A 68,036-nucleotide genomic window follows, 5' to 3' on the forward strand; every position below is an offset into this window, starting at 1 on the left:
GGGAGACGAAGGGAGACGAAGGAAGACGTAGGAAGACGTAGAGAGATGCAGGGAGACGAAGGGAGACGAAGGAAGACGTAGGAAGACGTAGAGAGATGTAGGAAGATGCAGGGAGACGAAGGGAGACGAAGGAAGACGTAGGAAGATGTAGGAAGACGTAGAGAGACGTAGAGAGATGTAGAGAGATGAAGGGAGACGAAGGGAGACGAAGGAAGACGGAGAGAGATGAAGGGAGACGAAGGAAGACGTAGGAAAACGTAGAGAGACGAAGGAAGATGCACGGAGACGAAGGGAGACGAAGGAAGACGTAGGAAGACGTAGAGAGATGTAGGAAGATGCAGGGAGACGAAGGGAGACGAAGGAAGACGTAGGAAGACGTAGAGAGATGTAGGAAGATGCAGGGAGACGAAGGGAGACGAAGGAAGACGTAGGAAGACGTAGGAAGACGTAGAGAGACGAAGGAAGATGCAGGGAGACGAAGGAAGACGTAGGAAGACGTAGAGAGATGTAGAGAGATGAAGGGAAACGCAGGGAGACGCAGGGACGCTTACCCAGCGTCCGCCTCACTGTTTCCTAAGGGCAGCAGGCGAAACCAGCCGTCCAGCAGAGCCGCCTTAAGAAGACAGGTGGACGGGATCTGCACCTGTGGGGACAGGAGGACAACAAGACAAGACAACAACACATCAGACAGGAGGATCACTGGGAAGCATTCTAACAAAGAATCCTCACCTTGCCCAGGAAGTCGTTCTTTCCCACCATGTCCCAGTCCCACACCTCCACCGTCACCAGTCCGTCCCCTCCCAGCTCCTCTGGGTCCAGTTCCAGCTCCAGGGTCTCCCCCCAGTGGGGGAAACGGGTCTTCTTGATAATCTAGAAGCAACAGCTGTAATTAAACCGAGACGCAGACAGAGACACACACAGACACAGAGACACACACAGAGACACAGAGACGCAGACAGAGACACACAGACACACACAGACACACACAGAGACACACAGAGACAGAGACACAGACAGAGACACAGAGACGCAGACAGAGACACAGACACACACACAGAGACAGAGACACACAGACACACACAGAGACACACAGAGAGACACACACAGAGACAGAGACACACAGACACACACAGAGACACACAGAGACAGAGACACAGACAGAGACACACACAGAGACACACAGAGACACAGAGACGCAGACAGAGACACACAGACACACACAGAGACACACAGAGACAGAGACACAGACAGAGACACACACAGAGACACAGACAGAGACACAGACAGAGACACAGAGACACACACAGAGACACACACAGAGACACACAGAGACACAGAGACGCAGACAGAGACACAGAGACACACACAGAGACACACAGACACAGAGACGCAGACAGAGACACACAGACACACACAGAGACACACACAGAGACACACACAGAGACACAGAGACACACAGACACACACACAGAGAGACACACACAGAGACAGAGACACAGAGACACACAGAGAGACACACACAGAGACAGAGACACACATACAGACACACACACTCGGAGCTCACCGAGGTCTCTGCGCTCTGGTTCTTGAACAGAACTCGTGCGAACGGGTCGGAGGTTCCGGAGGCGTCTCTTGGAGCCAGGTCTCTGCAGGACAAGTCAGGACCAGCTTCAGGCCAAGCCCCTCCTTGACTCTGGGCCAGGCTGGCTGCTCATTGGTTCCGGGCCAGACAGTGGTCTGGATCGGGTCCTGGTACCGTCGCGCTTTACCTGGCTTCGATCACCTGGCACCGCAGGCGGGGCGTCTCCGCGTCCTTCAGGAGCTGCAGGCTCAGACGGATCTCCCCCTGGACCTCCTGGTCAGGGTCCACTGGGGTCAGGTCCAGCCAGCCGTCGAGTCCTGAAGACACAGAGCAGCACTGAGGGACATTTTGATGACATCACGGGGTCATGTGACTGGTGTTTGGGAGGTGGCGCTTCCAGGCCTTCCCCAGGAGTGCAGGGATCGTGTGACAGACTCCAGGAGACATTCCCAGACTCTCGGACGGCGTGTCCCCCCAGACACCTGGACCTTTGACCCGCTCAGGGTCATCAAGTCGTACCTTTGGCGTGGGAGCCGATGGCGTCTTTACTCAGGCTGACCTTTCCGATGACGTCATCGTGGCTGCAGGGAGAAGACAGAGACCGTCAGGGCCGATTGATCCGGATGAAGAACTGGAGATCGGGCCCAGGACCCGACAGGACTTTGTGGTCCTACCCGATTGTGTCCTCGTCCATCACCTGAAAGGACAGCGAATGGAAGCCCATCGGCAGGTGCAGCGTGTACTCCTCCCCCCAGAACGGGTTGAGGTTCTTCCACACGGTGGCCGTCCTGGACACAAAGCAGAGCGTTACGCAGAACCCGTCCCAGAACCGAAGAGACCGTAGCTGATGAGTTCTGTTCCGATCACTGGACACAGGAATGCATCTGCTGCACAAGCGGACCTGTATTTGGACACTTCCTGTTTGGACACCAACGCAGCGCAGCAGAACTCGTTCAGAACCACATTTAAAACCCGCTGCAGCACCAGGAGGTTCCTGGACAGAACGTGGATCCGTCATTTAACAGGATCCAGTTCAAGAGTCTCTGTCAGACCGAGGGGGAACTGCCGCCGGTGCCGCTGAACCCGAACGCTCAGAAGCGATGTCCCACCAACCTGGGTCAACAACCCAGAACTGGGTGGTGTCGCCGTCGTCCTGATGGGCGTCGCCTCGCGTTTTCAATTCAATTCAAATTCACTGAACCCTGGTCTGGTACCGGTACTGGTACCTGGTCCAATAGAGACACTGAGCCCTGGTCTGGTACCGGTACTGGTACCTGGTCCAATAGAGACCCTGAGCCCTGGTCTGGTACCGGTACTGGTACCCGGTCCAATAGAGACACTGAGCCCTGGTCTGGTACCGGTACTGGTACCTGGTCCAATAGAGACACTGAGCCCTGGTCTGGTACCGGTACTGGTACCTGGTCCAATGCTTTGTTTCTCTAGCTGGACTGAAACTTTTATTTTCCACCAGCATCATTAATGAACATCACAAAGCAGAACCAGATAATCCGATCCAGTCCTTGGTGGAGAACCGGGCCGCTGTCCCTCAGGCAGACGGAACATCGGGCTGGACTCCGTCCTTGGTGGAGAACCGGGCCGCTGTTTGAAACGTCATTTAAAGAACCCGTCGTCTTCTGCCGATGCACCGTCTCCATGGTTACCTGCGGGGGTATTAAAGGGCCGACGGGTGTCAGGTTCTCTGTGCTGGAGGGCCACGCCCACCACACGCCCTCCACCTGGCGACCCGTGCCGAGAAGCTTCACCTGAAACCAGAGCTTCATCTTTTGTCTCATCACCTTCACGCTCAGACGGAACTCACCTGGCCACGACTTCAGAGTCCACCTTTACAATGCAGTACGGATCACTGGTACCGGTGCTGGAGAGGAGGACAGACAGGCAGGCAGACAGGCAGAGAGACAGAGAGACAGGCAGAAAGACAGGCAGGCAGACAGACAGAGAGACAGGCAGAAAGACAGGCAGACAGACAGGCAGAGAGACAGAGAGACAGGCAGAAAGACAGGCAGACAGAGACAGAGAGACAGACAGACAGACAGGCAGGCAGGCAGGCAGACAGAGAGACAGAGAGACAGGCAGAAAGACAGGCAGACAGACAGGCAGACAGACAGACAGACAGGCAGGCAGGCAGGCAGGCAGGCAGGCAGACAGACAGACAGGCAGGCAGGCAGGCAGACAGAGAGACAGAGAGACAGGCAGAAAGACAGGCAGACAGAGAGACAGAGAGACAGGCAGAAAGACAGGCAGACAGACAGGCAGGCAGACAGACAGACAGGCAGGCAGGCAGGCAGGCAGGCAGGCAGACAGACAGACAGGCAGGCAGGCAGGCAGACAGAGAGACAGAGAGACAGGCAGAAAGACAGGCAGACAGACAGGCAGGCAGACAGACAGACAGACAGGCAGGCAGGCAGGCAGGCAGGCAGACAGACAGACAGGCAGGCAGGCAGGCAGGCAGAGAGACAGAGAGACAGGCAGAAAGACAGGCAGGCAGACAGGCAGAAAGACAGGCAGACAGACAGGCAGGCAGGCAGACAGGCAGAAAGACAGGCAGGCAGAAAGACAGACAGACAGGCAGGCAGGCAGGCAGAAAGACAGACAGACAGGCAGACAGGCAGAAAGACAGGCAGGCAGAAAGACAGACAGGCAGGCAGGCAGGCAGGCAGAGAGACAGGCAGAAAGACAGGCAGGCAGGCAGAAAGACAGACAGACAGGCAGACAGACAGGCAGCGTTGTGAGTCTGACAGCACGTATCTTCACGCCACTGAGCTTTACCTGATCAGCTGCATTCTTTCCCTTCCTGCCCTGATAGTCATGTGATCAATGAGACTGATCAATGAGACTGATCACTGATCACTGATCATTGATCACTGATCACTGATCAGCACTCTGAAGCTACTCACACGTCCTTGGCGGGGAGGTTCCTGCCCTGATAGTCATGTGATCAATGAGACTGATCATTGATCACTGATCACTGATCACTGATACTCACACGTCCTTGGCGGGGAGGTTCCTGCCCTCGGCGACCCTGAAATGGAGGGCTGTGTTTCTGGCCATGCTCCTTCCTCGCTTCAAACAACGCTTCATCTCACGGAACCTTCACGCGCGACGGCGCGCAGCCCCCATGAGCGCGCGACACAGGCGCGCATCCAGTCAGGAGGGGGCTTCTGCGCGGATCAATCAGTGGCGGGAGGAACGCGCTGTTTCCGTGTGTGACGTCATACCTTATGTTTACATTTGCCGTTTAAACTGGATTAATTTGTGACCCTCGTCGGTCCGAACTGGAACCCGTCCCAGGAGCATCTCTGGGTTGACACAACGCGCCACCTGGTGGACAGACGGAGCTACTGCAGGAGCGACCTGCAGCGATCCTCAAACTAAATCAGCTCTTCATCATCAGCTCCTCATCGTCAGCTCCTCATCGTCAGCTCTTCATCATCAGCTCCTCATCGTCAGCTCTTCATCATCAGCTCCTCATCGTCAGCTCCTCATCGTCAGCTCCTCATCATCAGCTCCTCATCGTCAGCTCCTCATCGTCAGCTCCTCATCGTCAGCTCTTCATCATCAGCTCCTCATCGTCAGCTCTTCATCATCAGCTCCTCATCGTCAGCTCTTCATCATCAGCTCTTCATCATCAGCTCCTCATCGTCAGCTCTTCATCATCAGCTCCTCATCGTCAGCTCCTCATCATCAGCTCCTCATCGTCAGCTCTTCATCATCAGCTCCTCATCGTCAGCTCCTCATCATCAGCTCCTCATCGTCAGCTCTTCATCATCAGCTCCTCATCGTCAGCTCCTCATCGTCAGCTCCTCATCGTCAGCTCCTCATCATCAGCTCCTCATCGTCAGCTCCTCATCGTCAGCTCCTCATCGTCAGCTCTTCATCATCAGCTCCTCATCGTCAGCTCTTCATCATCAGCTCCTCATCGTCAGCTCTTCATCATCAGCTCTTCATCATCAGCTCCTCATCGTCAGCTCTTCATCATCAGCTCCTCATCGTCAGCTCCTCATCATCAGCTCCTCATCGTCAGCTCCTCATCGTCAGCTCCTCATCGTCAGCTCCTCATCGTCAGCTCTTCATCATCAGCTCCTCATCGTCAGCTCTTCATCATCAGCTCCTCATCGTCAGCTCTTCATCATCAGCTCCTCATCGTCAGCTCCTCATCGTCAGCTCTTCATCATCAGCTCCTCATCGTCAGCTCCTCATCATCAGCTCCTCATCGTCAGCCTGCAGGGAACAGAGTCTCTTTGTTTGATCTCGGGATTGTTTCAGTTCCACGTTGTGACGCGAGATCCAGAACCAGAACCAGAACCTGGAGCGGCTCTCTCCGTCTGCCTGGGTGGGGCTCCGCGGGGGGCTCCGCGGGGGGCTCCGCGGGGGGGCTCCGCGGGAAACCCATCATGCCTGTGCCTTTAAGAAGCAGCCCAGGCAGGGTGCGTTGGTTTTCCCCGCCTTCAGCTCCATCAACGGACGACACGGCGGCGTCTGGAGCACCGGAGCCGCAGCGCGCATGACGGAGCGTGAACACGCACGGTAAGTAACGGCTGTTATGATCACTGCTTCGGGGATGACGAAGAGAACCTCTCCTGGATCTCGAGCTGCGTTTCGTCTCCGAGCATCCGGTCTGCGCTCCATTTTATTCTCAATTATTAATTTGTCATTAAATGATCCAGCTGATCGCCTATTTCCTGTATAACTTCATGTTTGAATGTTCAGGGACAGAACACGGTGTGTGTCGAGTAATCGAACCGAGTTCGGTGAGCTGACGTCAGTGGTTTTATTTCTAAAGGGGAATAAAGAGTTACGTAATTATAACGGAGGCGTCGCCAGATGCCTTCCGAGGGCAGCAGCTTGACGTTACCGGATGCCCCTCACCGACAAACACGACGTGGTCGGTAAGAGATCACAAATATGTTCGAACAAGGCCGCACACATTTAATATTTAATTTTACGCATCACTCTTTAAGATGACGTGGGCGGGGTGATGAGCGAGTGACGTCACCATCCACGTAAAGTGCTGGAGTAAAAAAAAAAGTATTTTAAAATCCTAAATGTTTGAAATACAATGTAAATTCACACATTTGCTCATGATGACGAATCGTGTGCGTTTCAATAAGACTGAGGTCGACGGACAAGCGGCAGCGAGGAGTCGGGAGTCGGGAGTCGGGAGTCGGGATGTGACAAAAAGCAAAATGACTGAAAGGCTGCTCGATAATGACTTTCACTTCAGCAAGAACCTGCATCACGCTGTGCTGCAAAAGCCGAGGCCCGATCTGCGTGGAGATTGTCTTGATGGTGGTGACATATTGATCCAGAGATGGACCGGCTAGTCGTTGCTGCTTGTACACACTCGGAGCGATAAGTCAGTACTTCCGACCAAAACTGGGGGGAAATGCGGAACATGTCTCCAACTGGTTGAGACTCCACCCCTTAGACCTGATGATGGTCAGACAAAATGCCATCCAATTCTCTGTAGCTATGACTAGCGACGTCAGTCAAGATTCCCAGTCGTCCAGTTCACGGTAGATCTTAGTCAGCTGGACTCGGAACATTGGCTGATGGTGAAACCGTATATTGGACTGACCTCACCTGTGCTACTGTCTTGCAGGTTAGCTCCACCCACGGTTGTTGGATCCAGCGTAGGTGCTGTAAGACCTCCTAGCCCGGCTGGCCTGTCTGACTCTGGCGCCATGGCAACAAGAGGCTGCACCCCAGCGGTGCACTTTTGTCAGAAACTGAACCGACTCAAGACGCTGGATGAAGACATGATGGCCACATCACTGAAGCGCTGCCTCTCCACCTTGGACCTGACTCTGTTGGGTGTTGGTGGCATGGTCGGCTCTGGGCTTTATGTCCTGACAGGAACGGTGGCTAAAGACTTGGTTGGGCCTGCTGTCGTCATATCTTTCCTGTTAGCAGGTATTGCTTCTCTTCTAGCCGCCTTTTGTTATGCGGAGTTTGGAGCACGAATCCCAAAAACAGGATCTGCCTACATGTTTACCTACGTCTCTATGGGAGAGATCTGGGCCTTTCTCATTGGTTGGAATGTCATTCTGGAGAACATGATTGGTGGTGCTGCTGTGGCACGTGCCTGGAGTGGCTATCTGGACTCCATTTTTAACCACCGAATCCAGAACTTCACAGAGACGCACATCCTGCAGTGGAACACGCCCTTCCTTGCCCATTACCCTGACATCCTGGCAGCAGGGATTGTAATAGTTGCCACACTCTTTGTTTCGTTTGGAGTTCAAGTGTCCTCTTACCTCAACCATATTTTCTCTGTCATTAGCTTGTGCGTCATTGTTTTCATCCTGGTTTTTGGTTTTATTTTGGCCGATCCAGTCAACTGGAGTCAGAAAGAAGGAGGTTTTGCACCTTTTGGGATATCTGGAATACTGTCAGGCTCCGCAACGTGCTTCTTCGCATTTGTGGGGTTTGATGTAATTGCATCTTCAACCGAGGAGACAAAGAACCCACAGAAAGCTGTCCCCATTGCCATTGCGATTGCCCTCTGTCTGGCAGCAACAGCCTACATCCTGGTCTCCACGGTGCTCACACTAATGGTTCCCTGGCATACATTAGACGCCAAATCAGCTCTGGCAGATGCCTTCTTCCGCCGTGGTTACAGTTGGGCTGGAATTGTTGTGGCAGTAGGTTCGATTTGTGGTGAGTGTTCACTCTTAAAAATGTGGAAGCTGGTATGAAACCATGTTAAAAGCAAGAATACTTTGTATTTTCATTTACACACAGGAGACAATGACAGAGAGGGAGAGACGAGGACAGATAGAAGAGTCAAAAACAAAGAGAGACAGAGAGAGCAGGAGCAGACAAAAACAAAATATCTCATTGGCGTGAGACTCTGGGGTTGACCCACAATGCCCTGGAGAAATCGTATCTCCCAGCTGTCTTGGGAATTCCTTAGTGTACCCCCAGGAGAGCTGGAAGTTGTGATTGGGAAGGGGTAGGATTATTCTTCTGCGACTACTGCCCCCACAACCCAGAACATCCAGACTTCTAGTACCAAAACATTGAAAGTGAAAGTGATTCTCCAAGTTGGACTGTCCTTTTCTAAGCACGTTGAGCTTCTCTGTAGTCTGGGTTTCACAGCACACAACGTTCTAGTAATGCCTCTCTCTTCTCTAGGTATGAATACTGTGCTGCTCAGCAACCTCTTCTCCCTCCCTCGGATTGTGTATGCCATGGCAGAGGATGGTTTATTCTTCTCCGTTTTCGCTCGAATCAACCCAGTTACCAAAGTTCCTGTCAATGCAATCTTGACTTTTGGGGTTCTCATGGCTTTGTTATCTCTCATCTTTGACCTGGAGGCCTTGGTTCAGTTCCTGTCCATCGGTACCCTTCTGGCGTACACGTTTGTAGCAGCAAGTATTATTGTGCTGCGCTATCAGCCTGAAAAAGCCAAGGGAGCTGCCTCCACATCTCCCAACCCTAATCCTGATCCTGCCCTCACAGAGTCTCAGACCATAATGGAGGACAGTGGAGAGCTGAAGCAGTATGAATCCTTCTCTGACAAGCTCCAGTTGGTGGACATGCAGACAAGAGAACGGCGTGGGGTGGGGCAGATGAAGGCCTGCTTGGAACCATACCTGGGCAGGCTGCTGGGGGGCTTTGAGGCTGGTAAGGTGGTGGCCTTCTGTGTGACGGCTATGATTGCGAGCTCTGTCTCCTTCTGTGCTGTGTTAGAATTTGGAACCAAACAGTTGCATCTGCCAGTCTGGAGCTTCGCATTGCTGCTGCTGATATTTAGCTTAGCTTATGTTCTCAGCCTGGCCCTCATTTGGGTCCATGAGCAACGATCCAACAGCAAAACCTTCCAGGTGAGTTCTTCTCTGGTTCTTACAAGTGTTGCGCAACTCGGTGTTTTATGGTGACTGGATGCCGCCTTCTTTGGCTTTTGCCTTGATGTGCTGCTCTCGATTCATTGGCAGCAACGTAAAGTGAATTTACGTGAACCTGAACTAAAACGAACAGATACTTGCCACACATCGAGTACAGCATTGTGATAAGTGTCGTTATCAGACTACTTGTGGATCACTGATGCTTGCTTTTTCAACAGGTACCTTTGGTTCCACTGACTCCGGCTGCCAGCATCCTCTTTAATGTATTCCTCATGATGAAACTCAGCAAACTCACCTGGCTTCGATTTATTGTGTGGCTCATAATAGGTAAGAGGCACCAGGTAGCAAACGGAGTGTCCAAACTTCTCCTCCTCTAACTCACCTCCAGCTCTCTAGCTTTTCCCGTCCCAACATTCCAAGTCCTTCCTCTCATTCCTAAACTCTTCCATTCTGCCTTCTCTCGCTACTCATGCACTTTTCTCCCCCTCTTCTTCGTTTCTGTCTGCGACCCACAGCAATCCAATTCCACCAACGTCCTGTGGGTTAACGCTGGTGGCGGTCGTATTTATCTGGGCTTGGGACCCGTTCAAGGGTGATACTGGCAGTGCTACGCTAGCTAGTGCTACGCGTGGGGCTGCATTATTAGCATCGTTAGCCTAAAGCTTCTCTGGACCAGTAAACCATTTAAGGACTCTCTGCTCATTGCCCTGGGTAGAAACGACAGCAGGTTTGTGCTCCTTTTGCAGGTCTCTTTGTGTACTTTGGCTACGGGGTCTGGCACAGTAAGGAGGGCATGAAGGAACTGCAGCCCACAGACATGGCTGCCCGGTACGTGGTTCTACCCAGCGGCAGCCTGGTAGAGACGGTGCAGTCTGTGCAGCCCAATGGACAAGTGGACTCGACACATCACGACGACCTCTTCCCTGACACTGAGGAGCGCGGAGGAGAGAGATGATGAAACTAGATCTGTTCAGTTCTCCTGCCTCGTATTATCTACCCCCCCCCCGTCACATGATGACTGTATCTCACTCCCTTTAGCGTGTGGCTAGCCTAGCCTGTCTTGATGCAATGCATATTTGTAAATCTTGTATTACTCGGATGTACAGTAAATTGCTTTATTACTGTCACGTGACTCCGACGCGTCAGAGTTGTTACATCCTTCAAGACGAGCTCTTTCCATGCAGCCTTCGCGGTTCATCAGAATCTATGTGGTTATTGGTTCGATTCTGGGTTGATTCATCTTCCAAAGGTTTACTCCGCTGGATAAAAACACGATATAGATTCATTCACACAATGTGGTAATGCGTGTTTCTTCTATCCCGTCCCTCTGCCTGTAGTTTTTTACATAATGTGTACCTCCAGCCAATCACGGTGCGCCTTCTTAGAGCGATGTCAGGAGGCCACAAAGGCAGCCAGGATCGAGAGTGGAAACAAGTGAATGCTGGAGGTGTGGAAGCTGTTCAACCGACAACCGTGTGAGAGACGGAGGAAGTGTTCCATGGGAACGTGTCACATTAGTGTTCACGTTCAGTCAACACTCCGATGACTACAACAGTACCCCCAGTAACCACAAGGTGGACGTGAATCCAGTCCCTCACACAGGAGCTGGGTTCCTCTTGGCCAGTGTAGAGAGGCTGCAGGGTGGGGCGGAGCTAAACGCACGGTGTTTGAGTCGGGTGGAGGTGTGGGACGCTGCTCCCTGTCCTTCACGCTGAAGCCGACTCCCTCATTTGTTGCAGTTGTGTTGAGCAGAGGGATGAACAGATGCTTGACTCTTTGTGTTCTTGGCTCTGGAAGCCCAACAGCCTGTCATCATCAGAACCGTCTTCATCCCTCGCAGACCGGTTCCTGCTCACGTTAATCCCGTGCTCCGGGCTCGGCGCCGTTGCTGCGTTGTCTTTGCACAGACGCTCGTGTTTGCGTGTTTGCGTGTTTGCGTGTTTGCGTGTGATGTCTGAACGGCTCCTCGGTGATTCCTTTAATCCCCTGGATTCACCCGGGCCTCTGTTGTGTCACTGACCTCGTTCCTGTGCAGTATTCAAACACGTTTCGACACAACACATTTTTTTCTTCTCCTTATGACATGATATTTGAAGTGAAAGCTCACAGGTTATTGCTATGATCAATAATTCAACGATCGGATGTATGAGACAACCTTTTCAGGGGATGTCTTCACAAGGCAGATTGTGGTTGTCAGGCAGTCGTTGTTAGACCAGACTCTGCTGCGTCTCCGAGGCCTCCGTCGTCCTGGTAACCCCTCAGCAGGCCCTGTCCCCAGTTTGGAGCCTGACCTAGATTAGAGAGGCACAGATGTGAGAGTGCTCACACGAAACAGATTACCGGTACCGTCAACGACATCAAAAAGTGAAGATGAGGCATTCGTTCTGATTACATTTAAAAAGATGATTATGCCATTTTAGTTTGTGTGTTTTTTGGGTTCCATCAGAAACCAAAGCCTGAAAGTGATCTCTGACTGTTTTTAGACAAATCAGTCTAAAAACACAAGCATATACCTCTACTACGTAAATACAGAGACAGAAATATATACTTCTGAGAGAGAGAGCGAGAGAGAGAGAGAGAGCTGGGTGCTGCAACCAAATTATGTCATACCCAGAATGCCTTGCAACATAAACTACATTGGCGGCCCCCAAACAAAACGGATTTTATATCTTAAAATAAATAATTATATATTTTTGTCCATGTATTTAAGTAGTAGAGGTATATGCTTGTGTTTTTAGACAGATTTGTCACTGCAGACAGATTACAGTTTTATATCTAACTAGTTTTTATTTGTCTATAATTTAATTAAAACTGGAAACAAACTTCCTGATGACTGAAAAAAACATGAACATTGAAGACAACATATATCATTTTTTATTGTTTCATAAATGCATTTTGAACTTCACATCTTAGCATCACATGCAAAAGAGGAGGTTTGACTATTTAGCATTTCTGTGGTGATTTTTGTGTTCCAGTTGTGATTTTGATCCTGACAGGAGTGTGTTCTCCTTCCTCTTTCCAGAAGTAAATCATCTCGTTCTTTTATTTGGTGAACACTATTGCACTCTGTACTTGCACATTCGGGTCTCACATCCTGCTGTTTTTCTCTTTGTGTGTATAAATTGGAAAATTGTGTGTTCTGAGGAGAAAAATAAATGTTTTGAGGCAACATTTACAAAAATCTAACTAAATGATTGAATGTTGTTGTAATATTCACATGACATCATCACACGCACAAGTCTGTCAGAACACAACCGAGTTCAGTGGTGGTTCAGTGAACCCGGTTAAAAGATGAACCCTCAGCAACGAGCTGCCTTCAGTCCACCAAAAGATCAATCAGGTGTTCATTCGGGTTGATCGGTGACTGATCAGAGGTGGTGATTAGAAATATCAATCAGTCTCAGAGGACTAATAATATCTCAAAGTAAAAACAAATGGCAGGGTTGACGATGACTGTCCTGTGGGTTGCGTGCTCTTCATCCCTGAGGTTCCACTCAGACCTTCTGGAGGGACTAGAATGAGGGTCTGGTGATGCAGCAGAGTCCTGAACCTTGTAAACGCAAAACAAACATGTTCAGACTCAAACACGACTGCAGTGTTCAAAGACGTTGTCATCACCGGGGACAAAATGTCTTCCCCAAAGGGACGCATGTGGTTCTATGTCTACCACAACAGAAAACAGCCAGGTGAGACAGGCTCTGGGTGGGCAAGAGAAGCTTCCAGAAGACTGGACTACAACAGCTCAGGTGATCAGGGAGACAGGCAGGAGAGGACTGGGTGTGTCTTCTGGAAGGAAAGGAGATAAGGAGACCTGCTGGTGGAACCAGGAAGTGCAGAAGTGTAGACAGGAATAGAGGTTAGCTAAGAAGAAGTGGGACATTGAGAGGACAGAAGAGAGTAAACAGGAGTACAGCAAGAGGAGACGCAAGGCAAAGGTCAAACAGAGGTCATATGATGGTGTTGGGGAGGATGATGCAAAGGACAGGGTGAAGGGGAGAAGGTTGGGTTGCTGTGGCGACAGTTCAGGAGTAGTAGATGTGTGTTTGCTCAAGCAAGCAAACCTTTCCTGGGCCTGAGGCTGGAACGCGTGAAAACGACTAACCGCTCCTTTGAAGTCGACGCGCTCGACTGTTTGATCTCCTTCAGTGTTCCCGGCGGTCTTCATGAAACGTCTCTGACGTGCCTGCATGTGTCCAAATACCATCGTCATCAAACATCACAGAACCTTCTCATCCTGCTCATCAGCCTTTCTGTCAGCTGATCGGGGACAGGTAGCTGTCCTTTGCCTCATCGCCTCATCGCCTCACCGCCTCACCGCCTCATCGCCTCACCGCCTCATCGCCTCACCGCCTCATCGCCTCATCGCCTCATCGCCTCACCGCCTCACCGCCTCACCGCCTCACCGCCTCATCGCCTCACCGCCTCACCGCCTCACCGCCTCATCGCCTCATCGCCTCATCGCCTCACCGCCTCACCGCCTCATCGCCTCATCGCCTCACCGCCTCACCGCCTCATCGCCTCATCGCCTCACCGCCTCATCGCCTCACCGCCTCACCGCCTCACCGCCTCATCGCCTCATCGCCTCACCGCCTCATCGCCTCACCGCCTCACCGCCTCATCGTCTCACCGCCTCATCGCCTCACCGCCTCACCGCCTCATCGCCCGCCATCTACAGAGCAGGATCCAGAAGAACGTTTATAAAGATGGCAGTTCATCATTATCTATAGACAAATAAGAACAAGGATTAGCTGTGACATAATCGTAATCCCAGATTCTGATTCGTCCGTTTTGTAGCAGCTCCTGTTTGAAACGTGTACGAGTCAGTATTTGTTTTTTTAAGAACTGCATGCGTGACGTCATGCATGTCGCTGCTACGGACATCATTGTCCGTTTTAAGTGCAATGTGGGCCTCGTTTGTAATCCAGTAAAGGTAAACGTCCGGGTCGCAGGAGCTTCTACGTCACCGAGCAGCCATTGAGCAACTGCACGCGTCTTTAAAGACAGGCATCATCTCAGCCAACCCCGAGGGGTCCTCGCAACATTCTAGCTAACTGGTAGCTGTAAAAAAAAACACTCGCTTCCACTTTATTTGTTAACAAATTATAACGGTTTTGTTAGTTAAGTTCTGCTCGTAGATTCGTCACGTTTGTGAGACGTGTTAGCTCCTAAAGCTAATGCCCTGCGGCTAACCGGATTAGCTGAATGCTGAGGTGGACGTCTATCCCGGTGAGACGTGTTAGCTCCTAAAGCTAACGCCCTGCGGCTAACCGGATTAGCTGAATGCTGAGGTGGACGTCTATCCCGATGAGACGTGTTAGCTCCTAAAGCTAACGCCCTGCGGCTAACCGGATTAGCTGAATGCTGAGGTGGACGTCTATCCCGATGAGACGTGTTAGCTCCTAAAGCTAATGCCCTGCGGCTAACCGGATTAGCTGAATGCTGAGATGGCTGCTGATGATTCTACGCAACAACAGCAGCGTCACTACTACCTGTTGTCTGAGCTGCAGACTTTAGTCAAAGGTTTGCCCAGGTAATGTCGCCTAATGAACGCAATGCGTTGTGTGCGCAGGCCTGGATCCATCAGCTCTGCTCCGAACGTAACGTGTGTTTTAGCTCCTTCCAGCAGCGGCTGTCGTACAACACGCTGAGTGACCTCGCTCTGGCTCTCATCGACGGGACGGTGTATGAGATCGTGCAGGGCCTCCTGGACATCCAGCATCTGACGGAGAAGAACCTGTACAACCAGAGGCAGAAGCTGCACTGTGAGCACCAGGGTTCGTGCTGCGCTCTGCCGGAACCCGAGGGTTCTGCTCCAACAGTCCATCAGATTCAGCCGATAACTTGCCAAACCTGCATCGGTGTGGAGTTTCCATTCGGTGTTAATCGGTGTGTCAACGTGGTGCTTTGTTTGCAGCCCTCAAACAAGATCTCGCACGGAAGCACAAAGATGCTTTGCAGTCATGCAAGTCGCACAACCTTGTTCTTCTCGAGACAAACCAGCACGCAGAACTGGAGGTACCGCGGTGGAACCCGCACGCTGCCGGTTGTGTCGCGTCGCTTTCGTCTTGGTAACTTGTGTGATTGTTTATCAGGTGCTGGAAGTCCGTGTGCAACAGGAACAGAAAATGATGGACAAGAAGATTGTGGCAGAAATGGATCAAAAAGTGATCGATCAACAGAACACACTGGAGAAGGCGGGAGTTCCCGGGTTCTACGTCACCACAAATCCTCAGGTAGCAGCTGCTGACTATTTGTACACTCGGTGGATTTCAAGTGCTTTTTTGCACATTGTGTTGTACAAAAATTGCAACTCATATTTTCTTCTTTACTAACTTTAGACGATTATCTTGGTCTAGTCAGAAAACGAAAACATCCCTGCTTTGTACGCGTGAGCTCACAGTCCATCGTGACTGGACTCTACTGAGAGCGATGAAGACCCGTCCTGCATGTAGTTTCACAAGCACCCTTTGAGATGGGGAAACGTGTGTTGAATGGATTGGGCAATTGTAGGTTTTTGGATTCCTGATGGCCCCCTGATGGCCCCCTGCTGGCCCCCTGCTGGCCATGTGTTTCTGTGTTGCTCTAGGAGCTGACGGTGCAGATGAACCTGCTTGAGTTGATCCTCAAGCTTCAACAAAAGGAGACACAGCTTGGAATGTTTTGAAGAGAAATGTACACAGATGGTGTGTGTGTGTGTGTGTGTGTGTGTGTGTGTGTATACATACATGTATCACATGCCAGTACTGGGGTGTAATGTCAGATTCAGCATGTTGCATTCGACACACATTATTTGTGTATTGCCTTTACACCTTCGGCTCAGATTCCATCTTAAAAGCATCTTTCCAAATGAGTTGGGGATTTCGGGGTCGGTGGAGACTTGGATTTCTCCATACGAGGTTCGGGGAGTTTTATTGGTTTACTTTAATGTGGTAATATAAATCTGCTCTGAATACTGTAAGGCCGTGGAGCTCTGGGAATTTCTTCAGGACAAATAAAAGCACCTGTGTCTCGCTGCATAAGGTTGAGTCAATAATGATTGCGTTGCAAATATTGCAGGTGGTTTGAGTGTTCTGGGTGGGGCTCAGTGGGAAGCCCTGGGGGGGGGCAGCCCAGGTAGGGCATGTTTGTTTTCCCCGCCTTCAGCTCCATCAGCAGACAACGCGGCGGCGTCTGGAGCACCGGCGCCACAGCGCACATGACGGAGCGTGAGCACGCACGGTAAGTAACGGCTGTTATGATCACTGCTTCAGGGATTACGAAGAGAACCTCTCCTGGGAAAGAACATAGAAATGTGATCTGTATTCAGTGGAGAGGATTCATGCGTGCAAACAAGGCTCCTTCTGTTTTCCATTTTGTCATCGATTATTAATGCTTGCTGAGCTGACGTCAGCGGTTCTGTTCCTAAATATCGCAGCGTTGTCAATCTTTACATTGTAGAAGGTGAAAAGGAATGGCTGCAAGACAGGAGAGGGAAAGAGGGGTGTCGCAGCAGTGGGGGCCGGGTAGGTGTTAAAAAAATCTACCCCAGGCTGGCTAAAATTTGACAGGGGGGCTGTGCCAGGAACAGATGGATGGAGTGTTTGTGTGAACTGATATAAGTGACATGTAGAAACCATTCCCTGAAAGGATTTGGCCTTTCATAGGCAGCAAAGCATGAACGTGCGAGGGTCGTACAAATTACAGGGAAACGGTCGAATGAATGAGGTTTAGTTACAATGAAATGTAATTTAATTATTAAAAAGAGCCTCAATCTCGTCACAAATGCAGTGAAACATCCCGTCTAAGAGGAGCATTTCAAAAAAGCCCTTACGGTCTTGGTGACTGCAAGGGGGCAGTATTTTTACAATGCTGCCCCCCAAGGGTGGAACTGTTTGACTCCTGCCCTCAAAACATGCACCTCTTTGGCCTCCTTCAAAACGGCCCTAAAAATACACCTTTTAGGGGGACAGAAACGGAGATAGTCATCACGACTCTCTCCGGATCAAACCCCCCCTCCCCTTTTTGTCCACCTACGTTGTACATACTAAGTGTCTTTTTAACTTATTATTTTGCATCAATTGAGTAATTTAATATTAGTTTTATTTGTACTGTTAAATGTCGATGATTTATGTACGAAGGACTTTCAACGGAAACAAGACCGCAAGGGCTTTTTAGAAATGCTCCTCTGAGACAGGATGTTTGACTGTACTTGTACTGTAATACATGCTACTGTTTGACTGTACTTGTACTCTAACATTCTATCTAATAAATATATTCATCATCATGACCAGACAGGTATTTGTCAAGAACACAGCCCAAATAGGTAATCTCTTCTTTGCTGGAGATTACTGTATTATCGACTGTGACCTTGAAATCATTAACATTTATCTCACTTAGAGAGTGTTTGGACCCAAAAAGAATCGATTCGGTTTTACCAAGATGTAGTGACAGTTTGTTATCGGTAAGCCAAGTACGGATTCTGGTGACCTCAGAGCTGAGAGCTTCCTCAACCTGCACTTTGTCCTCTCCCGAAATCAGGAGTGCTGAGTCATCAGCAAACAGGAACAATTTGCAGTTACAGGCAGCACTCATGTCGTTAATGTATAGGAGGAACAGTAACGGCCCTAGAATGCTGCCTTGAGGAACCCCACAGCTCACCGGGAGGGACGAGGACAAGGTTCCGTTTATGTCCACCATTTGTTCTCGTCTCTCAAGGTACGATTTCATCCAGTTTGTTGATGTGCTATCAAAACCAATCGCCCCGAGTTCATTCAATAGGATCGAATGGTCCTTTGTCCTGTCCTGTCCTGTCCTTTGCATCGTCCTCCATGCACCAGCCACTCTCATGTCCTCCCTAGCTACGTACATGTATCTTATCCAAGGAGATATGTACCTTTAGTAGATTGTGCCTGTAAACTCTCGGACAGGACTCCCCAGACACGGTTGCTAACCCCCCGGTAAACAATCAAATGGCCAGAGTGCAAACGGTGACTCGACTCTTTGGTGCTTTGTTTGCCCAGACTGGTCAATTTAAATTATTTTTCAAAAACACATTTACTGGACAAATTGTTTTTGATTTTGAAATGTTTAACAAGACTGATTTCAACAGCAACAGTGGAATATTTGACTCACGACTTACGACAATTGGTTCCGAGGGTTTTGTCGTATGCCGAGTCGGTCATATGTCGCCCCATGTCAAGTTACCGAACGTATATTATGCTGCATCATGATACGGAAAATATCAAAGTTGCGAGAAAGAGTTTCCTCTTGGAAGACATCGTGGGTGGGACCACAGGTACTGTCGCACACTCGATTCACTCGCTCGCTTTTAGTTATGTCGTAAAAACACCTTGTAAACAGACAAACAACAGGCCAGTGCAGTTGTAAAGTCAAACTGTCCCGAGACGCATTGGTTGTAAATCGACGGCACCCTGTAGAGAAGAATGTGAAATGACATTTTGGACGGTACTTTCAGAGTGGAAGCGTTGTGTCGCTCGATTGCCAAATGTGGTGTGTTCCAATGAAAAGCAAATCGTTTTTGCTGAATTATTACTCAGAGTTGAGGCAAAGCTTTTGGTAGATGTGAATTTGCATCAGCTGACAAAAAGCAAAATGACTGAAAGACTGCTCGATAATGACTTTCACTTTAGCAAGAACCTGCATCACGCTGTGCTGCAAAAGCCGAGGCCCGATCTGCGTGGAGATTGTCTTGATGGTGGTGACATATTGATCCAGAGATGGACCGGCTAGTCGTTGCTGCTTGTACACACTCGGAGCGATAAGTCAGTACTTCCGACCAAAACTGGGGGGAAATGCGGAACATGTCTCCAACTGGTTGAGACTCCACCCCTTAGACCTGATGATGGTCAGACAAAATGCCATCCAATTCTCTGTAGCTATGACTAGCGACGTCAGTCAAGATTCCCAGTCGTCCAGTTCACGGTAGATCTTAGTCAGCTGGACTCGGAACATTGGCTGATGGTGAAACCGTATATTGGACTGACCTCACCTGTGCTACTGTCTTGCAGGTTAGCTCCACCCACGGTTGTTGGATCCAGTGTAGGTGCTGTAAGACCTCCTAGCCCGGCTGGCCTGTCTGACTCTGGCGCCATGGCAACAAGAGGCTGCACCCCAGCGGTGCACTTTTGTCAGAAACTGAACCGACTCAAGACGCTGGATGAAGACATGATGGCCACATCACTGAAGCGCTGCCTCTCCACCTTGGACCTGACTCTGTTGGGTGTTGGTGGCATGGTCGGCTCTGGGCTTTATGTCCTGACAGGAACGGTGGCTAAAGACTTGGTTGGGCCTGCTGTCGTCATATCTTTCCTGTTAGCAGGTATTGCTTCTCTTCTAGCCGCCTTTTGTTATGCGGAGTTTGGAGCACGAATCCCAAAAACAGGATCTGCCTACATGTTTACCTACGTCTCTATGGGAGAGATCTGGGCCTTTCTCATTGGTTGGGATGTCATTCTGGAGAACATGATTGGTGGTGCTGCTGTGGCACGTGCCTGGAGTGGCTATCTGGACTCCATTTTTAACCACCGAATCCAGAACTTCACAGAGACGCACATCCTGCAGTGGAACACGCCCTTCCTTGCCCATTACCCTGACATCCTGGCAGCAGGGATTGTAATAGTTGCCACACTCTTTGTTTCGTTTGGAGTTCAAGTGTCCTCTTACCTCAACCATATTTTCTCTGTCATTAGCTTGTGCGTCATTGTTTTCATCCTGGTTTTTGGTTTTATTTTGGCCGATCCAGTCAACTGGAGTCAGAAAGAAGGAGGTTTTGCACCTTTTGGGATATCTGGAATACTGTCAGGCTCCGCAACGTGCTTCTTCGCATTTGTGGGGTTTGATGTAATTGCATCTTCAACCGAGGAGACAAAGAACCCACAGAAAGCTGTCCCCATTGCCACTGCGATTGCCCTCTGTCTGGCAGCAACAGCCTACATCCTGGTCTCCACGGTGCTCACACTAATGGTTCCCTGGCATACATTAGACGCCAAATCAGCTCTGGCAGATGCCTTCTTCCGCCGTGGTTACAGTTGGGCTGGAATTGTTGTGGCATTAGGTTCGATTTGTGGTGAGTGTTCACTCTTAAAAATGTGGAAGCTGGTATGAAACCATGTTAAAAGCAAGAATACTTTGTATTTTCATTTACACACAGACAATGGAAACATCTGTTTTTACAGTCTAATTTTCAGAATCATATTTACTTGGAATGTTTTGGTATGGATCATTGAAGAACAAATAGGTTTCTTTTTAAATCCTTCCATCCATCTAACACCACTCATTCAGAGCATGGTCGCGGAGGCAACAGTCTCAGCAGGGATTTCCAGACTTTCCTGTCCCAAGACATCTCCTTTTCTTCCGGTGGGCATCCCGAGGCAATCCCAGGCCAACCAATGGACAGACTCTCCGGTATATCCTAGGTCTTCTCCGAGGCCCCCTCCCACCAGGACATGCTTGGAACACCTCTCTGAGTAGGCGACCAGGAGGCATCCGAGAAAGATGCGCTAGCCACCTCAGATGACTCGTCTCATTGTGGAGAAACTGCTCGACTGCACGTTCCTCCCTGGTGGCTGATCTCCTCACCCTGTCTCTAAGGGTGCGCCCAGCCACCCTGTGGAGGAAACTCATTTTGACTGTAATTTCAGCCATAACCCAAAGCTCTTGACCATCGATGAGAGTAGGAACGTAGATTGACCGGCAAATTGAGAGCTTTGCCTTTCGGCTCCGCTCCTTCGTTACCACGACAGACCAATCCGTTTATCAGTCTCACGCTCCGTCTTCCTAACTTCTGAACAAGGCCTCAAGATGCTTGAATTCCTACACTTGAGGAACAGACTCCCAACTGACTCGGAGAGGGCAGACCAGTCGGATATGGAGGTGCTGATCCTCATCCTATATGCTTCACACTGAGCTACAAACCGCCCCAGTACATGCAGAAGGACCAGACCCCATCTGGCCCCTAGCTGCACCGAGATATCCTGTCCATAAAGATTCTGAACAGAACTGGTGCTAAAAGGCAGCCCTGCCAGAGTCCAACATGCACCTGAAACGGGTCTGATTTACTTACTGATGGCAGTGCGAACCAAGCGCCGACTTTGATCGTACATGGACTGGACAGCAACGATCCAGCAAAGGGCCCCCGGACCCCATAAGATATGAGGGACGTGGTCGAACTCCTACTCCAAATCCACAGAACGCATGTGGACTGCTTGGGTGAACTCCCATGAACCCTCGAGCACCCGATGGAGAGTGTAGAGCTGGTGCGATGTTCCGCGACCGGGAAGAAAACCATATTGTTCCTCCTTTATCCAAGGTTTGACAATTGGTCTAATCTTCTTTTCCAGTACCCTGGAATATACTTTCCCCAGGAGGCTGAGGAGCGTGATCCCCCTGTAGTTGGAGCACTTCTTCGGGCCAGTTCTTGAAAACGTTAACCACCACCCTGGTCTGCCAGTCCAAAAGCACTGTCCCGGCCGCCAAGCGTTATGAGAGACGTGTCAAGCAAGACAGTCTCTGCACATCCAGAGACTTAAGATACTTGGGATGAATCTCATCCACCCCCGGTGCCCTGCCACCTACGGGCCTGACAACTATCTTAGTGACGTCAGCCCGGGTGATGGATGAGTCCACCTCTGAGACCTCAGCCTCCGTTTCCTCCATAGAAGACATGGCAATGGGAGATTTGTGAAAACACAGATTTTACTCAACTTTATTTAATTTTTTTCGGTACAGTGATTAACAGGATGTCCTGTTTGGTGGACACGGGGTCGAGTCCCTGCTTCTTTTGGAGGATGTGGTCAAGATGGATTAACCTGGATTTGACCTCTGACAGTCATTGGGACAGTTTTACCTCCATCCATAGTTCTAGTACCAAAACATTGAAAGTGAAAGTGATTCTCCAAGTTGGACTGTCCTTTTCTAAGCACGTTGAGCTTCTCTGTAGTCTGGGTTTCACAGCACACAACGTTCTAGTAATGCCTCTCTCTTCTCTAGGTATGAATACTGTGCTGCTCAGCAACCTCTTCTCCCTCCCTCGGATTGTGTATGCCATGGCAGAGGATGGTTTATTCTTCTCCGTTTTCGCTCGAATCAACCCAGTTACCAAAGTTCCTGTCAATGCAATCTTGACTTTTGGGGTTCTCATGGCTTTGTTATCTCTCATCTTTGACCTGGAGGCCTTGGTTCAGTTCCTGTCCATCGGTACCCTTCTGGCGTACACGTTTGTAGCAGCAAGTATTATTGTGCTGCGCTATCAGCCTGAAAAAGCCAAGGGAGCTGCCTCCACATCTCCCAACCCTAATCCTGATCCTGCCCTCACAGAGTCTCAGACCATAATGGAGGACAGTGGAGAGCTGAAGCAGTATGAATCCTTCTCTGACAAGCTCCAGTTGGTGGACATGCAGACAAGAGAACGGCGTGGGGTGGGGCAGATGAAGGCCTGCTTGGAACCATACCTGGGCAGGCTGCTGGGGGGCTTTGAGGCTGGTAAGGTGGTGGCCTTCTGTGTGACGGCTATGATTGCGAGCTCTGTCTCCTTCTGTGCTGTGTTAGAATTTGGAATCAAACAGTTGCATCTGCCAGTCTGGAGCTTCGCATTGCTGCTGCTGATATTTAGCTTAGCTTATGTTCTCAGCCTGGCCCTCATTTGGGTCCATGAGCAACGATCCAACAGCAAAACCTTCCAGGTGAGTTCTTCTCTGGTTCTTACAAGTGTTGCGCAACTCGGTGTTTTACGGTGACTGGATGCCGCCTTCTTTGGCTTTTGCCTTGATGTGCTGCTCTCGATTCATTGGCAGCAACGTAAAGTGAATTTACGTGAACCTGAACTAAAACGAACAGATACTTGCCACACATCGAGTACAGCATTGTGATAAGTGTCGTTATCAGACTACTTGTGGATCACTGATGCTTGCTTTTTCAACAGGTACCTTTGGTTCCACTGACTCCGGCTGCCAGCATCCTCTTTAATGTATTCCTCATGATGAAACTCAGCAAACTCACCTGGCTTCGATTTATTGTGTGGCTCATAATAGGTAAGAGGCACCAGGTAGCAAACGGAGTGTCCAAACTTCTCCTCCTCTAACTCACCTCCAGCTCTCTAGCTTTTCCCGTCCCAACATTCCAAGTCCTTCCTCTCATTCCTAAACTCTTCCATTCTGCCTTCTCTCGCTACTCATGCACTTTTCTCCCCCTCTTCTTCGTTTCTGTCTGCGACCCACAGCAATCCAATTCCACCAACGTCCTGTGGGTTAACGCTGGTGGCGGTCGTATTTATCTGGGCTTGGGACCCGTTCAAGGGTGATACTGGCAGTGCTACGCTAGCTAGTGCTACGCGTGGGGCTGCATTATTAGCATCGTTAGCCTAAAGCTTCTCTGGACCAGTAAACCATTTAAGGACTCTCTGCTCATTGCCCTGGGTAGAAACGACAGCAGGTTTGTGCTCCTTTTGCAGGTCTCTTTGTGTACTTTGGCTACGGGGTCTGGCACAGTAAGGAGGGCATGAAGGAACTGCAGCCCACAGACATGGCTGCCCGGTACGTGGTTCTACCCAGCGGCAGCCTGGTAGAGACGGTGCAGTCTGTGCAGCCCAATGGACAAGTGGACTCGACACATCACGACGACCTCTTCCCTGACACTGAGGAGCGCGGAGGAGAGAGATGATGAAACTAGATCTGTTCAGTTCTCCTGCCTCATATTATCTACCCCCCCCCGTCACATGATGACTGTATCTCACTCCCTTTAGCGTGTGGCTAGCCTGCCTCATGTTCCCTCACACAGCTGGGTTCCTCTCGTCTAGTGTAGTCCAGGGTCTCACCGGTTCTGGGTGTCTGCGGGGCTGGTTTCCTCTTTCCTGTGTCCTGATTGGTGATGAGCGGCTGCAGGTTCCATGTGTTTACCGAGGGTGGGGCGGAGCTTAACACACTCGCTGACAAACAGATCGGTGTTCGTGACAGATGGAGGTGTGGGTGTGTTTATTTGTGATGTAGAACAAGACCACGAATAAGTGAACGTATTATTCTCATTTTGTTTTGTGATTTCTTGATATTGATAATTAAATGATAGAATTTATGACTCAAGCACGACTGGAAGCATCTTTTTGGGGAGTCGAGTTTATCAAGCAGGCGCTGGTGTTAAACCTGACTTCTCTCTGCGCCCTCATTGATCCTGCTAGAACAGAGTGTGTTCTGAAAAGAAAACTGCTTTGCAGCAACATTTCCAATAATCTAAGGTGGAATGACTGAACGTGGAATCGCCTCGAGGGAACTATTCGCTGTGAAAGATCAGGCGAGCGTTTGGTTTACTTTGCCTCCGGGATGTTTTGCAGAACGGCACACAGTAATCAGTCAGAGCTGACGTGCACGCATTCGAGTATTTAATAAATAGGACGTCAGCACGCAGAGTCCACATCATGAATATTCACGTTACATCTTAAAAACAGTGAACCCGGTTAAAAGATCAAATGATCAGTCAGGTGTTCATTCGGGTTGATCGGTGACTGATCAGAGTGGCAATTAGAAATGTCAATCAGTCTCAGAGAACGAATGATATCTCGAGGAAGGGTTGATGATGACGATGTCCTGCAGTGTGTGTGCTCTTCATCCCTGTGTAAAACCAATCTATTGAACGGTGGTGATCCGCCATCCTGAGGGTCCATCAGGACGTCCGGACCCCCCCTGGGGGTGTTCCGGGCTTCATTTGGGCCTCTGAGTTGAGCTCTTTGGGCCAATGAGACGAGAGCCGCTGCCTGTTTTTGTGTGGCTTCTGAGAGCGGTCGACTCCAGATGGAGAGTTTGAATGTGAAGTTGCCGGGGCGATGGGGGGGGCGGGATCGGTGGGTTCCACGCCTCTTTCTCCCCATCCTGCTTCCTCTCATGTGCTCGTGTCTCCCAGTTGTTCACTGCTGGAGAAAAGAGGAAAGACGATTCTGTCATTTCCAAAAACGTTATGCTTCATTAAAAATTTGGATCATTTCAGCCCTTTTTGACGGATCAAGAACTGAAAACGGAGAGAGGACATGCAGGAGGACATGCAGGAGGACATGCAGGAGGACATTGGGCCGTCTTTAAAGGTCCCATATTCTACCCTTTCTCCACAAGTTAACAGTTAAAATATCTGAGCCAGTCTTTGTTCAGAAGGGCAAACAGATGCTGCAGGACAGCGTCCCTCATTTCTGTCTCAAACATGCTGCAGGACAGCGTCCCTCATTTCTGTCTCAAACATGCTGCAGGACAGCGTCCCTCATTTCTGTCTCACACAGATGCTGCAGGACAGCGTCCCTCATTTCTGTCTCAAACAGATGCTGCAGGACAGCGTCCCTCATTTCTGTCTCACACAGATGCTGCAGGACAGCGTCCCTCATTTCTGTCTCAAACAGATGCTGCAGGACAGCGTCCCTCATTTCTGTCTCAAACAGATGCTGCAGGACAGCGTCCCTCATTTCTGTCTCAAACAGATGCTGCAGGACAGCGTCCCTCATTTCTGTCTCAAACCGATGCTGCAGGACAGCGTCCCTCATTTCTGTCTCAAACAGATGCTGCAGGACAGCGTCCCTCATTTCTGTCTCAAACAGATGCTGCAGGACAGCGTCCCTCATTTCTGTCTCAAACAGATGCTGCAGGACAGCGTCCCTCATTTCTGTCTCAAACAGATGCTGCAGGACAGCGTCCCTCATTTCTGTCTCAAACAGATGCTGCAGGACAGCGTCCCTCATTTCTGTCTCAAACCGATGCTGCAGGACAGCGTCCCTCATTTCTGTCTCAAACAGACGCTGCAGGACAGCGTCCCTCATTTCTGTCTCAGTAAGAAACGTTCTAAACCCAGAAGCAGAAGTGCGTTCCTCGCGTGCACGCGTACGTGCACGCTACCCTGGTAAAAGGACATGTGTAGAAGAACCTGGACCTGTCTGGTTGTTTGTCTGCCGGGGTGCTGGACAGCGAGAGGCTCCATGTCTGCTGGACTGAGGCTTCCTGTTGACACACAATCCCATCATGCAACAGCTGAATGTCCTCCACGTGTCCTCCACATGTCCAGCTGTCCTACCCGTAGTTTCAGCAGGCTGGTTTGTAGCACAGCGTTTTCCTGCTCCAGAACTTCTACACGGATGTTGTTTGCCTGTATTTGTTGCTCCATATCCAAAAGCACATTTCCTGTACCTAGAACATGTGGAATAAATATGTGGAATAAATATGTGGAATAGATACGTGTACGCTCGGAGCACCATCGCTGGCAGACATACGCACTCTGTGGCTGGGCCTGAGGCCTCAGCTCTGGAAAGGCCGCTAGCGTCCTCTCCCTGTCCTTCAGCCGGGCCAGCCGGGCTCTGAGCGCCGTCTCCTCCTGCTGGGAGGAGCAACGAGCTGCTGGAGCCGGAGGCCTTCATTCTGGACCTCTGGTGCTGAAGACGTTCCTACCTGCTGCTCAGAGAGCTGAACCTGCAGCCGGCGCACCTGATTCTGAAGGTCCACCTGGTCCTGCTCGCTCTCTCCCAGCTGCCTCTGCAGGTCTTCACACTCTTCATCGAGAAGGTCGACTCTCTTGAGCAAAGATTGCTGCTTGGCCTGCATCGACTGAATGTACAAAGACGACGGCGCCATGAGGGGGCGCCGGGGGACGGGGGCGCCGGGGGACGGGGGACGGGGGCCGCTCTCCCCCGGGACACTGACCTCCTGCTGGCGGCACGCGCTGCGGTACTTGGCTTCCTCTTTGTGGAGGCGGAGTTGACCTTCGGATGCTTCGGCCTGGAAGCTTTGGAGCCTTCGCTGTAGCTCACGGTGGGCCGCTTCCTCCTCCGTCAGTCGCTCCTGCAGCGCCTTCGTCTTCGTCTTCGTCTCGCGTTCTGCCACAAAGCAAAGATCCGTCTGGTCTGTGTCTGAGTCTGAAGGAAGGAAGCTGGACCTTCTTACCCAGCGCCTGGAACGTCTGCTGCTGAGCCGCTACGTTCTCCCTCAAGCCCAGGTTCTCTGTCACACATAAGGAGCGTCAGTAAAGGGGGCCTGGGCCCTGGGCCCTGGGCCCTGGACCCTGGACCCTGGGCCCTGGACCCTGGGCCCTGGACCCTGGGCCCTGGACCCCGGGCCCTGGACCCTGGACCCTGGACCCCGGGCCCTGGGCCCTGGACCCCCGTGCTGCACCTCTCTGCAGCTCCCGTTGCTCCTGCAGCAGCCTCTGCTCCGTCTCCTTGGTGGATCTCTGAGCTCTCCGCAGGGAGAGCTCCAGCTGCACGACGTTGACTTCCTGTTTCTCCGTCGCCTGCTTGAACTCTTTCTGGGCTCGGTCCAGCTGAGACCGGACCCCCTGCTGCTCTGCCTCTGCTGCCTTTAGGCTCCTCTGCAGGGGCTGCACCGTGCCCCGTACGTCCTGCAGGTGTTTGGCCAGGCGGCGCATGTCTCTGAGCTGCTCGCTGCCCCACCGGGCAACGTCGCTCGCTGTCATTGGCCCCGCCTCCAGGGCGTCCTCCACGGCTCCGAGGAAAGGCTGCAGAGAAGACGGCAGGCCCTCGCCCTGGAGCAGCTCCACCAAGGCCTGTCCCGCTGTCCTCAGGGTGGACTGCACCTGATGACAGGCGGCGCAGGGACCCAGGTCGTCCTGTGGCGCTGGCTGGGGGGGCGCGGGGCTCAAGTTACCTGATGGCACAAACTAGAAAGAACATCAACATTAAAGTGAGCATCAAGTTTAATGCTAACTTTAAAAGAGCAGTGAGATGACCTTGACGCTGGCAAACTGGACTAAAGTGGTCCAGTAGGTTCTGACTACAAGCCCGACTGAGAGGCCTCTGGGCCGGGCCGGTTCTGGCTTCGGGCTCGCCGGGGCAACAAACGCGTTGAGGCTGTGCAGCAGGAGCAGGAACCTTGTTGAGAGGCAGAGGTTCGGCTGAGAGGAACGCCTGATGACGCGCTGGTGACGTCAGACCGCGCATTACCTGTCAATCATCAGCTCCAGTAACACGATGTGGGAGTGTTGGTTGAACGCGTCCTCGCCGTCCACGAAGTCATACCGGTCCAGTAGCGCCGCCATGTCCAGATTACAGGACAGTTTATCCGGGAACTTCCAGGACGCGGCCCGGACCGGTCCGGTTCTGGAGAAGACGTCCAGGGTCACGCCTTGCAGGTCCACCAGGTCTCTCCGGAGGCTCTCGATGCAGTCCCGACGGCCCAGAAACTGACTCATGTCTCAGAACCGAACTTCTGACCCACCAGACCAGACACGGAGCGTGCGGCCTGCTCTGTCTCCTAGGCAACCGGCACGGACCTCTGTGGGTCCCATGTTGCTTTGCGGTTGCGGGTCGTCACCGGAAGTAATACGCCTCCGCTGTGCGACGTCAGAGCGGCGCAGTGCGTATTCTCCCGACGAGTTTGCGTCTTTTGTCCGGTGTAACGTGAGCTTTTCTTGTTATATTGTTGAGCTAACGTTTCGGTTCGGTTCGGTTCGGTTCGGTTCGGTGCCACAGAGAACCTCCAGCAGTCAGAAAACTCCGCCATGCCGCCCGGGCCTGTTCAGATCGTCCAGCCGGAACCCAGCAACAAGGTGCCGTTAGCTATGCTAGTCAGCAACGAGCTACCGTAAATATTGTGTGTGTGGGATCTAATCAATAATCGATTAAAGGATGAACACGTCCGAGAAGCGTGTCTGAGATTGTGAGGCTAACCTGAGCGTTACATGAACCCCTGTGCACGGACCGAGCTAACGCTAGCTAGTAGCTTTTACCGTGAACACAAAGGCTGCCGGTGGATCTGTTCGTTCGGACCCGTTCGGGATCCACCAGAACCAGGACGGGTTTTAGATTTAAGTGTTAGATACATGTGGCTGCTGGGTTCTTCCAGATGTCAATAAGGTGATCATCAGCTTTAGCTAGCTGTAGCGCGCTGTTAGCACGCTGGTAGCTAGCTGTAGCTAGCTGTTAGCGCGCTGTTAAGTAGCTGTAGCTAGCTGTTAGCGCGCTGGTAGCTAGCTGTAGCTAGCTGTTAGCGCGCTGTTAAGTAGCTGTAGCTAGCTGGTAGCACGCTGGTAGCTAGCTGATAGCTGGCTGTTAGCGTTCTTATTGAAAACAAGATGGATGATGATGATGATGAATATATTTATTAGATAGAATGTTAGAGTACAAGTACAGTCACGCAGTAGCGTGTATTACAGTACAAGTACAGTCACACAGTAGCGTGTATTACAGTACAAGTACAGTCACACAGTAGCATGTATTACGGTACAAGTACAGTCACACAGTAGCATGTACTACAGTACAAGTACAGTCACACATCCTGTCTAAGAGGAGCATTTCTAAAAAGCCCTTGCGGTCTTGTTTCCGTTGAAAGTCCTTCGTACATAAATCAGACATTTAACAGTACAAATTTCACAATTCAGTTTAGTCTTCCTCAGTTTAGTCTTCCTCAGTTTAGTCTTCCTCAGATTAGTCTTCCTCAGATTAGTCTTCCTCAGATTAGTCTTCCTCAGTTTAGTCTTCCTCAGTTTAGTCTTCCTCGGCTGGCCGGTCGGGTTAACGTCGTCCTCGGAGAGAACCCATAATGCTCCCATCAAAGTTCGGTTTCCTGGTTGTACTGGTGGACCGAGCATGACGTCCGAGATCTGAAAACATGAAAGGAGGAATGGTTCCAGTGTTTTGTAAATGGCCGGCGGTGCAGGTGAGAAGATCCACCTGAGTTCTTCTGTCCACAGAATGAAGCAGCAGAGGAAGCTCCTGCCACGAAGCCCATCGTCGGCATCATATACCCCCCCCCCGAGGTCCGGAACATCGTTGACAAGACGGCCAGCTTTGTTGCCAGGTTGGTTTCGCCGTGCGTCGTTTGATGATGATGATGATGATGATGAAGGTGTTTTGGCTGTATTTTATGACTTCCTGTCATTCACAGGAACGGGCCAGAGTTTGAAGCAAGAATCCGTCAGAATGAGATCAACAATCCCAAGTTTAACTTCCTCAACCCGACCGACCCGTACCACGCCTACTACCGCCACAAGGTCACCGAGTTCAAGGAGGGCAGGGCCCAGGAGCCGTCTGCGGCGGTGCCAAAGGTCATGCAGCAGGCCATGCAGCTTCCCCAGAAGGTACGGCGGTGTCCCGCTCGCGCTCACGCCCTTTGACCCCTTTGTCCACAGCATGTTCTGCTTATCAATAGGTGCAGGTGATTCAAGAGACCATCGTCCCCAAAGAGCCGCCTCCTGAATTCGAGTTCATCGCCGATCCGCCATCGATCGCTGCCTTTGATCTTGATGTGGTGAAGCTCACCGCCCAGTTTGTTGCTCGCAACGGTCGCCAGTTCCTCACGCAGCTCATGCAGAAGGAGCAGCGGAACTACCAGTTCGACTTCCTGCGGCCGCAGCACAGCCTCTTCAACTACTTCACCAAGCTGGTCGAGCAGTACACCAAGGTAACCCGACACCGCCGTGTGGTGTTGTTGTTGTTGTTGTTGTTGTTGTTGTTGTTGACGACTTGGCTTCTCCGTCTGCAGATCCTGATCCCTCCCAAAGGCCTGCTGGCCAAGCTGAAGAGAGAGGCCGAGAATCCACGCGAGGTCTTGGATCAGGTACCCGCTTTAAACCGCTCCTCTGAGCTAGCTTCGCTAGCGTCTCACCTGTGCTCATCAGCTGATCTCCTGCCAACCCTCAGGTGAGGTACCGCGTTGAATGGGCTAAGTTCCAGGAGCGTGAGAGGAAGAAGGAGGAGGAGGAGAGGGAGAAGGAGCGGGTGGCGTACGCTCAGATCGACTGGCACGACTTTGTCGTGGTTGAGACGGTGGACTTCCAGCCCATTGAGCAAGGTAGCGTGGGCGGGGCACACGAGGACCCGAACGCCGCGGGCCGGTTCTCATCGCCCCTCTTTGCTCAGGACACTTCCCCCCGCCCACCACCCCGGAGGAGCTCGGTGCTCGTATTCTCATCCAAGAGCGCTACGAGAAGTACGGAGAGAGCGAGGAGGTGGAGATGGAGGTGGAGAGTGAGGATGAGGATGACCGGGACGTCCGGCGTGGCGTCCAGCCCCCGCAGCCAGACCAGGACACTCAAGTTCAGGACATGGACGAGGTCAGAGTCCGTCCCGCGACCAGCGGCCTCCTCCAACCGCCAGTAACCGTCGGTAACCTGCTTCCTCAGGGATCTGACGATGAAGACGAGGGTGTGAAGGTTCCTCTTCCACCAGACAACCCGATGCCCCCCCCGCTGCCCCCCACCCCAGACCAGGTCATCATTCGTAAAGACTATGACCCCAAAGGTAACGTGCCTCCTCTCTTCCATCGAGCGCTGCTGGTCTGTTATCTCACCTGCGCCGTTCTTCCAGCCTCCAGGCCGCCGCCCACCGTCGCTGCTCAGGACGAGTACCTCATCTCGCCCATCACCGGGGAGAAGATCCCGGCCAGTAAGATGCAGGAACACATGCGCATCGGCCTGCTGGATCCCCGCTGGCTGGAGCAGAGGGACCGCAGCATCCGGGACCGGCAGACGGAGGACGAGGTGTACGCGCCGGGCCTCGACATCGAGAGCAGCCTGAAGCAGCTGGCGGAGCGGCGTACCGACATCTTCGGCGTGGAGGAGACGGCCATCGGGAAGAAGATCGGGGAGGAGGAGATCCAGAAGCCAGAGGAGAAGGTGGGTCTGAAGAACTCCTGAGCTGACGCCGTCTTCAGCGTGACCTTGTTGACCTCTTGGGGCTTTGGCTGCTAGGTGACCTGGGACGGCCACTCGGGGAGCATGGCCCGCACCCAGCAGGCCGCCCAGGCCAACATCACGCTGCAGGAGCAGATCGAGGCCATCCACAAGGCCAAGGGGCTGGTGGGGGAGGACGACAGCAAGGAGAAGATCGGCCCCAGCAAGCCCAGCGAGATCCATCACCAGCCGCCCATGCTGCCTAAAGCCAGCCCCCCGGTCCCGGCGGTGCTGCGCCCCCCCTCGGTGAGACGAGCCCACTGTTTTTGGCCGCGCTCCTTTGGCTGAAGCAGCTGTGTTGTTTCTGAGCAGCTGGGGCATCCGGTGCGTACCACCCTCCTGTCTGCTGTCCCTGTCCTTCCGAGACCCCCCATGGCTCCGGTGGTCCGCCTTGGTCCAGGACAAGTTATTACATCGATGCCTCCCATGATTCCTGCTCCCAGAATCAACGTGGTCCCCATGCCGCCATCAGCACCTCACATCATGGCCCCCAGACCCCCGCCGATGATCGTTCCAGCTGGTAAGGTCAAGGTCACCGTAGGCTGGGCCGGTCCGAAATGTGCAGGCGCTCGGATGGTGGCAAGGTAGTGAAGCTAGCGTTAGCAGCATTGTTGTGGCGATGATTGTTAGCAAGTAGCATCACTATTAGCAGCATGGGGATGGCGGCGGCCACCAACGCTACGCTACGATTCCTCCAGCACTAGCGCCCCAGTTCCAGACTGGCCCGGTTTGTGTCCCGGTCCAGCAGGCGAATGGGACAAGTGGACCTCAGATGAACTCTCAGCGCCATCACTTATGCTAACTAGCCTGATGCTGCCGGTGCTAACCGCCCCCACCCAACAAATACCTGTTTTGGTGGTTTGCATGGAACTTAATTGGTCGGCGTTGTTAAACAAACGGGACCTGCTGGACTGGAACCGGCCCGGGCCCGGGGCATCGATGAGATGAACACGTGTTGTGCTCGTTTTAACCGTTGTTGCATTGTTTGTTTTAAATGTCTAATTACTAAATGAAATGATAACCAAGTCCCGCCTCTTCCAGCCTTTGTCCCGGTTCCTCCGGTACCACAGCCCCTGAGTTCTGCTCCTGCACCACCAGCGCACCCACCCCCACCTCACGACGATGAGCCAATGAACAAGAAGATGAAGACTGAGGACAACCTGATTCCTGAGGAGGAGTTCCTGCGTAGGAATAAGGTTTGTTGGATCTGGAATGTTAGAACTGATGGAAGTCGTTCGGTTCAGGACCCAGGAGGAACGGAGACCTTAGAACGCACCGTGCGTCATGATAAATGGGCTCTGGTTGCTCCGGCCCTGCTGGATCACTGATCTTGTTCCTCTCCAGGGTCCCGTGGCAGTTAAGGTTCAAGTCCCCAACATGCAGGATAAGACTGAATGGAAGCTCAATGGCCAGGTTCTGAGTTTCACGGTCCCGCTCACAGATCAGGTACGTAGACGTTACTTTATGGTACAACTCTTGATTAAGGACAATTTATCAATGCAAATGCAATATCTCCACAGGTGTCTGTCATTAAAGTCAAAATCCATGAGGCGACGGGAATGCCGGCAGGGAAGCAGAAGCTGCAGTACGAGGTAAGCGTTCCCTCTCGCCCTGACCTTTCACCTTTCCTGCAGCCCCCCGTTCCTTTGACTAATACTCAGACTTTGGGCTTCTTTCAGGGCATCTTCATTAAAGACTCCAACTCCCTGGCTTATTACAACATGAGCAACGGCTCGGTCATTCACTTGGCTCTGAAGGAGAGGGGTGGAAGAAAGAAGTGACCCACGCAAAGAGGAGACTTCTCTCGTTTCAGTTCAATGCTCAGCTTTTCTTACTTTCATGACGATAGAATGATCGAAACATGCTAAATAAATGTTTACCTCTTCAGTAACTTGTGAGAACATGCAGAACCTTGTGATCTCCATCTGTTTAAATAAAGGAATAAAAGTTAAGCTGGGCAGCTTTGATTTATCGGATGGAGGGTTCGTCTGGGCCCAAATAACAATCACTTCCGGAAGAAGTCACATCCTGGTGTGGCCACTAGGGGTCCTCGTAACGCCGAACCCAATTAAAACAGCACCGGAGTACCCACAGACGACTAGCGGCGTTATCTGATAACCTGGTAAACTAGACTCAACCAGCTGATTTGGTTAGTTCATGGCTGAACAGGATAAACACGCAGCCGCTGTGACGTCAGTTCGTGTTGTAATGTTTTGACACAAGGAGTGGTAGCCGCGCAGTTAGCTAGCTAGCGCAGAGCCGTGTGGGGCCGTTCCTGTAGTTAGCATTAGCAGTTAGCATTTGTTGGGAAGTGTAGCTGAAGTTGACGTCATGGCGCCCACACTGCGTGACTGAGAAACACTTTGAACTTTGGGCTGTCAACGAGCTCGCTACCACCAGCTAGCTACTTGCTAACATGGCCAAAGTAGAGAACGGCCGTCGATCGGCGGACGCGCGGAGTATCCGCACCGTCGACGACGGGAGCTCCTTGGGATCGGACTCCGAGATCAGCGGCTTCACCGGCGACCCTCAGACCGACAAATACGGCTTCATCGGCGGGGCGCAGCAGCAGCAGGACACGGACGCGCCGTAAGTTTGTCCCAACAGTGATTCGTTGTGTTGACTTCACCTGGGCACACCTGGCTCACCGTCTCAGTGAGTGACGTCAGTTCACGTGCTTATGACGTCACATCTCGAGTTTTTACTAGGTGTTGTTAAACAGCTGCAGGCAGATCCCAGGTCAGCGCGTTATTATCAATATCAGGTGTGTGTCTGTTAGGGAGGACATGACGTCAGAGTCCAGCTGGACTAGCGTTAATAAAATAATAACGTCATCGTTTCAGAGAGGAACCCGAAGAGGCTTCACGTTGTGCGTCATTTGTTTACTCCGTACTTGGTGGTGGCGAAGCTATTATCGTAGCCACTGCTGCCCCGGGGGCAGATACAGCGGCCCCGGGGGCAGATGCAGCGGCCCCGGGGGCAGATGCAGCGGCCCCGGGGGCAGATGCAGCGGCCCCGGGGGCAGATGCAGCGGCCCCGGGGGCCGATGCAGCGGCCCCGGGGGCAGATGCAGCGGCCCCGGGGGCAGATGCAGCGGCCCCGGGGCAGATGCAGCGGCCCCGGGGGCAGATGCAGCGGCCCCGGGGCAGCAGTGGCTACGATAATAGCTTCACCTGGATCAGCACCAACATTTCCTGAAGGTTCCGTCCAGACCCGTCTGGAACCTTTTGGACCTTTTGGATCAACGTGTCTCAGTTTCCTCGGGGGCCACAGAGACTCGTCACAGCTTCAGGTCTTCAGAGGCTGGAGCTGATCCTGGTCCAATTACAGAGCGGTTCTGAGACGATGACACGGGCCGGGCCGGGCCGGGCCGGGCCTCGCTCCCAGCGCCGGGCCGGATGTGATCCGGGCCTTTTTAGAGTCGCCTCCAAACCAGGAGTTATTGTTCAGTTGGTGGTTTACTGCCAGCATGTAGCCCTCCAAAATAAAAGCACGCAGCCCTCCAAAATAAAAGCACGCAGCCCTCTAAAATAAAAGCATGTAGCCCTCTAAACAAAAGCATGTAGCCCTCTAAAGTAAAAGCATGTAACCCTCTAAAATAAAAGCATGTAACCCTCTAAAATAAAAGCATGTAACCCTCTAAAATAAAAGCATGTAACCCTCTAAATAAAAGCATGTAACCCTCTAAATAAAAGCATGTAACCCTCTAAAATAAAAGCATGTAACCCTCTAAAATAAAAGCATGTAACCCTCTAAAATAAAAGCATGTAACCCTCCAAATAAAAGCATGTAACCCTCTAAATAAAAGCATGTAACCCTCTAAAATAAAAGCATGTAACGCTCCGTATGAATACCGTCTAACTCTGAAACACTCTGTGTATTTCTTTCATTGCTGAGTGTTCCCATTTTGTCCGTCGCTGGGTTGAATGTTGCGTCAGTGAGCTCCACGATGAAGCTGATCTCTCCTGGCTCCTTAGGACCCCGGACGTGCCTCTGGAGGTGGTCCGGCAGAGGGAGGTGAAGTGGCTGGACATGCTCCGGCACTGGGACAAGTGGCTGATCAAGAGAAACAATAAGGTCGGCTGTTTGTTCCGTTCTTCCATACGTTGGGAAGTGGGCGTCTCGTCTTCAGCGGCGTTGTCTCCAGGCCACGGTTTCCCCTCCTGACTCCTGAGTCGTCGTGTTCTTGATCACACGAGGTGCATTGTCAAGTATAAAGTATTTGATTGCATCGAGAACTTGTTTTCAGCTCCTGGTCTGGCCGCTTCTGTGTCAGACACTCTCAGCCAATCAGAACAGAGCTGCAGTTTAACGGGGCGGGGCTATTTGGGACCTGCAGACAGGTCTTCTGCTGAAGACATCGTTGCCATCACTCGGTTGTTCTGGTGTGTCCCCGCTGAAAGCAGCCCATTCATGTCTGTCCTCTCAGGTGAGGCTGCGGTGCCAGAAGGGAATCCCTCCCGCCCTCAGAGGCCGGGCGTGGCTCTACCTGTCTGGGGGGAAAGTGAAGAGAGAGCAGAACCAGGGAAAGTTTCTGGTTAGTGTCTGTTTGACTTGCTGCTGTGCTGCTTGCAGCTGAGGGGAGGTCCACTGTGTTCCTGGTTCTGTGTTCTGTGTTCTGTGTTCTGGCAGGAACTGGATCAGGAGCCTGGGGACCCCAAATGGCTGGATGTGATAGAGAAAGATCTCCATCGTCAGTTTCCCTTCCATGAGATGTTTGTGTCCCGGGGAGGGCACGGGTAGGCTGCTGAGCACCGTGATGACATCACACCCTGGACGTGATGACATCACACACTGACCTCTGGTTGTTTCTCGGCTGCAGGCAGCAGGACCTGTTCCGTGTCCTGAAGGCCTACACCCTGTACCGACCGGAGGAGGGGTACTGCCAGGCCCAGGCCCCCATCGCTGCTGTGCTGCTGATGCACATGCCTGCTGAGGTACGCCCCCCCCCCCCCCATGGAGACACGTGGCCGTCCGAGCCGCTCCTGGGTGTAAACGCAGGTCGCAGCACGTCCGGTCGTAACCGTAGAAACGGGTCTGCGTGGGGACACGGCCCGAGGCAGGGGCTCCTCTCTGGTCGGGTTGTAGTTCTGGAGAGACGGAAGAGAACGCGTGACTGAGACCCAATCAGGAAGCAGGAGGTCCGTCTCTCACTTCAGAGCTAAAGCTAAACGTTCCGGTCCGCAGGACGCCTTCTGGGGGCTGGTCCAGATCTGTGAGAAGTACCTGCCTGGCTACTACAGTCCTGGTCTGGTAAGCCCTCCTCACGCTTGTGAATGGACTGGTGGTCGTTGTGCACCTCGGGCTCAGGTTCAGGTTCAGGTTCTGGTTCTGGTTCTGGTTCTGGCCTTGCAGGAAGCCGTTCAGCTGGATGGAGAGATCCTGTTCGCTCTGCTGCGCCGCGTCTCGCCGCTGGCCTTCCGCCACCTGGAGCAGCACAAGATGGAGCCCATCCTGTACATGACGGAGTGGTTCATGTGCGCCTTCTCCCGGACGCTGCCCTGGGCCTCGGTGCTGCGGGTCTGGGACATGTTCCTGTGTGACGGTGACCCCGCAGACCCCCCCACAGACCTCCTTCAGGCCGCTGTTGTCCATAACCCCGTCTGTCCGTCCTCGCTGCAGGAGTGAAGATCATCTTCCGTGTTGGCTTGGTGCTGCTGAAGTGCATGCTGGGAACCCGGGACAAGCTGAAGGCCTGCCAGGGCCAGTATGAGACCATGGAGCTCCTGAAGACCATCGACCCACGATGCATGCAGGAGGGCTTCCTCGTCCGAGAGGTAAGGGCCCGGACGCGGGTTCGGCGTAACCATGGTAGCGCTGTGGAAGCCACGCCCTTCAGCGGGGTCGCGGGTTGGTGTCTCAGGGGGACGTCCCGGCTGAAGGACAGATAGATGCATAGCCTCCTGCTTCCCGTGACATCATCATGTGGGAGTGGCTCCATGACGTGCCCTCGTGTTTCATCAGACCTTTCTGCACCGGTGATGTGTGGTGAGGATGATGATGGTGAGGCTCTGTCTTCATCACTATCAGATGTACCAATTGATGGATCCTACAGATTCTTTTTTATTGATTGCCATTAGTTAACAGTTTATTAACAACGAAACTGTCGCACACAAAAAAGAACATTGAAAGAACAAATATTTGTAAGTCCATGCTACGCTACACTGGACAAGCTAGCTGTAGCTTGTAGCTAGCTCTGTAGTGGACGAGTCACTAACAGAATCCCTGGGATCACAGCGCCCCCTGCCATGAGGCAGGAAGACTGCGTGCCTCTTCCAGTCGTTTAATGGTTAAACGCTAACACAACATTATATATCATTTAGTTCATTTAGCTCATTTAGCTCATTTAGCTATCGTAAATAGAGACAGCAATACAGTCTCACTGCTAGCAGGTAGCACGCCCCCATGGGTCTGCGTGGACTCCGGCTCTGACCCGGTGGCCTGCTTCTTCTCGTCTTAGGTCCAGGAGGTGCCGGTGACGGCCCGGGACGTGGACCGGGAGCATCACACCCAGCTGAAGCGCTGGAGGAAGAACCGCGGAGAGCTCCGTTTCAAAGCGCCCCCGAGGATGCATGGGGCGCGACCAATCGTGTTGGCTGAGCCGCCAAGGTGCCAGGACCTGCTGCAGAACCCCAACATCCGGCTGGAGAGGCCGCCGCCCACCCCCCAGCTAAAGAAGGGCAAAGAGAGGAAGAAGAGCATGAATAAATCCAAGCCCATTGAGGAGATCCCCAATCCTTATTCTCTTCCCAGTGACCGTCCACCCCCACCCCCGCCTCCAATCAGCAACCAGAACCCGGAGACTGTACCACTGACCAAAGCAGATCCACCTCAGCAGCAACAAGCTCCTCCCCCAGTGCCCCCCCCGACCAAAGAATGTCCTCTGGAGCAATCCACCCAGGACACCTACCTGTAGCTGAGCGTGTGTGTGTGTGTGTGTGTGTGTGTGTGTGTGTGTGTGTGTATGCGCGTGAAGCATCCTTCAGCCAATAGCCAGCCAGCCTTGCCGGTTCTCTGATTGGCCAGTCTGATTCCCTGACACCGTTGTGCCTCCGATCTTATCTTGACACTAACAAGCCTACGTCGTCTCTTCTTCAGGTAGAACTTTAAGGGAGGGCTCACCTGGCGGGGACTGGGTTTAAGACCCGAACCGCCCAAACAGGCGTCGTTGGTCCCGCCTGAGGCTCTCCGGTTCATGGAGGTTCTGAAACCTCCAGAAACCTTGGGACGAACAAAGACGAGACTTTTGTTCCGACTGGGTTTCTGGGTGAACCAGTCCGTTTCCCATGCTGGGTCGGTCCACTAGAGGGCAGGGGATGGGACCGGTCCGGTTTGGCTTGTGTTTTTATTGATTAAAGTTACACCACATTGCCTTTTTGCAAGTTTCTTTATAAGCACTATTTATTCAGAGGTCACGTGTTTGTGCAGTCGAATGGGTGTGGCTTCATGCTGCCCTTTGCTGTGCCAGCCACTTTAAGCAGTGATGCCTGTGGGGGGACGTCGAGGAGGACACTGGGCGTCCCCTGGGCGTCCCCTGGGCGTCCCCTGGGCGTCCCCTGTGACACATTCCTGCCTTGCTAAAAGCTGCCTCTGGGACAGCGAGCGATGGTGCTGACCCTCCTCCTGAAGCTTTGGGTCTTTTCTCTTAACTTTTTGCTCGAACTACCAAAGCTGACGGAGATTGTGCTGCTTTGAGATGCCCTACGGCCCCCACCTGTGACCAGGCTCGTACTGTTAGTCCACCTGGAGGGATGACGTTTTAGCATTCCTTCATCGTGACGGTCCGAGTCTGGTCGATAACCTTTGTCAAAGGTAAAGGGATCTCAGACACGCATGAAAAGCTCGTCCAGCGTGTTTACGTAGATTGATAGAAAACAATCAGCTGGAAATGCACGTTTGGCCTGTTTTTAAAAGAGAAAATGTTTCCCAGCCTGTATTTTTACACGAATCGCATCATTGGCTGACGTGTTTCCTATAAAGCTTGTGTAGGTGTAACCGTCTCCTGGAATCTGTTTCAGGCTTTAGCGATGCGGTTTAGCGCTAACCCTTCCACCTGTTCGTTTTCCTCCTCTAAAGATCGCTTGGTATTGTTTTACCATCACAGTAGGGTTATCGTGAGGAAGAGTATGACATTCAAAAAATAAATGTTTGAAGCTGACTTAAAGGCTGGACTGTTTGATTATTCGTGTCTGTAATGTGTGGCTTCCACCAGAAGGTGGAGCTCCAGAGTCATGTGACCCCAGAAACAAAAGGATAAGTCAAATTAGTGTGACGGGGAGATGGCAAAAATAACATGTAAAGTTTCATGTAGTTTCATGGTACTTGGGTTTTAAGTGATCTGTTTACGTTTCCATAGAAACGATAAAAGGATCGTTACAAGCTGAAGCTATTGATCTGTCATTTTGATCACTGATCGTCTTCAGTGTCTTGGAACTATTCCCTTTGGGTTACTTATCTCAGTTTATCTTGAACACTTATAAGTTTTGGATATTTTTGGTTGTTTTTTAAACCAATTTCATATTTCAAGATGAAGCAGTTTATCTAGTTCCTTCCGGTTTCTTTTGCTGCTGGAGACAAAGCAAAAGGTTGTCGTAGCAACGACAGTCACAAAGTACGTAATGCTAGTGATGCTGTAACAGTCGGTGGGCTTTCCTTGACTGACTGAGTTCTGTTTGCATTGCAGGACTTTTACTTCTTATATATAATCATACAGCCTACATGGAGTCGACCCGACCTCCAGGGGTGACACCTGAGTTCAGGAGTGTTACGTGACCTTACAAAGAGTTGATTGATTATTATGAGTCACTTTTAAAGACCTTTGAAGATTTCAAGTTGATTTCCCCTCCTACTTTATGTTGTCAGCAGTTTGTGGGCTTTCTGTCTGTGGCTGAGGTTAGCATAGCATAGCGGCTCCCTGTTAGCCTGAGGAATGAGGAGTGTGTGCTGGCTGGAGGGTGGCCAGTCTACCCTCAGAGCATTGCCGAGTTGCCCTTGAGCAAGGCAAACGGAGAAGCTGCTGCAAACTGGTCCGATGGTTTTGCAGAGGCGGGTGTCTTGGATGTTAGACCTGATTAGTGGGATCTTACAATCGGGTCGGTTCCCTTCGTGCATCCGGCAGCAGTTTTATCAGTGGGATGTGGGTCTGCTGAATTTCTGTCTGGGCTTTCTGCTAAAGAGGCTAAAGAGGCTAAAGGTGGAGGCGCTGGTGGAGCATTCATGAGCCAAATATGTGACCCCTGTCCTCTGGGGCGCTCCCTTCAGTGTGAACAGCCCCCCTCCAAGCAGAGGTCAGTCCTGCTGGCTCTCCTTTAGGCTAATTACTGGTTGCTGTCCATACTTGATTTGCTGTTACCTTCTCACCTCCACCTGGGGGTGCGGCACATGAGCAGCTTTTGTCTCAGGTTTTACAGTTCTTTGCCAATTACCACTTTCATGACTTGAGAAAGCTAGCAAATTCTGTCTTGATGCTAACTGTGTCCTGATGCTAACTCTGTCCCGATGCTAACTCTGTCCCGATGCTAACTCTGTCCTGATGCTAACTCTGTCCCGATGCTAACTCTGTCCTGATGCTAACTCTGTCCTGATGCTAACTGTGTCCTGATGCTAACTCTGTCCCGATGCTAACTCTGTCCTGATGCTAACTCTGTCCGGATGCTAACTCTGTCCGGATGGTAACTCTGTCCTGATGCTAACTGTGTCCTGATGCTAACTCTATCCTGATGCTAACTCTGTCCTGATGCTAACTGTGTCCTGATGCTAACTGTGTCCTGATGCTAACTGTGTCCTGATGCTAACTGTGTCCTGATACTAACTCTATCCTGATGCTAACTCTATCCTGATGCTAACTCTGTCCTGATGCTAACTGTGTCCTGATGCTAACTGTGTCCCGATGCTAACTGTGTCCTGATGCTAACTGTGTCCTGATACTAACTGTGTCCTGATGCTAACTGTGTCCTGATGCTAACTGTGTCCTGATGCTAACTGTGTCCTGATACTAACTGTGTCCCGATGCTAACTGTGTCCCGATGCTAACTCTGTCCTGATGCTGATGGCCCAGTAAAGCTTGAGCTGCAGTTGCTAGCCTCTGGTTGTCGGGGGTCAGGTGGGTCAGCCGTTATGGATCATTATGGGATGTGCTGATGATGTTGGGGGTCTCAGAGGAGGTATGCATGCACCGTCACGCTCTCGTCCTCGGACACCTGGCCCTCTTTCAGTGCCACCCCCCATTTACATCTCAAAGGGGGGCGAGCAAGAAGGCCTTCTCTGTGATCGGATTTATCTCAACGGAAATACAGGCCGTCCCTCCACGCTCATGCGACTGATGTCCCCGATGTCCCCGATGTCCCGGACTCAACGGACCCCGTCGTTCTCCCAGCACAGCATCGGTGTGTGTGTGTGTGTGTGTGTGTGGGGGGGGGGGTCCTCAGGTATCCCGGGTTGCTCAGATCAGATGAATAGGTGGGGGGTAACAAATATGAGGGTGGGCATAGTGACTGTCTATGCAGGTGGGGTCTCCATGGCGACGGAAATGAAGGTGATTTATCGCCCAGGGGGGAGGCATTGATCCCTGCTTGTTCACTCGTCTCCAGCCAGGCTGGTATCAATAACCGCTTTGTTTTGGACGTCCTCCACGCTGCCCGCTGATTGGCTCCTCAGACACATCTCCTCCATCGTGGTTTTTTTACTCGTCTGCATTTGTACTGCTATTTGTAGCCTGTTGTGTTTTATTAAGTTCTATTCCCGATGTCGCGACATCGAGGGCTGAAACGAAAGGATCCGGATTGTCTAGATCTAGATTCTAGAGAAAGACTGACGGGGTGTCCAGAGGGGGACTGTGGTACTGCGTGTGGTACTGTGGTACTGCGTGTGGTACTGTGGTACTGCATGTGGTACTGTGGTACTGCATGTGGTACTGTGGTACTGCATGTGGTACTGTGGTACTGCATGAGGTACTGTGGTACTGCGTGAGGTACTGTGGTACTGCATGAGGTACTGTGGTACTGCGTGAGGTACTGTGGTACTGCGTGTGGTACTGTGGTACTGCATGTGGTACTGTGGTACTGCATGTGGTACTGTGGTACTGCATGAGGTACTGTGGTACTGCATGTGGTACTGTGGTACTGCGTGTGGTACTGTGGTACTGCGTGTGGTACTGTGGTACTGCATGTGGTACTGTGGTACTGCATGTGGTACTGTGGTACTGCATGTGGTACTGCATGAGGTACTGTGGTACTGCATGAGGTACTGTGGTACTGCATGTGGTACTGTGGTACTGCATGAGGTACTGTGGTACTGCATGTGGTACTGTGGTACTGCATGTGGTACTGTGGTACTGCATGAGGTACTGTGGTACTGCATGAGGTACTTTGGTACTGCATGTGGTACTGTGGTACTGCATGAGGTACTGTGGTACTGCATGTGGTACTGTGGTACTGCATGTGGTACTGTGGTACTGCATGAGGTACTGTGGTACTGCATGTGGTACTGTGGTACTGCATGTGGTACTGTGGTACTGCATGAGGTACTGTGGTACTGCATGTGGTACTGTGGTACTGCATGAGGTACTGTGGTACTGCATGTGGTACTGTGGTACTGCATGTGGTACTGTGGTACTGCATGAGGTACTGTGGTACTGCATGTGGTACTGTGGTACTGCATGAGGTACTGTGGTACTGCATGAGGTACTGTGGTACTGCATGTGGTACTGTGGTACTGCATGAGGTACTGTGGTACTGCATGTGGTACTGTGGTACTGCATGTGGTACTGTGGTACTGCATGAGGTACTGTGGTACTGCATGAGGTACTTTGGTACTGCATGTGGTACTGTGGTACTGCATGAGGTACTGTGGTACTGCATGTGGTACTGTGGTACTGCATGTGGTACTGTGGTACTGCATGAGGTACTGTGGTACTGCATGTGGTACTGCATGAGGTACTGTGGTACTGCATGAGAGTCTGAAGTGGCAGAGAAGTATGTCAGAGTAGTTCAGGACATGTAGGACAGCAGTGAAGTGTGCAGTAGGAGTAACAGGAGTTTAGTGTAGAGGTGGGATGCACCAGGGACCAGCTCTGAGCCCCTTTTTGTTGCCATGGTGATGGATAGACTAACAGATGAGGTGAGACAGGAAGCTCCTCTGAATATGATGTTTGCAGATGACATTGTGATCTGCAGGTAGAGGAGAATCTAGAGAAGTGGAGGTCTGCTCTAGAAAAGAGGGATGAAGGTGAGCAGGAGTAAAACAGAGTACATGTGTGTACATGAGAAGGTCCCAGGGGGGACAGTGAAGCTACAAGGAAGAGACGTAAAGAAGGGAGAGGACTTCAGGTACCTCGGGTCAACAGAGCAGAGTGATGGAGAGAATGTGGAAAGGAGGTGAAGAATCGTGTGCAGGCAGGCTGGAACGGGGGGAGGAGAGTATCAGGTGTGCTCTGTGATAGGACGAAGGGACAGGTCTACAAGACAGTGGTGAGGACAGCCATGATGGACGGCTCAGAGACAGTGGAGAGGACAGCATGATGGACGGCTCAGAGACAGTGGTGAGGACAGCCATGATGGACGGCTTAGAGACAGTGGAGAGGACAGCATGATGGACGGCTGAGACAGTGGTGAGGACAGCATGATGGACGGCTTAGAGACAGTGGTGAGGACAGCATGATGGACGGCTTAGAGACAGTGGTGAGGACAGCATGATGGACGGCTTAGAGACAGTGTCTCTGAGGAAAAGACAGGAGGCGGAGCTAGAAGTGGAGGAGATGAAGATGCTGAGGTTCTCCTTGGGAGTGACCAGGTTGGACAGGATTAGGAATGAGACAATAAGAGGGACGGTGAAGGTTAGACGTTTTGGAGACAAGATCAGAGAGACCAGACTTTGATGGTTTGGACATGTCCAGAGGAGAGACAGGGACTATATCGGTAGAAGGATGCTGAGGATGGAACTGCCAGGGAACAGGACTAGAGGACGACCCAGGAGAAGAGACATGGACGTAGTGAGGGAGGACATGAGAGTGGCTGGTGTTGGGGAGGACGATGCAAAGGACAGGGTGAAGGGGAGAAGGTTGGGTTGCTGTGGCGACCCCTCACGGGACAAGAAGACAGTCCAGTAGTCGTGTCTCCATGGCTGCAGACGGTCTATAAAGGGTTAACAACAACCAAACCTTCAAGGGGAGGGGCCAGCCTGTGTCTCTGACCCCTCCCCTTCATCAGTGGTTTCTACCAGACTAGGATCGGCCCTGGGGCGTCGACTCCGTCTCGTCTGTGGGGTGGAAGACCTGGAAGGGACAGCAGGTTCAGGCCCCCCCCCCCCCCCCACACACACACAGACACACACGGAGCCCCTCAGCGTCCGTGCACCAGCTGCTCACCTCTTCACCCTCCTCATCCTCAGCTCAGGTACAGCAGTGAGGTCACATGTCTGGCCCCTCCCACTGGACCAGGTCCAGGGGGGGCTGATACCGGTAATCTTTAATTAACAGGTAGAGGAGTGTTTGTGTGCTCGCCTGCCCGGGCTCCTGGGGGGGGGGGGGGGGGCAGATTAGCTGCCTCCCCCGTCTGAGGAGCCCCACCCCCACCCAGCCACGCCGGAGCGCCGGTCTGTAACTCGACTCACTTTGGCAAGCATCACGTGTTGATGGAGGCCGACCAGGTGCTTATCTCAGCGTGGGGGGGCGGGGGGGGGGCGGGGGTAGCCCAGGTTCAGTGCTTGGAGGTAACCTCTGCAGCGTCCCCTGAGCCTGCAGGTCTTTAAGGTTCTCAATCAGGGGTTGGGCTGGACCTCGGTTTTGTGGTCTCTGTGTGTGGGGGGGGGGGGGGGGGGGGGGCTACAGTGCAGATCTTGCTGCGATTCCGTCTGAATGTTGCACCGGAGAGGAAGCACGGTTCAGACAGTCCGGGTCAAAGGTCACCGGGATGGGGGGGGGCAGTGGGGCCTGTTTATTTTATAAACACTGGGGGTGGATTAGTTTTGGAGCCGGGCCCCCGCTGCCATCTGAAGAGGATGTCCTCTCAACAATCATCATCAGAGGACGCCGTCCCTACGGGGGCCCAGAGGACGCCGTCCCAACGGGGCCCAGAGGACGCCGTCCCAACGGGGCCCAGAGGACGCCGTCCCCGGGGCCCAGAGGACGCCGTCCCCGGGGCCCAGAGGACGCCGTCCCAACGGGGGCCCAGAGGACGCCGTCCCTACGGGGGCCCAGAGGACGCCGTCCCAACGGGGCCCAGAGGACGCCGTCCCCGGGGCCCAGAGGACGCCGTCCCAACGGGGCCCAGAGGACGCCGTCCCAACGGGGGCCCAGAGGACGCCGTCCCCGGGGCCCAGAGGACGCCGTCCCAACGGGGCCCAGAGGACTCCGTCCCAACGGGGGCCCAGAGGACGCCGTCTCCGGGGCCCAGAGGACGCCGTCCCAACGGGGCCCAGAGGACGCCGTCCCAACGGGCCCCAGAGGACTCCGTCCCAACGGGCCCCAGAGGACTCCGTCCCAACGGGCCCCAGAGGACGCCGTCCCATGAAGTACCAGTCCTGGATGAGTGTGTTCGTTTGCGGTTGTGAGTCATTAGGAGTGTTGGCACACAGGCCGCCGCCCCCCCGAGCCGGGAGGTAAAAACAGGAAGTGGATGGACCCCCCCCCCCCCTCCAGCGCCAGCCTAATGCGGCCGTCTTGAAGACGCGGGTGCGGCTCGTCTCCTGAGGAGTCGCAGCCCTTCCTGCCTTTGTTTGGGGGTTTGTGGATGCAGCAGCAGGACGGGGTCTGATGAGTCCAGCTGTCCTCGCTGGCTGACTGAAGCCAGTGCAGCGCCCCCTACTGTGGGCTTCAGGTACTTCAACACAGAGATTCATCAATAGGTGCTTATCGGGGGCTGGATGTGGGTTGGTGTAGAACCGGTACCGGGGGCTGGATCACGGCTGCAAGCGTGCGCCGTCGTCCCCGTGTTCAAGCCGAGACGTAGCTCAGGATGGACGGGAGGACATGGAGGACATGGAGGACATGATTGGAGCAGATGAGAGGAACTCAAAGATTGTTTTCGTCTCCGTGAGTCTTTATCAACTCACAGCTGATTGGACGGCTGTTGTGACATCATCTCTGAGGACGGACGAGGTCGTTCTGGATTGAGATTGGACCGGGAGGAGAGCCAGCAGGAAGACGGAGGACGTTTCCTGAGGGGACACCCACAGGAAACGTCCCCCAGCCGCCGCTGCAGGTTATCGTGGACCCGATCGGGGAAACGCCATCTTGAATCGATTTGCTGGCGTCCTGTGAGTCAAATACAACACGATGGCAGGAAGCGGCCGGTCCTGGTCCCGACCCGGTCCTGGTCCCGACCCGGCTGGGCCGGACGGGGACGTCCTGCTCTGACGCCAGCTATTGTCTCAGAGCTGAAGATGAACCCGTGTGTGATCCAGATGCTGCAGGTGTTCTCAGTGGCGTCCCACTGCTGAGCCCTGCCCCCTTTGGGTGGAGGTCAAGGGTCAGGTTGTACTTACTGAACGGGTCGTCCTTTACCTGATCGACCCGACGGCCGTCGCCGGGGCAACCAGAAGGTCCCGGTTGAGCATTTATTCTGCCGTTTTATCAAAGGCTGTCAACGACCCGGTTTGGCGGGTGCTGCCGTTCCTTATCGCCTCCCTTCTGGGGGGGGGGGGGGGGGGGGGGGGCATCACGCTGCTGGGGGGGGCATCACGCTGCTGGGGGGGCATCACGCTGCTGGGGGGCATCACGCTGCTGGGGGGCATCACGCTGCTGGGGGGGGCATCACGCTGCTGGGGGGCATCACGCTGCTGGGGGGGGCATCACGCTGCTGGGGGGCATCACGCTGCTGGGGGGCATCACGCTGCTGGGGGGGGCATCACGCTGCTGGGGGGCATCACGCTGCTGGGGGGGGCATCACACTGCTGGGGGGCATCACGCTGCTGGGGGGGGCATCACGCTGCTGGGGGGCATCACGCTGCTGGGGGGGGCATCACGCTGCTGGGGGGGCATCACGCTGCTGGGGGGCATCACGCTGCTGGGGGGGGCATCACGCTGCTGGGGGGGGCATCACGCTGCTGGGGGGGGCATCACGCTGCTGGGGGGCATCACGCTGCTGGGGGGGGCATCACGCTGCTGGGGGGGCATCACGCTGCTGGGGGGCATCACGCTGCTGGGGGGGGCATCACGCTGCTGGGGGGCATCACGCTGCTGGGGGGGCATCACGCTGCTGGGCTGGGGGGCATCACGCTGCTGGGGGGGGCATCACGCTGCTGGGGGGCATCACGCTGCTGGGGGGCATCACGCTGCTGGGGGGGGCATCACGCTGCTGGGGGGGCGCTTTGACCCAATGAAAGTGCTGAAGCTGTCCATGTTGTTCATTCTGGAACATCGTAAGTTGAGTCGGGTCATCGGGCCGTTCTGTCCCGCAGCAGGAGCAGGGTGTGGTCCAGCTATTTTGAGATGGGGGGGGGCGGTGCCCTCCTCTGATGGATGGGCTCTAATCAGCTCTAATCAGCTCTAATCTCCTCATCACGGTCACGGAAGCCAGCGCTTCTCCAGAGACGGCCGATAGCCGCGAGGGGAGGGGCTACAGACGCAGGCTTCAGCTTCAATCCCAGCCTCAACCCTCAACCCAAACCATAACCCCTGACCCCAGCCTCAACCCAAACCCCTGACCCCTGACCCCAGCCTAAACCCTAACCATTAAAGCTGCTGTACCTGCTGGTGTCACATGACTGTTACGTGAGGCTGGAACCTGCAGCTCAGGTGTTGTTCCCTGCGGAGCCTCTTCTCGTGGTTAACAGAACACGTTCTATTATTATTTGTGTTTTTGCCAGAGGGCGTGTCTACCTGGTGACAGGTAGTGAGTGGAGGCGTGTCTACCTATGAATGGCCTCTGCCGTGTTGGAACGCTGAGAGCTGTTTGCGTTTGGGCCAGTAAAGGCTTGTCACCGTGGTGACGGAGTCTGTCCCTGAAAAGGTCCCGGGTGTCCTGGTCTCCTCAAACCCTGGCTGTGGGGTCGCGTCCCCTCCTCCTGGTCGCCTCCTGGTGGAGCTGAGGAAGGACCTGCTCTTTAATTATTGGATAGGTTGTGATTGAATCCTGACTGACGTCATGGCAACTGGATTCCATCAGTGGATTGTTCTCTGAAGTCAGGTCTGTGCAGGCAGAACCGGTTTGGGCCCCGCCCTGATCCTCCACGCCCTCAGGGCTGCGCCCACCTGCGTTTACATTTCCATAATCCGAGCAGAGTTCCGCATCGGAGCCAGAATGACCATTTCAAATTGATCTCTTATCGGCCATCATCTTTTAAAGAAGGCCGATGTCAAAATGAAGAATATCGGCATGATGATCGGCCCCCCAAGGAAATGTTTATTAGACATCTCCTCGCCCTGGACAGGTGAGGATACACCTGAGACGCAGTCATTTTTGTCACCTTTGGATCTTTGCTCTGAAGCTGAAACATAACCTGAATATAAAACAAGATGAAACAGAATCTGAAGCTGAATCTGAATCTGACGATCAAACAGAAGCTGAAACAGAATCTGAAGCTGAAACAGAATCTGAAGTTGAAACAGAAGCTGAAACAGAATCTGAAGATCAAACAGAAGCTGAAACAGAATCTGAAGATGAAACAGAAGCTGAAGTTGAAACAGAAGATGAAGATGAAACGGAAGCTGAAGTTGAAACAGAAGATGAAGATGAAACGGAAGCTGAAACAGAATCTGAAGATAAAACAAGATGAAACAGAAGCTGAAGCTGAATCTGAAGATCAAACAGAAGCTGAAACAGAATCTGAAGCTGAAACAGAATCTGAAACAGAATCTGAACGATCAAACAGAAGCTGAAACAGAATCTGAAGATCAAACAGAAGCTGAAGTTGAAACAGAAGCTGAAGATGAAACAGAAGCTGAAGCTGAAACAGAATCTGAAGATGAAACAGAAGCTGAAGTTGAAACAGAATCTGAAGTTGAATCTGAAGATCAAACAGAAGTTGAAACAGAAGCTGAAGCTGAAACAGAATCTGAAGATGAAACAGAAGCTGAAGTTGAAACAGAATCTGAAGCTGAATCTGACGATCAAACAGAATCTGAAGTTGAATCTGAAGATCAAACAGAAGTTGAAACAGAATCTGAAGATGAAACAGAAGCTGACTCAGATTGTGCAGCTTCAGCTCCAGTCAGGAGAAACTTTAAACACTTGAAGTCTTCCTCCCCCGTGGAGATCGATCTGTCTGTCTGTTAGCCGTTAGCCGTTAGCCGTCCCGCTCCGGGCCCGGGGGGCGGGTTCTTAAAGGCCCATTTGTCGGCGTTCTGGCAGCCAGATACGTGTTTTCAGGGGCCTCACGTTGGACCTTTTGTGTTTGGACAGGGTCCCGCTTCCCCTTTTAGGACCCTGTGGTCTGTGTGTAATGGGACGACCACGTCTTGATGAGGGCCCTGGACTCGACCCGTCCCTGCTGGTCCTCCTCTTTTGTGGTGCCGCCCCTGAAGGAAACGACAACATCATGGATGAAGGGTTTAGGGGCCGGTTCTAGTCCCACAATCAGCCTGATTAAAGGAAACGCTGGTTCTGTTTCAGCCGGTCTGACTGATAGCAGCAGCTAACAGATGCTGGAACAATCAGGGGGGGGGAGGATGTTTTTACTCCCCCTCCTCCGCTCGCCTCCTGATTCCACACCAGAGTTGTCGACAGATCGTTAAAGTTTGTTTTGTCGTCTGACTCCTTGAAGCAGTTTCTGAAGCTGAGGTGATTCCTCAGAGCAGACGGCTTCAAGACCTTCAATCTGCTCAGCAGCATCCAAACACTGCAGCTTCATTTAGAGATAAACAGCTGGGAGGAGGAGAAGAAGGAGAACGAGAAGGAGAAGCAGGAGAAGGACGAGAGAAGCAGGAGAACGAGAAGGAGAAGCAGGAGAAGAACGAGAGAAGCAGGAGAAGCAGGAGAAGGAGAAGAACGAGAAGGAGAACGAGAAGGAGAAGCAGGAGAAGAACGAGAGAAGCAGGAGAAGGAGAAGAACGAGAAGGAGAAGCAGGAGAAGAACGAGAGAAGCAGGAGAAGGAGAAGAAGAAGGAGAAGGAGAAGCAGGAGAAGGAGAAGAACGAGAAGGAGAACGAGAAGGAGAGGCAGGAGAAGAACGAGAGAAGCAGGAGAAGGAGAAGAACGAGAAGGAGAACGAGAAGGAGAAGCAGGAGAAGAACGAGAGAAGCAGGAGAAGGAGGAGAAGAAGGAGAAGGAGAAGGAGAAGAATGAGAAGGAGAACGAGGAGGAGAAGCAGGAGAAGAACGAGAGAAGCAGGAGAAGGAGAAGAACGAGAAGGAGAAGCAGGAGAAGGAGAAGATTATTGACTGTGGCTGAGGATGAAGGGGCGTGTCCGGGGGGGTTACAGTTTGTTGCTGTCTGTCAAACAGCTGACAGTGGGGTGCAGCCCCCACCTCCCTGGCGGCGGCGGTGGATGCGTAGGCGGAGCTCAGAGGGCTAAGGCCGCTGCTACGTTAGCTGAGAGGCTAACAGCTGCCATGAAACGCAGAGCGTTAGCATCTGGTGGGGAAGCTGCTAGCCTGTTAGCCGCTGCTAACAGTTAGCTCCTGTTGTGACATGCCTTCATTGATCCCGGAGGGAAACGCCCCCTTCCTGTTGGAGCAGTGTGAACCGTCTCGGCGTTGTGATTCTGGTTCTAGTCCTGGTCTGGTTGGGGGGTGTGGCCTGGTCTCAGCTCCTCCCCGTGATCGAGCCGCAGGTTGTTTTGTCAGACGTTGGGCCAGATGGAGCCAGATTCCCGGAGATCTCCTGGGATGGAGGCGGGGGGCCGGGGGGGCGGGGCCCGGCTGGAGATCCCAGCGGTCCCAGCAATCCCCCTTAATCCCTGTCATTAAATCCACTGCAGACAGAGCTGGGCTCTCATCGCCCCCCCCCCATCGGTTTGACCTCAGAGTCGAGCTGGAGGAAGGTTGTGGGTTCCCATTCTGGCCCGGGCTGATAAACGTGTGTTTTGGTTCCTAATTGGATCACAGAAGACGTTTTTTACAGAGACGGGTTCCGTTTGAGATCCTTTACTTTAGAATATAATATGAATATTATTGGTCAACCGTGTCCCCCAGCAGAACCAAGGTGTGAGGGGGACACGTCCAGTTTCAGCACATCCTGTCTGCTAACGGTTGTCCGGTCGCACGCGGCGTGGAGAGAGGATGTGGGGGGGGGGGTCTGAGAAGGGAGGGGGAAACACCTTGTGACCCCCCTGTTCCTGCCCAAGGTGTGGAGACAACAAGGATGGAGGACCTGCAGGTCGGCTGCCGTGATCCGGTCAAATGGTGCTGCCGGCTCGTCCTGAAGGAGGCGGGTCCAAACTGTTCTGTTCTGATGAAATGTCTGAACAGAAGTTCTGTCCTTGTTGCCTGATTGATTTATCTGCAGCTGCCAAGAAACTACAGGCGTTAACAGGCCTGATAGCAGTCCCGGTGGACCTGGGACCTGGGGCTCTGGGACCTGGGCTCTGGGACCTGGCTCTGGCTGGATCGGGTTTAGGTTTCGTTATGCTGATAACGCCTCCGAAGAAAGCAAGCGGTTCTTCAGACGTTAGCTGCACACTAACAGGCCTCACCCTGAACCACTACCTGATCCAGATCCCAGCAAGACCTGAACCACCTCAGAATGTGGATCTAGTCCAGAAGTAGGTGATTTTTGCTGTGACAGACAGACAGGCAGGCAGACAGGTTTCTCTCACCACGGTGTGATGTGATCCATTTTTCCAAACACTTTGTTCGCCGTGGTTCTTCTCGTTTGTGTTCTGACCCGACCCAGGACACATGCTGGTTTAGAAGGAATAGCCCGTTAGCCATGAAGCGGAACATCCCATCATCGGGCGGAGATCTGATCCAGTTCAACGCTCAGGGGCCGGCAGATCACAGTCTGAGTTTGATTAGCTGCTGACCACGCCCCCTCTTGGAGAAGGTGTTTCATTGATGCTTTGAACTGAAACACTGAAGCTAACTGTTAGCTGTTAGCATGCTGTTAACAAAACATCTCAGGCTCCAATAGGAATTCTTGTCGTTCTGAGTCTCCCGTTTTCAACAGTAACCCTCGTCCCTCATGTGACCTTTACAACAAAGCATGATTTGAGTTGTCTGCTGATTGGCTGCAAATCAAGTAGAGGGGGCGGGACCTGTGTTCTGCTTTCATTTCTTACCCTTCACACAGATCGGATCTCGATGACTTATCTCCGGTCGAGGGAGCTGGACCTGACGTCTGTCTGTTGCAAATGGCCGACAGCTCACCTGTGACTCCGGGGTTTAGATAAGCACACCTGGCCTTGCATGGAAGGTGAGCATCCAGAGCAGCGCCACATTCAGGTGAATGACAGAATCACTCCTGTCTGCTAGGCTTTCGGTGTCTGCTGAATTACACAAACCCATTTGGAGAAATGGGCCATGGACCAGCACAGAACCAGTTCAATATTCATGTGGACAGAGGGACGGATCCACATCCACGTCCCTTCCTCAAAGATGTGGTGGGACAGATCCTTTCCTCTTTCTTTGTGGGTAAACCGTTAAACCCGTTTGACCCGCGAGCCCATCCACCATCTGGCTCTGCTCATCTTTATCTTTATTTGTTTAAGGGGTTAAACAGCTCAAATGGGATTGCATTTAAAATAGTCAGTGCAGCTCCGCCCCCAGTCCCCTCAATCCCTGCATACCTGAATAAACACCTCCACAGATTTAGTGACACCCACAGCCACAACACTAGAGGGAGCTCAAACAACAACCTGATTACCCCCTCCTATAGGACTAACATGGGTAAATCATCTTTTTACAATACTGCCCCCTAAGGGTGGAACTGTTTGACTCCCGCCCTCAAAACATGCACCTCTTTGGCCTCCTTCAAAAAGGCCCTAAAGATACACCTTTCAGGGGGACAGAAACGGAGATAGTCATCACGACTCTCTCCGGATCAACCCCCCCCCCCCCTTTTTTTTGTCCACCTACGTTGTACATATTATGTGTCTTTTTATTTTATTGTTATTTTGCATCTGTGGAGTAATTTAATATTAGTTTTATTTGTACTGTACTTGTACTGTAATACATGCTACTGTGTGACTACTTGTACTGTAATACATGCTGCTGTTTGACTGTACTTGTACTGTAATACATGTTACTGTCTGGCTGTACTTGTACTGTAATACATGCTACTGTCTGGCTGTACTTGTACTGTAATACATGCTACTGTTTGACTGTACTTGTACTGTAATACATGCTACTGTCTGACTGTACTTGTACTGTAATACATGCTACTGTGTGACTGTATTTGTACTGTAATACATGCTACTGTGTGACTACTTGTACTGTAATACATGCTGCTGTTTGACTGTACTTGTACTGTAATACATGCTACTGTTTGACTGTACTTGTACTGTAATACATGCTACTGTCTGGCTGTACTTGTACTGTAATACATGCTACTGTCTGGCTGTACTTGTACTGTAATACATGCTACTGTCTGGCTGTACTTGTACTGTAGTACATGCTACTGTTTGACTGTACTTGTACTGTAGTACATGCTACTGTCTGGCTGTACTTGTACTGTAATACATGCTACTGTCTGGCTGTACTTGTACTGTAGTACATGTTACTGTTTGACTGTACTTGTACTGTAGTACATGCTACTGTTTTGACTGTACTTGTACTGTAGTGCATGCTACTGTCTGACTGTACTTGTACTGTAGTACATGCTACTGTCTGGTTGTACTTGTACTGTAGTACATGCTACTGTCTGACTGTACTTGTACTGTAGTACATGCTACTGTCTGGCTGTACTTGTACTTTAGTACATGCTACTGTGTGACTGTACTTGTACTGTAATACATGCTACTGTCTGGCTGTACTTGTTACTGTAGTACATGCTACTGTTTGACTGTACTTGTACTGTAGTACATGCTACTGTCTGGCTGTACTTGTACTGTAATACATGCTACTGTCTGGCTGTACTTGTACTGTAGTACATGCTACTGTCTGGCTGTACTTGTACTGTAGTACATGCTACTGTCTGACTGTACTTGTACTGTAATACATGCTACTGTCTGGCTGTACTTGTACTGTAGTACATGCTACTGTGTGACTGTACTTGTACTGTAGTACATGCTACTGTCTGACTGTACTTGTACTGTAGTACATGCTACTGTCTGACTGTACTTGTACTGTAGTACATGCTACTGTCTGGCTGTACTTGTACTGTAATACATGCTACTGTGTGACTGTACTTGTACTGTAGTACATGCTACTGTGTGGCTGTACTTGTACTGTAATACATGCTACTGTCTGACTGTACTTGTACTGTAGTACATGCTACTGTCTGGCTGTACTTGTACTGTAGTACATGCTACTGTGTGACTGTACTTGTACTGTAGTACATGCTACTGTCTGACTGTACTTGTACTGTAGTACATGCTACTGTGTGACTGTACTTGTACTGTAGTACATGCTACTGTCTGACTGTACTTGTACTGTAATACATGCTACTGTCTGACTGTACTTGTACTGTAGTACATGCTACTGTCTGGCTGTACTTGTACTGTAGTACATGCTACTGTGTGACTGTACTTGTACTGTAGTACATGCTACTGTCTGGCTGTACTTGTACTGTAGTACATGCTACTGTCTGACTGTACTTGTACTGTAGTACATGCTACTGTCTGGCTGTACTTGTACTGTAATACATGCTACTGTGTGACTGTACTTGTACTGTAATACATGCTACTGTTTGACTGTACTTGTACTGTAGTACATGCGGTACTGTCTGGCTGTACTTGTACTGTAGTACATGCTACTGTCTGACTGTACTTGTACTGTAGTACATGCTACTGTCTGGCTGTACTTGTACTGTAGTACATGCTACTGTCTGACTGTACTTGTACTGTAGTACATGCTACTGTGTGACTGTATTTGTACTGTAATACATGCTACTGTCTGGCTGTACTTGTACTGTAGTACATGCTACTGTCTGACTGTACTTGTACTGTAGTACATGCTACTGTCTGACTGTACTTGTACTGTAGTACATGCTACTGTGTGACTGTACTTGTACTGTAATACATGCTACTGTTTGACTGTACTTGTACTGTAGTACATGCTACTGTCTGACTGTACTTGTACTGTAATACATGCTACTGTTTGACTGTACTTGTACTGTAGTACATGCTACTGTCTGGCTGTACTTGTACTGTAATACATGCTACTGTCTGACTGTACTTGTACTGTAGTACATGCTACTGTCTGGCTGTACTTGTACTGTAGTACATGCTACTGTGTGACTGTACTTGTACTGTAGTACATGCTACTGTCTGGCTGTACTTGTACTGTAGTACATGCTACTGTCTGACTGTACTTGTACTGTAGTACATGCTACTGTCTGGCTGTACTTGTACTGTAATACATGCTACTGTGTGACTGTACTTGTACTGTAATACATGCTACTGTTTGACTGTACTTGTACTGTAGTACATGCTACTGTCTGACTGTACTTGTACTGTAGTACATGCTACTGTCTGGCTGTACTTGTACTGTAGTACATGCTACTGTCTGACTGTACTTGTACTGTAATACATGCTGCTGTGTGACTGTACTTGTACTGTAATACATGCTACTGTTTGACTGTACTTGTACTGTAGTACATGCTACTGTCTGACTGTACTTGTACTGTAGTACATGCTACTGTCTGGCTGTACTTGTACTGTAATACATGCTACTGTGTGACTGTACTTGTACTGTAATACATGCTACTGTTTGACTGTACTTGTACTGTAGTACATGCTACTGTGTGACTGTACTTGTACTGTAATACATGCTACTGTCTGACTGTACTTGTACTGTAGTACATGCTACTGTCTGGCTGTACTTGTACTGTAATACGCGCCCCACAGGTAAAAGGATCGGTAACTGATCGACTTTCTGTTGGGATCAAACTTCCGTTTAAAGACTGAGGGGGGACCGAGAGGCGGGTCCTACCAGAGGAGGTGAGCGAGGAGGGGGAGGAGAGATGTTTTTCTAGGGGAGGAGGAGGAGGGTCGTCCTGGGGGGGGGGGGGGGGGCTTAAAAAGGCGGCCGGCCGCTCCCTCCCCTCTAAAGCCCAGCAGCAGCCGACCCAGCAGCAGCTCCAGCTGTGGTTTGTGCTCAGACCAGGACCGGGACAGCATGGAGACCGCCACCGGGGAGTACGCCAACTACGAGTACTACGACGACAACGAGACCGACTGCGACTACTCCGAGTGGGAGCCCTCGTACTCCCTCATCCCGGTCCTCTACATGCTGATCTTCATCCTGGGGCTGTCCGGGAACGGCGTGGTCATCTTCACCGTCTGGAGAGGCAAAGCCAAGCGGCGCGCCGCCGACGTCTACATCGGGAACCTGGCGCTGGCCGACCTCACCTTCGTCGTGACCCTGCCGCTGTGGGCCGTGTACACGGCGCTGGGCTACCACTGGCCCTTCGGCGTGGCTCTGTGTAAGATCAGCAGCTACGTGGTTCTGGTCAACATGTACGCCAGCGTGTTCTGCCTCACCTGCCTGAGCTTCGACCGCTACCTGGCCATCGTGCACTCTCTGTCCAGCAGCAGGCTGCGCTCGCGGGGCGCCATGCTGGCCTCCCTGGGGGCCATTTGGCTGCTGTCCGGCCTCCTCGCCGTGCCCACGCTGCTCTTCCGCACCACCGTCAACGAGCAAAGCAGCAACCGGACCACGTGCGCCATGGACTTCAGCCTGGTGACGAGGATCCAGAGGCACGAGTACCTCTGGATCGCCGGGCTCAGCCTGTCCTCCTCGGCTTTGGGCTTTCTCCTCCCCTTCTTGGCCATGACCATCTTCTACTGCTTCATCGGCTGCACCGTCACGCGCCACTTCAGCAACCTGCGGAAGGAGGACCAGAAGAAGAGGCGGCTGCTGAAGATCATCACCACGCTGGTGGTGGTGTTCGCCATCTGCTGGACTCCTTTCCACGTCCTGAAGAGCATGGACGCCCTGTCCTACCTGAACCTGGCGCCGAGCTCCTGCGGCTTCCTGCGCTTCCTGCTGCTGGCCCACCCCTACGCCACCTGCCTGGCCTACGTCAACAGCTGCCTCAACCCCTTCCTGTACGCCTTCTTCGACCTGCGCTTCCGGTCCCAGTGCCTGTGCCTGCTCAACCTGAAGAAGGCCATGCACGGCCACATGAGCTCCATGTCGTCCACGCTCAGCGCCCAGACCCAGAAGTCAGAGGTTCAGTCCCTGGCCACCAAGGTGTAGAAGAAGAGGGGCGGTGGGGCGGGGCCGGTCCCAGCTCCAGCACCCCGGTGGGTGGGACGAGACCATGAACATGTGGTTGGACCTGAAGCCTGAAGCTGGAGGATCTGCCGGGTCGGTCCTCAGAGGAGGGATGTCTTTCTTCTGTCCTGACTCAGAAACGTCCCGTGGGGGGGGGGGGGGGGTGTAAATCACTTTGTGTTTACACTGGAGGAAACAGAACGCTGTACAGTATTATCATCCCATCATGTTTGTTCTGATCCGAGCAGCGACCGCCTTCAAGCCTGTTTGTGAACTTCTGTGTGTGTGTGTGTGTGGGGGGGGGGGGGGGGGGTGCAGCTCAATGCTGTAGTTTGAGGACGGGGGCGCGGCTCTGAGTATCGGTCCAGCACTAAAGGGGGCTCGATGTAAACGCTCCGTTCTGATATGTTTTATTTTTGGCATCGCTGTAACTAACTGCTGCATTAAAGATGGTTCTACGGCGCCGGCGTGGTTCTTTGTGTCCGCGGTTCCGCGTCTGGAGCTCGACACCTTCGGGCTCATAGAGCTCTAATCTTCTGACTCACAGCCAGGATCCAGACTCTAACAGGATTATGCAAAGTGCCGAAGTGACGCTTCCACCAGGTGTGGCGCTCCAACGGTTCCGCCCCCGGCTCGCCATCAAAGGGCCGAGGATGAAGCGTTCCTGACGTGTTGGAGCTTCTTACGGTCACGTTTCATAAAGACAGGACTGTCTGTCCACAGGGGGGGACGCGAGCTGAAGCATGAATGACTCCTCTGTTCCATCCTTTGGTCCGACGGTAATGAGTTCCTCCGTTTAGAGACGCTGGGGGGGGGGGGGGGGGCACCAAACAGGTCAATGTTTGTCCCCGCAGACAGCGGCTAGAGCAGTATTTGGAGGAGGAGGAGGAGGAGGAGGAGGAGGAGGAGGAGGAGGAGGAGGGGGGTGTCTTACTCCAGACGCTCCGACACACAGAGTAGAGAACTTCTGGGAAACGTGGGAATAGATCCCGGCTCGACGAGCCGGACTCGGGTGGAGGGAGTCACGTGACCCGTCCCGATCATGTGACTCCCTGGCCACACGCAGCAGAGGTGGAGGCGTGATGGATGCGAGGCCTCGGCCTCTTCACCAGTCTGACAACCCTCAGAAGGGTTCTGGTCCGGTTTCATCAGAACCCGTGAGGGAAATGTAAATGTGTGAGCTGAAGTATAATCCGTATAAACCTGAAATATATGATGACATCACTATGATGACATCACTATGATGACCTCACTGGCCTGGCTTAGAGAAGCTTAACTTTAATAGTCACTGTCGGGTTGAACCGGGTGGACCGGTGTCGGGTTGAGCCGGGTGGACCGGTGTCGGGTTGAACCGGGTGGACCGGTGTCGGGTTGAGCCGGGTGGACCGGTGTCGGGTTGAACCGGGTGGACCGGTGTCGGGTCGAACCGGGTGGACCGGTGTCGGGTTGAGCCGGGTGGACCGGTGTCGGGTTGAACCGGGTGGACCGGTGTCGGGTTGAACCGGGTGGACCGGTGTCGGGTTGAACCGGGTGGACCGGTGTCGGGTCGAGCCGGGTGGACCGGTGTCGGGTTGAACCGGGTGGACCGGTGTTGGGTCGAGCCGGGTGGACCGGTGTCGGGTGACCAGCTGGTTTCGCGCTGTGGTCAAACCTGCCAGGTGTTCACACGACCTACAGAGACGACAGGTGCGTTGTCCCGTAAACGCAGCAGAAGTGAATCCTGCTCCGTTCTTCATCAGGATTATTGGAGACAGCTGTGACGTCCTCCTCGGCTGGCGGTGAGTGCCCTGGTGGGAGGGGGTCAGAGGAGGCTGCTTTTACCTGCGCAGGTGTTTAAGGGTGTGCAGAAAGTCTGCGTGGAATGTTGGACGGCTTCTTTTACTCCTCCCTCCGGACCAGGTTCTGATGGTGAGATGAAGCCTCAGGAGGCGAACCGGGTTCATTTCTCCAAGCTTCATGTGCTCACGACGCCCCCTACTGGACAAGTTTAGAACGACAGGCGGCTGGATCTGAACCGCTTCACTAAAGCATTTCTGTAGATAAATGATCACGTGTGTGTGTGATACATTTATAAATGATCACGTGTGTGTGTGATACATTTATAAATGATCACGTGTGTGTGTGATACATTTATAAATGATCACGTGTGTGTGTGATACATTTATAAATGATCACGTGTGTGTGTGATACATTTATAAATGATCACGTGTGTGTGTGATACATTTATAAATGATCACGTGTGTGTGTGATACATTTATAAATGTATTCTGTGAGCTCAAACTCCCAAAATGTTAAAATAATACGACGTCTGTCTGAAAATGGCTAATCAGGCAGAGGACGGGGGACATGCTTGTGTAACGAGGACAATGACATACAGGACGGGGGACATGCTTGTGTAAGGAGGACAATGACGTACAGGACGGGGGACATTTTAATGCTTGTGTAACGAGGACAATGACGTACAGGACGGGGGACATGCTTGTGTAAGGAGGACAATGACGTACAGGACGGGGGACATTTTAATGCTTGTGTAACGAGGACAATGACGTACAGGACGGGGGACATTTTAATGCTTGTGTAACGAGGACAATGACGTACAGGACGGGGGACATGCTTGTGTAAGGAGGACAATGACGTACAGGACGGGGGACATTTTAATGCTTGTGTAACGAGGACAATGACGTACAGGACGGGGGACATGCTTGTGTAAGGAGGACAATGACGTACAGGACGGGGGACATTTTAATGCTTGTGTAACGAGGACAATGACGTACAGGACGGGGGACATTTTAATGCTTGTGTAACGAGGACAATGACGTACAGGACGGGGGACATGCTTGTGTAAGGAGGACAATGACGTACAGGACGGGGGACATTTTAATGCTTGTGTAACGAGGACAATGACGTACAGGATGGGGGACATTTTAATGCTTGTGTAACGAGGACAATGACGTACAGGACGGGGGACATTTTAATGCTTGTGTAACGAGGACAATGACGTACAGGACGGGGACATGCTTGTGTAAGGAGGACAATGACGTACAGGACGGGGGACATTTTAATGCTTGTGTAACGAGGACAATGACGTACAGGATGGGGGACATTTTAATGCTTGTGTAACGAGGACAATGACGTACAGGACGGGGGACATTTTAGTGCTTGTGTAACGAGGACAATGACGTACAGGACGGGGGACATGCTTGTGTAAGGAGGACAATGACGTACAGGACGGGGGACATTTTAATGCTTGTGTAACAAGGACAATGACGTACAGGACGGGGGACATTTTAATGCTTGTGTAACGAGGACAATGACGTACAGGACGGGGGACATTTTAATGCTTGTGTCACGAGGACAATGACGTACAGGACGGGGGACATTTTAATGCTTGTGTAACGAGGACAATGACGTACAGAACGGGGGACATGCTTGTGTAACGAGGACAATGACGTACAGGACGGGGGACATTTTAATGCTTGTGTAACGAGGACAATGACGTACAGGACGGGGGACATTTTAATGCTTGTGTAACGAGGACAATGACGTACAGGACGGGGGACATTTTAATGCTTGTGTAACGAGGACAATGACGTACAGGACGGGGGACATTTTAATGCTTGTGTAACGAGGACAATGACGTACAGAACGGGGGACATGCTTGTGTAACGAGGACAATGACGTACAGGACGGGGGACATTTTAATGCTTGTGTAACGAGGACAATGACGTACAGGATGGGGGACATTTTAATGCTTGTGTAACGAGGACAATGACGTACAGGACGGGGGACATTTTAATGCTTGTGTAACGAGGACAATGACGTACAGGACGGGGGACATGCTTGTGTAACGAGGACAATGACGTACAGGACGGGGGACATTTTAATGCTTGTGTAACGAGGACAATGACGTACAGGACGGGGGACATGCTTGTGTAACGAGGACAATGACGTACAGGACGGGGGACATTTTAATGCTTGTGTAACGAGGACAATGACGTACAGGACGGGGGACATGCTTGTGTAACGAGGACAATGACGTACAGGACGGGGGACATGCTTGTGTAACGAGGACAATGACGTACAGGACGGGGGACATGCTTGTGTAACGAGGACAATGACGTACAGGACGGGGGACATTTTAATGCTTGTGTAACGAGGACAATGACGTACAGGACGGGGGACATTTTAATGCTTGTGTAACGAGGACAATGACGTCGTTGACGTTAACGTCTGCATCAGAACCGAGTCCCTCTGACAGTTCGGGCCTGCGAGGGGGGACCGGTGGGGCTTTAAACCCTGGACCGAGCTCTGAGACGAGAACCTGTCCCCTGGATTAACTGTTAATAACACCAGGAGTCTGTGGACTGATCCTGGACCAGGACCGGCCCGGAAGGCAGAGCCTCTGATCCACCTCGAGATACTGTATAGAATTAAACCCAGGAATATTTCCTGATCGTCTTCCACATCAACAATGATTGATCAGAAACCCTAACCCAGGGGGGGGGGGGGGGGGGGCCGCAATGGGGTCTGAAATTAGCCAGAGGGGCGGGGCCAGGAACAGGTGGATGCAGTGTTTGTGTGAGCTAATATAAATGACATGTAAAAGCATTACATGAAAGGATTTGACCTTTTACAGGGGAAAGGTCAAAGATTGGGGTTTAATTATAATAAAACTTAATTTCATGATATAATTTGGACAAGTTCGGCAGGCCGGATTAAAGCGCCCAACGGGCCACATATGGCCCCCGGGCCTTAGTTTGCCCATGCCTGCTCTAGACGGATCAATAATGAAAATGATTATTGATAGCTCCTTCAGTGTTTCCTCCTTGTACCTGTTCCTGTACCTGATAATGATCCACACATTGATCGCTGATAACTGATCAATACGGGACATAACCTGCAGTGACTCGGCTTCTAGTGTGAAGACGAGGAAGTCCTGCGTCTCCGTTGTCTTCATGTTTGCAGGACGATCCGTTCACGCTCGGCGACTAGCAATGAGTCCTGCTGCTTCCGTGGACGGGCCGCTTTGGCCGGCCCTGAATGTGCTGGGTTCGCGTCCCCTCCGGATGCAGCTCTTCATCCCTGAGACACAAAGCTCCTCTTCACGTCCTTCTCTATCCCGTCCATTGAGGTTCTGCTGCAGAGATGAATGCTTGTCCTGTCCCACGCGGTCCCTGTGCCAGTTCCGCTGCTGGAACCACTCAGGTGTGGGTCCAGGTCTCAATGAGCAACCTGCAAGTCGTACCTGTACTGATGCATTCGTCATCGGCACAGACGGACAGGCCGCATCAGAACTCACTAATAATTATAGTAACTAATTATAAAGCAGCTCTGAAAGTACAAAAATGTTCTTCCTCATTAGCAGGAAGTAGAAATATGATCACGGTTCAACACAGAGGAGCTCCAACACGCAGCAGGAGGAAGAGGAGTCGATCCTCTTCAGCGGCCTCCATCGTCACATGGCGACGACCTGCTGCCACCTGGCGGCCAGATTCAGAATTACAGCGCTCCAAAGTCATTTGTTTCACACTTTCTAACTGGAAAGTGTGTTTACAGTTAGTTAGGGTGTTTCGGGTCTTCTCAGACCCGGATTGGGAGCCCCTTTGATTGGGTTAGGGTCTTTGGGGTCTTCAGGGTGCTTGTTTCGGGTCTTCTCAGACCCGGATTGGGGGCCCCTTTGATTGGGTTAGGGTCTTTGGGGTCTTCAGGGTGCTTGTTTCGGGTCTTCTCAGACCCGGATTGGGAGCCCCTTTGATTGGGTTAGGGTCTTTGGGGTCTTCAGGGTGCTTGTTTCGGGTCTTCTCAGACCCGGATTGGGAGCCCCTTTGATTGGGTTAGGGTCTTTGGGGTCTTCAGGGTGCTTGTTTCGGGTCTTCTCAGACCCGGATTGGGAGCCCCTTTGATTGGGTTAGGGTCTTTGGGGTCTTCAGGGTGCTTGTTTCGGGTCTTCTCAGACCCGGATTGGGAGCCCCTTTGATTGGGTTAGGGTCTTTGGGGTCTTCAGGGTGCTTGTTTCGGGTCTTCTCAGACCCGGATTGGGAGCCCCTTTGATTGGGTTAGGGTCTTTGGGGTCTTCAGGGTGCTTGTTTCGGGTCTTCTCAGACCCGGATTGGGAGCCCCTTTGATTGGGTTAGGGTCTTTGGGGTCTTCAGGGTGCTTGTTTCGGGTCTTCTCAGACCCGGATTGGGAGCCCCTTTGATTGGGTTAGGGTCTTTGGGGTCTTCAGGGTGCTTGTTTCGGGTCTTCTCAGACCCGGATTGGGAGCCCCTTTGATTGGGTTAGGGTCTTTGGGGTCTTCAGGGTGCTTGTTTCGGGTCTTCTCAGACCCGGATTGGGAGCCCCTTTGATTGGGTTATATGGTGTTGGGAGTGTTTAATTCAGTGCTTCTCAATTATTTTCTGTTACGACCCCCCGAGGAAGAACCCCCCCGGAAGAAAAACAAACACTCTTGTATCCTTATTAACATAAAAAGAAATATGAAAAAGAAAGAAATATAGATCAACTTACAAAAAGAATAACTTTATTACCATTTTTTTGTCTGCAACAGGAAATATTTGAAGTGCATCAATTTGCTTGAAATATTAATCCTGAAACTACAATTTATACAATTGAATAATCAATTAAATAAGTTATCTCAAGACACTTAACAGGAGTAGCAGGGACAGACGAACCCGGTTAGAAGTCAGTTCCCGGTTTTTACCCGGATGGGTTTTTTCACCCTGTTGTGGGGGGGCGGGTGGGGGGGGAGCGGCTTGCCGCCGTGCTGCAGCAGGTAGACTGGATCCCTCGGCACCAGCCGGGAGCTCAGAGTCTCTGATTTGGCGCGCTGGCCTACGATGACGGGGACACGGGTCTTGGGGACGGTGGCGGGGACACGGGTCTTGGGGACGATGACGGGGACACGGGTCTTGGGGACGGTGGTGGTCATGGTGCGTGTCGGGACCCTCCCCCTCCTGGCGGCCAGTGATGGCGGTGCTGCGGGTTTCTTGTCCGGACCGTTCCTCCGTTGGACCTGCATCTTGGACTCCATGTCTTTCAGCGCCTGCTCGGTGTCGGCCTGCAGGTGTGCTCGCAGCTGGACGATCTGCACCTGAAACTCCTCCCTTAAGGCCTTTTTACTGGCCTCAAGCTTCTGGTCCAAAACTTCACGCCACTCCTTCTGATCCGCCTCCACCTCCGCCTGGTCCTCCTCTCCTCCGTCCACCTGGGCCGTCTTTATTTCCTTGACTTTCTGGATCAGCTCCAGGATGCTGCTCGTTGGGTTCTGCACACCTGCCTCTGATCGGACCTGGTTGCGCACCTGTTGCCAAGCGACCTGCGTGTTTAACTGCGTGAGATTTTGCGCCTCCTCTGAGCGCTCCTCATCAGGAGAGACGGAAACACTTTGCTCCTCCGCCTCAGCGTCTGAATCAGCTCAAGGGTTTGGACTCTGGAGTCCTGGCGGCCCACCTGTGATCCGACCTGTCGACGTACCTGTCGGAGAACAGCCTGTATCTTTGGGTGCACCTGTCCTCCTGCGGCGCCACTGTCCTCTGGACCGTCCTGGTCCAGCCGGATGGACGAGCTCTGCTCCTCTGCCTCACCCTCGACCGGCACCTGTGGCTTTGGATCAGAGTCACTCATCTCTGCGTCTGGTCTTTGCAGCTCTGAATCACCTGTCTGAGGCGGGGCAGCATGGGAAGGTTCACCTCGGCGGCGCCAGGGGACCGGGCCCGGCGTGGTACCTGAGCAACAACAGAAACCAGAACTGTCATGTGCCCGAACGAGACACCTGAAGTCCTCCTGCTCAGGTGAAGTTCCCCTTCCTCATCACCTCGCCCGGCTGCTGGAACCGGCCCTGTTCTGCAGAACAACAACGTCCTCCACAGACTGGGGGGTCCCACCGGTGGGACGAGAGGACAGCAACCCCCCAGAGGCCCCGCAGGCTGCACGGCAACACACGGCAACGGGAGTCGGTACTGATGAGAGTGAGAGACGCTTCAGATGTTTTCTGTGGGTCAGGACCGGCTGGACCGGGTGAGAACCCGTTCAGTGTCGGCTGGGGTCAGAGAAGGTGGGACCAGTCGCCACAAAGCCTGATCCAGAACTGACTGTCTCAGGTTCTCCTGTCTCCAGTCGTCTTCAGTCGACCCAAACACAACAAGTGTTCTGTTCTGGACTCATGATGTGGGTCGAGCAGCACAACATAAATATACTGTCCAAACAGCAGGAGAGTTCTGCCTCAGAACCAGCTCTGCCTCGGGCCCAGTTCGGTTTCAGAACCAGCCCTGCTTCAGGTCCAGCCCTGCTTCTGGTCCAGTTCTGCTTCAGAACCAGCCCTGCTTCAGGTCCGGCCCTGCTTCAGGTCCAGCCCTGCTTCAGGTCCAGCCATGCTTCTGGTCCAGCTCTGCTTCAGAACCAGCCCTGATTCAGGTCCAGCCCTGCTTCTGGTCCAGTTCTGCTTCAGAACCAGCCCTGATTCAGGTCCAGCCCTGCTTCAGGTCCAGTTCTGCTTCAGAACCAGCCGTGCTTCAGGTCCAGCCCTGCTTCAGAACCAGCCCTGATTCAGGTCCAGCCCTGCTTCAGAACCAGCTCTGTTTCAGAACCAGCCCTGCTTCTGGTCCAGTTCTGCTTCAGAACCAGCTCTGCTTCTGGTCCAGCCCTGCTTCAGAACCAGCTCTGTTTCAGAACCAGCCCTGCTTCAGAACCAGCCCTGCTTCAGGTCCAGCCCTGCTTCTAGTCCAGTTCTGCTTCAGAACCAGCCCTGCTCCATCTTTGGAAGATCCCATGAACACACCTGACTTTCCTGTTTATTTCCTGGGAGGCGGGGTTACATGTAGCCGAAAAAATCACTGATGATGTCACTGTTCATTTCTATCAATCAGAAAGGAATCGATCTGATCGATAATAATAAAGATCATTTATTTGTGTTTGTGCTTCAGATCATTTCCACCGTCGACCCTGGAAACGGGGGCGTTGCTCCGATCAGATGACCCCCCCCCCCCCCCCCCACCGATAGAAACATGTAAAATGTTCCTCATCCTGATCATCTTTGCATGTTCAGAAACACGCTAAAGTCTGACCTGAAGACTGAAGGTCACGTGACGCCCACAAACAGAGGATCAGCTCGTCAAACACAGGGGCGGAGTTAAGGACCTGGCCTTCCAGGTGGAGGTAAACGGGACAGCGTTTTACTGCCTAGGTGGGCAGGAAGGTGCGTTTAGTTAGTTGGTCACGTGACGACATCATCGGGCGGGCGCCGCCTTTGTCCAGGAGTCCCGCACCCACGAGGACGAGTTTGATGAAGTCAGACTGGCAGCGAGGAAGACGAGGGATGACGTCACCGGCTTGATGTCGCGCTCAAGCAATGATGAAGATGGTGAAGACGATGTGTGTGTCCTGCAGTATGGTGACACCACACACACACACACACACACAGGCGGCGAGCAGCCGGTACCGGGGCTCTCTGCGTGCTGATTGGTCATTTTAAGGACGTCCCACGTGTCATCTCATCTTTGGTAAAAAGTTCTGAGACTAACAATTTTTCTGTAATGAAATTCAAATCAGCTTAATCTGGCAAATCATTTTGATTGATTGAAAAAACTTTTAGCGACATTAGCATTCCACCATTCCTGGCTAGCATCTGTTTGTTAGCATGGATGACGTGAAGGGTTAATGTTCGCCTGGACTCGCCAGCCTGTTCCTGCTATGTCTC

At 52.3% G+C, this 68,036-nt stretch overlaps 7 protein-coding genes across 9 annotated transcripts in view; 5 read left to right on the forward strand and 2 right to left on the reverse strand.

Moving 5' to 3' along the window:
* LOC137918238 (rasGAP-activating-like protein 1) overlaps positions 1–4,651 on the reverse strand; it is a 14,872-nt gene extending 10,221 nt beyond the window's left edge. Inside the window, exons 1-8 of the mRNA XM_068760998.1 lie at positions 4,587–4,651; positions 3,402–3,458; positions 2,257–2,370; positions 2,102–2,163; positions 1,770–1,899; positions 1,565–1,646; positions 730–870; positions 552–643 (exon numbers count right to left, since the gene is read on the reverse strand). Coding sequence (XP_068617099.1) covers positions 552–643; positions 730–870; positions 1,565–1,646; positions 1,770–1,899; positions 2,102–2,163; positions 2,257–2,370; positions 3,402–3,458; positions 4,587–4,651 — 743 coding nt within the window. The remainder of the gene's footprint in view (positions 1–551; positions 644–729; positions 871–1,564; positions 1,647–1,769; positions 1,900–2,101; positions 2,164–2,256; positions 2,371–3,401; positions 3,459–4,586) is intronic.
* Positions 4,652–6,104: 1,453 nt separating this feature from the next.
* On the forward strand, positions 6,105–10,494 carry LOC137918154 (cationic amino acid transporter 4-like). The gene is made up of 5 exons (XM_068760905.1): positions 6,105–6,127; positions 7,203–8,260; positions 8,738–9,429; positions 9,669–9,777; positions 10,197–10,494. Exons 1-5 carry the CDS (start codon positions 6,105–6,107, stop codon positions 10,403–10,405), a joined length of 2,091 nt encoding a protein of 696 aa, XP_068617006.1. The 3' UTR covers positions 10,406–10,494.
* Positions 10,495–14,671: 4,177 nt separating this feature from the next.
* Positions 14,672–16,661, forward strand: dgcr6 (DiGeorge syndrome critical region gene 6). Of its 2 annotated transcripts, none has more exons than XM_068760606.1 (5): positions 14,672–14,980; positions 15,064–15,224; positions 15,365–15,465; positions 15,543–15,683; positions 16,037–16,661. In XM_068760606.1, the coding sequence occupies exons 1-5, from the start codon at positions 14,895–14,897 to the stop codon at positions 16,112–16,114; spliced, it is 567 nt and encodes a 188-aa protein (XP_068616707.1). In that variant the 5' UTR covers positions 14,672–14,894; the 3' UTR covers positions 16,115–16,661. The 2 variants fall into 2 exon arrangements, with proteins under 2 accessions (XP_068616707.1, XP_068616708.1); XM_068760607.1 differs by having other exon boundaries at positions 15,064–15,212.
* LOC137917877 (cationic amino acid transporter 4-like) lies at positions 16,631–24,517 on the forward strand. The gene is made up of 5 exons (XM_068760605.1): positions 16,631–16,668; positions 19,458–20,515; positions 22,438–23,129; positions 23,369–23,477; positions 23,897–24,517. Exons 1-5 carry the CDS (start codon positions 16,646–16,648, stop codon positions 24,103–24,105), a joined length of 2,091 nt encoding a protein of 696 aa, XP_068616706.1. The 5' UTR covers positions 16,631–16,645; the 3' UTR covers positions 24,106–24,517.
* A 581-nt stretch (positions 24,518–25,098) lies between these two features.
* On the reverse strand, positions 25,099–28,611 carry ccdc157 (coiled-coil domain containing 157). The gene is given in 10 exon segments (XM_068738483.1): positions 25,099–25,345; positions 26,344–26,411; positions 26,485–26,597; positions 26,685–26,795; positions 26,798–27,011; positions 27,108–27,280; positions 27,348–27,404; positions 27,465–28,080; positions 28,150–28,291; positions 28,364–28,611. Coding segments are annotated over 10 exon segments (1,989 nt in total).
* A 217-nt stretch (positions 28,612–28,828) lies between these two features.
* Positions 28,829–40,243, forward strand: sf3a1 (splicing factor 3a, subunit 1). Of its 2 annotated transcripts, XM_068738857.1 has the most exons (18): positions 28,829–28,968; positions 30,112–30,218; positions 30,306–30,498; positions 30,570–30,821; positions 30,903–30,977; positions 31,061–31,211; positions 31,280–31,473; positions 31,543–31,660; positions 31,727–32,034; positions 34,565–34,680; positions 36,069–36,168; positions 36,521–36,628; positions 36,724–36,830; positions 36,914–37,028; positions 37,279–37,344; positions 37,447–37,636; positions 37,714–37,868; positions 38,552–40,243. In XM_068738857.1, the coding sequence occupies exons 1-18, from the start codon at positions 28,921–28,923 to the stop codon at positions 39,005–39,007; spliced, it is 2,859 nt and encodes a 952-aa protein (XP_068594958.1). In that variant the 5' UTR covers positions 28,829–28,920; the 3' UTR covers positions 39,008–40,243. The 2 variants fall into 2 exon arrangements, with proteins under 2 accessions (XP_068594958.1, XP_068594959.1); XM_068738858.1 differs by lacking the exons at positions 34,565–34,680; positions 36,069–36,168; positions 36,521–36,628; ... (4 more) ...; positions 37,714–37,868; positions 38,552–40,243 and adding exons at positions 32,110–32,337; positions 32,404–32,611; positions 33,133–33,287; ... (1 more) ...; positions 33,612–33,683; positions 33,771–34,043.
* Positions 40,244–57,241: 16,998 nt separating this feature from the next.
* Positions 57,242–58,443, forward strand: aplnra (apelin receptor a). Its single transcript, XM_068738574.1, has one exon. It carries the CDS (start codon positions 57,242–57,244, stop codon positions 58,322–58,324), a length of 1,083 nt encoding a protein of 360 aa, XP_068594675.1. The 3' UTR covers positions 58,325–58,443.
* Positions 58,444–68,036: the final 9,593 nt, after the last annotated feature.

Source organism: Brachionichthys hirsutus, chromosome 4 (genome assembly GCF_040956055.1).
Source record: "Brachionichthys hirsutus isolate HB-005 chromosome 4, CSIRO-AGI_Bhir_v1, whole genome shotgun sequence".
NCBI lineage: Eukaryota > Metazoa > Chordata > Actinopteri > Lophiiformes > Brachionichthyidae > Brachionichthys > Brachionichthys hirsutus.

Excerpts from the sequence above, each read along its gene's own strand:
- dgcr6 (XM_068760606.1), top strand. The coding sequence starts at position 14,895 with ATGGCTGCTGATGATTCTACGCAACAACAGCAGCGTCACTACTACCTG. Across the intron at positions 15,225-15,364 it reads GCTGCACTGTGAGCACCAGG|CCCTCAAACAAGATCTCGCA; the intron begins GTTCGTGCTGCG and ends CTTTGTTTGCAG. Across the intron at positions 15,684-16,036 it reads ACGTCACCACAAATCCTCAG|GAGCTGACGGTGCAGATGAA; the intron begins GTAGCAGCTGCT and ends GTGTTGCTCTAG.
- LOC137917877 (XM_068760605.1), top strand. The coding sequence starts at position 16,646 with ATGACGGAGCGTGAGCACGCACG. Across the intron at positions 16,669-19,457 it reads ACGGAGCGTGAGCACGCACG|GTTAGCTCCACCCACGGTTG; the intron begins GTAAGTAACGGC and ends ACTGTCTTGCAG. Across the intron at positions 23,478-23,896 it reads TATTGTGTGGCTCATAATAG|GTCTCTTTGTGTACTTTGGC; the intron begins GTAAGAGGCACC and ends CTCCTTTTGCAG.
- aplnra (XM_068738574.1), top strand. The coding sequence starts at position 57,242 with ATGGAGACCGCCACCGGGGAGTACGCCAACTACGAGTACTACGACGAC.
- LOC137918154 (XM_068760905.1), top strand. The coding sequence starts at position 6,105 with ATGACGGAGCGTGAACACGCACG. Across the intron at positions 8,261-8,737 it reads GGCAGTAGGTTCGATTTGTG|GTATGAATACTGTGCTGCTC; the intron begins GTGAGTGTTCAC and ends TCTCTTCTCTAG. Across the intron at positions 9,778-10,196 it reads TATTGTGTGGCTCATAATAG|GTCTCTTTGTGTACTTTGGC; the intron begins GTAAGAGGCACC and ends CTCCTTTTGCAG.
- sf3a1 (XM_068738857.1), top strand. The coding sequence starts at position 28,921 with ATGCCGCCCGGGCCTGTTCAGATCGTCCAGCCGGAACCCAGCAACAAG. Across the intron at positions 28,969-30,111 it reads AGCCGGAACCCAGCAACAAG|AATGAAGCAGCAGAGGAAGC; the intron begins GTGCCGTTAGCT and ends TTCTGTCCACAG. Across the intron at positions 30,978-31,060 it reads CACGCGAGGTCTTGGATCAG|GTGAGGTACCGCGTTGAATG; the intron begins GTACCCGCTTTA and ends GCCAACCCTCAG.